The following is a 72089-nucleotide window of genomic DNA, read 5'->3' as shown; positions in this document are numbered from 1 at the left end:
TTTTTAATTTGGCGTTGTGTTTTTTGATTTGCCATTGTGTTTTGCACTTCAGGGCCACCGTACGTTCCTCTATGCAAATCTCCTTTAGAGCAGTGATGTTTTGGGGCTGTCGTTGGGCAACACGGGGGTTTGAGATCTGGAGACTGGCTAGGCCACTCCAGGACCTTGAAATGCTTCTTACGAAGCCACTCCTTTGTTGCCCTGGCTGTGTGTTTGGGATCATTGTTATGCTGAAAGACCCAGCCATGTCTAATCTTCAATGCCCTTGCTGATGGAAGGAGATTTTCACTCAAAATCTCTCAATACATGGTCCCATTCCTTCTTTCCTTTACATAAATCAGTCGTCCTGGTCCCTTTGCAGAAAAACAGCCACAAAGCATGATGTTTCCACCCCCATGCTTCACAGTGGGTATGGTGTTCTTCCGATGCAATTCAGTATTCTTTCTCCTCCAAACACGAGAACCTGTGTTTCTAACAAAAAGTTCTATTTTGGTTTGATCTGACCATAACACATTCTCCCAGTCCTCTTCTGGATCATCCAAATGCTCTCTGGCGAACCGCAGACGGGCCTGGACGTGTACTTTCTTCAGCAGGGGGACACGTCTGGCAGTGCAGGATTTGAATCCCTGGCGGCGCATTGTGTTACTGATAGTAGCCTTTGTTACTGTGGTACCAGCTCTCTGTAGGTCATTCACTGGATCCCCCCGTGTGGTTCTGGGATTTTTGCTCACCATTCTTGTTGTCATTTTGACGCCACGGGGTGAGATCTTGCATGGAGCCCCAGATCGAGGGAGATTATCAGTGGTCTTGTATGACTTCATTTTCTAATATTTGCTCCCATAGTTGATTTCTTTACACCAAGCGTTTTACCATTTGCAGATTCCGTCTTCCCAGCCTGGTGCAGGTCTACAATTTTGTCTCTGGTGTCCTTCCACAGCTCTTTGGTCTTGGCCATAGTGGAGTTTGGAGTGTGACTGACTGATTTGTGGACAGGTGTCTTTTATACCGATAATGAGTTAAAACAGGTGCCATTAATAAAGGTAACCAGTGGAGCCTCGTTAGACATCGTTAGACATCGTTGGAAAAAGTTAGACCCCTTTGACAGCCAGAAATCTTGCTTGTTTGTAGGTGACCAAATACTTATTTTCCACTCTAATTTGGAAATAAATTGTTTAAAAATCAAAAAATATGACTTTCTGTTTTTTTTCCCACATTCTGTCTCTCATGGTTGAGGTTTACCCGTGTTGACAATTACAGGCCTCTCTAATCTTTTCAGGTAGGAGAACTTGCACAATTGGTGGTTGACTAAATAATTATTTGCCCCACTGTATGTTGGTCCTTCAGACATATTATAATGTCATTTAGTGTATGTATGCAAATGTAAAACGAGTTGGTTTGCACTTAGCACGCGCAAATATAATGCAGACCAGAAATTTGTACCTGCATCCCCTTATCTAAAGAAATATTGAAACGATTCATTAATATATTCACCGGAATACAGCAAAGGTGTTTTCGACCATTTGCACTGCTATGAATGTGAAGATACTGATCCACTCAGCGGCAATCAAATTGCTTCAGGTCATTCTCTTAAAATGTGGAGCCCTCACATGTTGAATCGAGACATCTTTGAGGAAAAAGAATTCAATGATCCGAGCATGATCAGAGCATTGTTACTATGATTGGCTGGTGTGACCACAATCAAATTAAACCGATTCCGTCATTATTTGAGCTAGTGATGGCTGCCAGTGACCCAAAGTTGTCTGAGTACCTCATGCACCAACATGCATTTATGTCTCAAGTTATTATTATTATCCCCCCACAAAACTGTCGGAGATAAATATTTCAGATTCTGGGTAATTCTGCAGTGGTTTCAAGTAAACTAAGGATGAATTAGTGATGTAGTTTCTAATTGACAGAACCAATTCCATAAATTTGCGGTATTGCTTAATGAGCCTTGGGCTGGTCTTTGCAACTTGTCTGGAATGGGGAAATATTACGCGCAAGAGACTAGATAGGAATCTGACATGTGGCGAGAAAGAAAGTCAAGGCATGCCTTGAGGAATTGGATTTTAAGTGAAACATGACAGAAAAATACATTACTGTGCTTACCTCTTCTCAACAAAAAAGAAGGTGATCGGAACTGCACCGTATCAAACAGTAGATTAATGCCACATTCAATTTGGGTCGCAAATCAGAATTCAGAGTCGGGAATGACAAAACACAAGTCAGAAAAACAGATGGCTGCCTCCCGGGAAGCAAATATAGTATGTAATTTCAACACAAATATGAGGCTGTCTATTGTTTATGAAATTTTGATGAAAGTTGACTCAAAGTCTAACTCTAAGTCTAATGTTAAATTTGCAACCAGAAACTTTTTGAACAAAGACAAATATGGTACACGAAAACATTTAAATTGGCCAAATTGGTTGCTTAATTTCAAGCCACTTGTGTTTTTTTACTTACTGATGACAAAAGTAGTGGCTGGAAGACCAACAAACAGTGGCAAATATGGAAATTATTAGCCTAATATATGTTCTTTATGTAAACAATTATGTCAACTGTCCATATACCGTAATTTTCAGACTATAAGGCGTTACACCGAAAGATATTAACCGCTAGCACTTTATTTGACAGCCGCGTCATAAGACCATCATAATTATGACATGACACTGTCATGAGTAGACTTGTGCCGAATACCGATTTAAAGGTATTCCATGGCATGAAAACGTCATGGTTTCAAAACCGTAAAAATTTTCCATCATACTGTCCCTACGGCATTAGCTATTTTTTATGTCTCAAAAATGCAGGGAGAAATCCCTTGCTTGCAGCTGCGAGGCTTAACCCTCCCCCACCAGTTGTTGCTCGGTGTCAGAGAGTCAGCTGTGTTACACGATGGCTGGAGGAGGTGAAACTCCTGAAATTTTCCCCCCACTGAAGAAAACGAAATAAATGGTATGGGAATACTTCAGCTAAAGAGAAGTGATAGACGGCCGCGGCTTAGAGGAAGAGGGCCAACTGACATGTAATACATGTAAAACGTGCAGAGGGTGGCTGCTGAGGAGGCAATAGCTCCGATATGATTTTGCATTTAAACAAAATTAAAGGTTAGTAAACACTGTCATGAACGTTTCCCACCAGCTACGAAAGTTTACTCCAGCGTGTTTAATGTATCTAGCGGTGGTAAAACATGTCTTTCTTCCCCTCTGGCAACTGTCTGTGTTGAGAATGAGAGTGTGTATTAGAGATGTCTCGATCCGATATTTGGACCGGACCGGACGCCGATATGGGGAAAAAAATGCGCATCAGTATCGGATCGGCCGACACGGAAAAAGTCCGATCCAGACTTCCGATCCAGTTTTTTTTTAAAGTCTGGTCCGGGTTTTCCAGCGCACCGATTTGCATAATCCATTCCGGTAATTGCTTCGGTTTCCCTAAAATCCAGTGCTCATTTTACGGCACACCTTCAACAAACTACATTACCGTCTCCCAATTTACCGAGAGACTTTATCGGTAAAAATGTCAGCTGTGTGGGATCATTTCACCTTAAAGGACGACAAAGACGAAGAGGCAGAGGACAACATATGCCACAATAAAGTCAAGCGTAGTGGTAAAGCTGTAAGAAGTTTTAATACAACCAACCTAATCAAGCACTTAGCGAAATACCACCACAAACAATATGAGTATGTTAAGAAAACCGAAGACAAAATGAAAGGTCCTACGCATCTAACACTGGCAGAAACTTTTGCTATGCGTGACAAACTGGCACTCGACAGTCCCAAAGCCCAGGGAATAACAAGAGTCATTGCCGAAGAAGTCATTCTGGATGATGAGCCATTATCTCTCGTGAGTAAATACGCACCAGCCAACACTTGGAACCACGGTACAACATGCCCAGCCATCATTACATCCTTGAGCGATTCGGCCGTGAAAGATTCGAGAACGATTCGCAAACATCCAAATTCCGATTATTGAAATATGTCAAGTAAAGCGGAACTAATACACAGCGCGGTCTTCAGGACGCAATGAGAAACGGACCGCATTGCGTCCCGAGAGTAAACCTCATGCTTGTCATAGACCCGGGTAATGCCAATGCTCAACTCACGGCTTTTAGCTCAACTCATGCCGCTGGATAAAAAACACAAGAATACCTGACTGCTGCTGACAGCCGCTACAAAGTACGTCACCATTGTTTTACTGTAGATAATAGATATCATATGTATAAAGAACTAGATGCAAGATGACAGACTCGACGGCGTTAGCAACATTGAAGTATGTAAAACTACATGCGTTAGTAAATAGCCGCAATCTTAAAGCAGGAGACTTCCCTAGTAGGCTGTTGTGAACCTTCCAAGCGAACCTAATTAACTTTTTATCTAAAATATTCCTAAATCGGCAAAATCTTGACTTGACTCTATCTTCACAAAAGTTTTAAAACTTTAACATGTCGAAAGTAGACAGAAGGGAAATTATGGAAAAACGGGAGCAATTTTAACAACTTTAACAGTTGATTCGCAAAATTAAATGAATTGAATGTAGTTTAAAGCTGCTGATACAGAATGGGGACTTGAGTATTTTATTTACTGTTTTAAAATGTTAACTTGATACTGAAAAAGTCGTTTATTTAAACCTGAGAGGCTTTTTATACAATTATTGTAACTAATGCACAAAACATTTAACATCTAATAGCTTTGGGGGTTTGTGGGATTTTCCACTGAGGTTGTTTGTGTGTTTTGCTTTTTTAAGACAGTTTACAATATTATTTGCACGTTTTACTGACTGACTATGCCATTTCTGTTTGTTATTTATAATGTTTTGTGTTTGTCACTGAATAAACAGGTCAGTTTCTTGTTACCAACCGTTGTGTCTTATTCAAACTCACCTAATTCAGCTGGCTAGTTGTTATCAAGAGTACTAAAACCCTTTTCAACATGAGTCTGACAACTAAGTATGGAGGCTAAATAACTTTAAACTTTAACAGATGCTCAGATAGGCCGGTGTCAGTATCGGCCAGTATCGGTATCGGATCGGAAGTGCAAAAGAATATCGGTATAGGATCGGAAGTGCAAAAACCTGGATCGGGACATCCCTAGTGTGTATAATGTAAACATGATACAAGTCATACACACGTGCTTTTTATGGAAATTTATTTTTGCTCTGATGGTAATAATGTTGAGCTGTGGTGTGGGTTTACACTTACCTAAAGGACTGCATTTATTTTATTTTTATTTAGAATATTTCAGTTATGTATTTTCAAGTTATACTTATGTTCCAATTTGCTAATATGCTTAAAAAATAAAAATCCGGTTCAATGGAAAAACGTTTTTTTAACCCAAATATCTCAAAGTAACATATTTTAGAGCTGTAATTGCAATACCCTGGTACCGTGAAACCGTGATATTTTTTCTTAGGGTTATCATATCGTCAGAATCTCATACCGGCACATGCCTAGTCATGAGCATTAATGAATGCTTATGACAGATTTTAAATGGATGTAAGAGATCTGAGCTGGACATAAATTTGCTGGATGACATCTGCTATAAACATTCATTAATGCCCATGACAGTGTCATGTCATGATTATGACAGTCTTATGACAGTCTTATGATGCCGCTGTCAAATAAAATGTTACCTTTTATCCCAAATAAATCAAGAAATAAGATGCAGTGGACTATAAGCCACATGATTCAAAATGAGGGGAAAAAGTAGTGGCGTATAGCACAAAATTTACTGTACTATTGTCTGTTATGTTCATCGTTATAGTTCAGATCCACTGAGGTGGGGGTGTTTGACTAAAATGCTACCAGATCCAAGTGTAATTTATTAGCAAAAACATACATAATACAGTGTGATTATATTTAGGCCTACTTTCAAAAGAAATAAATAATAAAGAAAAAAGTTTCTTCTTTCTTCTCCTCTACAGTATGCGGATGTCCACTGCCAAGAGAACTAGAGCATTACTAATTGATATGCTGTATGCATGGTCAACTCTTTGTCATTGCTGATACCCCTTCTTGTCATTTTTTCTTCCCAGAGAGGCCTTTGACACCTAGAAGCAGCCCAACTATTACACGGGTCAAAGATGAAAAGCAAGGCCAACACATACACAAGTGTGACAGAGAGCCTCCCACTTTTAAGGCAAGCAAATATAGCACTAAATGAGATGCACACACAAGCAAACTTGGTCAACAGGAAAGTAAAGTTCCCTCAAAATGAATGCAGAAGAAAAATGTTAGAGTACAGAAGGTCAGTATTTCGAAAAAAGTTTTAGTTTTGTGGATCTTTTAGCGGGCTTTTGTTATCTTGGAGAACTGTTCAAGAATATTTTGCTTCGTAGCACTAACTAGCTAAAAGTCAAGTGCTGTCCTCCATTTTCTTCTTCAAATCTGCGGTTGGTTGGCAGGTGCAATAGTCTAAGCTGATAATTTTAGTCTTTGTCCTCTCCAGCTCTTCCAGATGAATCCTATGGCATTTTTAGGCCAGCTATACAGTGTTGTAGATAGGATTGCCAACCGTCCCTTGAAAAACGGAATCATCCCGTATTAAGCTTAGAAGGCCCGTATTATCGTGAAAATCGAAAATAGGCTTTTATTTGTAGAATGAACAAATAATGGTATGGTGCTTTTTTTTTTTTTTTTTTTACCTGTCCTGTTCAGCTGTTTGACACAGAGAATGAAAGTCTAAGTGCCAGGGTTGTCTGAACAGTTTTAATGTTTCACATTGAGAGTCTGATATACTCCCATTGTGATCATTCAAAATACCTTTTTATTATGCCAAAGCAGCGAACAGGAAGGGATTATGGGGGGACAGAAGAAAAGCAACACAAGAGAAGAAAGAAAAGAAACACATACACAAACAACAAGAAATACATAGAACATCTAGACTAATTATTAATATGCTGGTGCCATCGTCAGCGAGATGTATTCCCGGTTTACATCATGTGGGGGCCTATTGGCCAGTGAAAGAGGGGGCCGGGATGGGGGTGTCTATACGCTAAGTGATTGAAAGGGGTAGAGTGTACACAAATCAGTTCTGTGATCTAGAACCCAGTAATCTTGTGAATCTCTTATGAATATAAGCCCGTTGGCGACCAACCCTACGCCGCCCCATCGCCAGTCCCGGCACCAGGACCCCCAACCTGAGCATGCCCAACCACATCCAGCAGCACGCGAGCCCCACCGGACGCGCGACAGCCACGCAGACGGGCGGAGAAGCCGCGCGGGAGCCAACCCAGGGCCACGGCCCCCACCCAGCCAGCCCGGGGAGGGAGGGTGGTCGGGGGGGCGGGGGGTCAAGCGCAGCCCATCCCTCCTCCTGCAGCCCAGCAAAGGAGCCATCCCAACCCCCCCCCCACCCCCCGGGATCCAGGGTGGTCCCCCGGGCCACCCGCGCACCCATCAACCGGCCTTCAGAGATGGCAGGAGGGGACGCACCACCCCCACCCCCGCCCGCCCACCCGGGCCATGAGCCACAGCCCCAGCCCCCCAACCGGCACGGCACGCCATGGGAACCCCAGCGGCCCACTAAGCCCAAGGCAGGACAGGGCCCCCTGCCGGTGCAGGCATGTTACGGATGGGGAGTAATTTTTCCTATTGTTCAGGTATGTATGTTTTTCCTTTCACTTTATACTAGTTTATGTTGGTTTTCACCTGTATTTTTCCTTTGCAGTAGTTTCCACCTGTGTGATCACAGAAGGCCTCCACAGCTGGAACCACTTCCTCATTAGTTCATCATCCAATCACCTGTTCGTCCTGCCACTATATAAGTTGAATTGTTTGCTTGGTTCAGGAGAGGCGGTGGCAGCTCTCAATTTGGTTGTATTGGTTTGTTGAAGCCTGTTATGTTTTGACTTTGATTCTGTTTGTGAAGTTTGCTTTCTGCCACTTGTTTATTAATGATCTCTTTTGTCTTTTTCTGTAGGTTGGCGCAGAGCACAGAGGTAGGGACTTTAGTTAGACACCTGCAGGTCTACATCGTGTCTCCCACCTCACGTAGGTACTAACTCTCTGTATTAGTCCATTAGATAGAGCGGCAACACCACCCATGTATTTTGGGGTACACTAGGTGCCTGTCACAGTAGTGATTTAGTTTTGGGGGTTGTTTTGGGTTCTAGGTTTAGTTGGGGTTTTTTGGAACTGTTTATTTGGTGTTTGCTGCATAGTGCAGGGGGTTGGGTAAATGTTTGTGTGCTCTGTGTCCATTGTTTCTTTTCTGTTAAATAAACTTTTTATTTGCAATTCCAATTTGTCACTGCCTCCTCCTTGCACACCTGCCGTCTTATGTTACGCTCGCGGCCCCTGACCACCAGGGGTACTCGTAACAAGGCAACACCCCGCTGATACACCGGCGCCCAGCCAGCGACCCGCGACGGAGCGCAGGGCGGATGTCCAGTCAGAGAAGAGGGGAAGGCGGAGGCAGGAGAACGCCGAGGAACTGTAATGGGGCGATGCAAGATCGGAGCCCCCACCCCACTCCCGCGGCCGGCAGCCCAGGCAGAGGGGAGGCCACACCCCAGGAGCCACGCCATGAGAAAAAAGTGTGGGACCCACCTACCACCCTATTACTGTGGCTGCCAGGTTCCCGGCTGGCAGCCATCACCCAGCACCGTGATGGGATTGTGAGGGGAGGGTAGTGCAATGTATGCATTAAAATAGGAGAGCTTGGCTTGGGGCAGTGGGACCGCCGCATGGAATTTCTGCCCAGCCGCCCGTCCCACCACCGCCCTTTGCCAGAGCTCTCCTGTGGAGTATGATGTGTTTGGTGCATTTAAAAAAAGGTGCAGGGATGGCGGGGCCTGTCGTGAGGGGGCAACCGTGAGGTACTCCCCCCCAACAGGTCCCAACCATCCCACAACCTTGGTGTGTGGTGCATTAAAAACAGGGGGGAGCCGGGCCAGGACTGTAAAGTCCCGTCCCAGCTCTCCCCAGAGAAATGTATGAGCATGTAAGTGCCCGAGTGAAAGATATTTACAGTGCCAAAGTGAGAAGTGCGTGAGTTAAGAGGCAGGCTCCTGCAGGCGTGGCCCCGTCCACCAGAACCACTGGCCGCAGGGCGGGAGAAGCGTCAGGGCCCCGATCAATCCCCGCCCCAGACCACCCCCGGCACTTCCGCGACCCCCATCCCACCGAGCACTCACCCCGCACTCCGAGCAGGCACCACGCCGAGCGTCGGTGACCAGGGGACGTCCACCCCACCGGCAAGGCACAACAAGCCCCACCCAAGGCCCCGCGGGACCCAAGAGGCCCAGGCGACGGCCCTGCCGGCAGGGGGGCAGCGGCAGCCGCCGCGGCCCAGAGGTATGGTGCTTTTAAGGGGAACGCAGTCCCCCGCCTCTCTTGCTTTCTGACCAATGAGCTGACAGAACAATGACAATCCCACTCATCTAATTGGTCGAGGATGTACTGTCGCGTGCCATGAGGAAAACAGAAAACAACATAAGAGTGTGTTCAAAATCATGATCATTTGTTTTCTTCTTCTCTGTGTAATTTATTTTTACTGTTTGTATTATGTTTTGGTGTTCTGTCAATTTCATTTGCATTTCCACATTATATTTGGAGTAATCATTTACGAAACTATTATTGCTAAGGGGACTTTGAACACAGCTAAATTGTAAAAAAAAAAAAAAAAAAAAAAGATTTACCTCAGAGTTTTGTTTGAACGATTAAAAAAAGCCCCGCTCACCAAACACACACACACTACACACACACACAAAAGATTCAGGACCTTAAGTGTTAAATTATACCCTTTTAAATTTAGCATGACAGATGTTCATTTTATTCTCGTATTTTTTTGTATGAAAAATAGATTGCTGATAATTATCAGTTTTCATGGGCTTATAGCGGTCAAATATGTACCTAATAATGTAGTTTTGAGTAAAATTAGATTTTAATTACCGTAATTTCCCGAATATAATGCGCACTTTTTTTCCCCAAAATCAACTTGTAAAATCATGTTGTGCGTTATAAACGGGTAAATGGATGAAGGCATATATATATAAACCGATCTTTTTTTTTTTTTTTATTGACACGGTCATGTTGTGTTGCAGAAATGTATGCAGCAATCCGTTGCCGACCATTATGGTTGGTACATGACGTCACCATTTTGTTTCGGTAATACTTCACTCTGATCGGCCGAATGATTTCGTCTATGTTAAATTCTGCTTTTTTCACTCTTCATAAAGCGCAGAATTTAGTTTCTTGAACTAATTTGAGTCAACGTTTATTTCAGCTCCGCAACTCGGACCATAACAAACGTAACAACACAGACTTCCTGTGTCCATCAACTATTTCTGTCCCTCGGGAAACTCAAACCCAAATAACAATAGTTCCTATTGTTACTGTCGTGTCGACAGCGATGAGCTCTCTCGGATTTCCGACTTACGTTCTCACTTTTGTTTTACCGTATCAATCCACGGAGGAAACATTTATTCATCACGATGAAACGAGCAAGTTATACAGCAGCCTTTTAAAGAAATTTCACTTCTGTTTTGTTTTCTCCTGGATTCTGGTAAGTTCAAGAAGTTATCAGATCATATTATTACCGTACATACAGTGGGGAGAACAAGTATTTAATACACTGCCAATGGGTTTTCCCAGTCAGTTTACGGTAATGTTTTGAACTACCAATGTGCTATGCTTGTGCTGTGTTTCACCAGTCAGTAAAATTACATTTCTGTATCTGTACACGAGCTCTGTTTTCTTGTATTCTTCTATTTATTGGTGCTAAAATTAGGGTGCGCGTTATACACGTGTACAATAATTTCCCCTAGATTTTACAAGTAAATTTGGGGTGCGCGTTATACATGGATGCGCCTTATATTTGGGAAATTACGGTACAATTAAAAAAAAAAAAAAAAAAATTGCATCCCAAAAAATAGTTAAAGGGGGACAGTTATCCGGCCAACTGGCTCAACCAATGAGATCTCTCTTATTTATTTATTATGTTTTTTTTTTCAGGGAGTTGGCAACCCTAGCTGCAGACTATACAATGTGCTGGATCTTCAGTGGGGAACCACCATATGGTTACACTGATCAGTACTCAAACTCCATTTGGGGAATCATCTTATCTGCAACTCGCATTCTACCCTTTTTACCACTGATCTCAGTCTCAATTCTCAATCCAGTCGCTTCACTTACAGCTGTCAACTGCTCCAGTGAGCTTTGAAGATCAAGTTGATGATGGAACATTTGTGGGCTTCAATGAAAAAATAATCTCAGTTTGCATCTTGTATATGTTATGCTATGATTGCTGACAGCAAACCAAGCATGAAATAATATGGAAGTGTAACACTGAGTCACAGGCTTCATAATCAGTCCCAAAAACAAACGAGAATTAGCATGGTGAATCAAATTGTGGTGTCCTGTGGTCAAGTTTGCTGGATAAAATGAACACTATCAATTTACGAAACTGCTATATGAAATGACTCACCACCACCTCTCTTTGTTACACAGCCATCGTGAGTTTTTTTTCCACAGCTGCAAAGATGGCCCGACTTTCTTATTCGATTTTATTTCCTTTTAATACCCCATTTCAGCTCAACATCACCATGACAACAACATGAGGTGCACACACACTAATGAAATGATGACGCTGGGTTCAGAGCCTTGACATTTACCCTTTGTAGGCAAGATCAGTCATAGTACATTACAAAATGTGAAGTAATAAATCAATTTCAAATACATTGTGGTATGCTAGCATCTTAAAGACTGCACAATCGTAGACGGATCAAACGTTTTGGGTGGAATACACTTTTGCCCAGATTACGTCAGCAATGATAAAGGACCATGCCCTCAGAATTTAGAGTTTCAAGAGTGTTAGTTGTTAATTTGCAAGTTCGCCAAAATGCACTCTTATGCAGTTTCTTCCCTGCTTTACTGCTCCTGATTATTCTCAAGAGTATTATGCAGCCTATGTGTGCTTTGTATCTGCAGAATGTTGAATTTAATGGGATTGGTTGTCATTTTATTCAATGAGCGCAAAAGAAACCCATGATTTGAATCATGGTTTCATATTTAAATAGACAAGTCAAGAAATGAGTTGTTCTCTTTCTTTCTCTTCTTGAGCTTTTGTCCCTTTGTAGTACATGGTGCATCAGTAGGGGTTTGCACAAGAACCGATTTTTTTGTGGGAGCTTGCATTCATCCTCCACATTTAAAGGCCAACAAGACAATGTGAGAGAAAGTGTGCCAGACTGTGTGAAATCACTTGTAAAGAGGCAGACAGCACCACCGGGGCCTCTTTGACAGGCTCACACTGGCAGCAGTGAGGGGACAAAGTGACAGTTTCTACACTAGCTGATGTAAATCTTCAGTTACACTGCTGTCCTATTCACCATAGTGCTGTTCCATTGGGCCAAATTCATGTTTTTTGAATACACGATGGTAAAGCATGGCGATGCATTTGGTTAGGGCATCTCAAAATTCCCTTTGGGTACTTCTGTTTCTGCTGACATTCCACAAACATGCATGCTGGCTTGATGAGAGACGACACTGACTATGCTGTATGTGCAAATGGTTGTTATTTTTTATGTGCTGTTTATGTTGTCTAGTGAGCAGTCGATTGTGGCATATGTAAAAAATGAAAAACAGCTTGACTGTGTTTGTGGATTATTTTTTGTTTTTTTGCTGACCCAAAATGTAGATGAGCTATTCTCTTATTTTTTGCTTGTAACCTCAATTTACTGCTTATTTTTGTTCTTACAGTACCTTGAATTCAGTATGACAATTATTGCCATCATATATTTAAAAATTAAACAGTTACAATACCAATTGATTGGAGTGAAAATGTGTTTTTCTGTATTTTTTGCTATTTTGTCTCTTTCCTTCATTGTAGAACAGTGACTCTCAAACTTTTTACACCAAGTATGCACAAATATGTAGCACTTCAAGTGGGTGAATTGTCATTTTTATGTGCCCCATAACTGATAATCTGTCCAGACTTGAACCTAACTCTTGATTGAAGTCATTTGGGATATGCTTCAGCCATAACTAAGATAAGATATAGAAAATGGATGGATGAAGATAGTGCTTTAAAGTAATTTACTTTGTATTTGACTGCAATAGCATTGTTAAAAAAAATCATTGTACAATATATCTCCAAATCCAATTACCTTTAAGCAGATTTTACAACTAAAATGTACTGTGGGGGCCCACTGCATGTATAGACTGTATCAACCATGCCACATTTATTCAGCAAATTAGCCTTCAACTAGTCAGTAAGGTTAAAATAGACTTGGAGCACAAAAAAAATAAAACAATTCTAAAGGGCGTAGTCCAGCAGACGTGCGTGGAAGGTCAAATAGTTGGCTACAGGCAATCACATTTTTTAATCATTAAAAAAACAACAACAACAATTAAGCAAAGATCTATTGTTGTGGTGTGTAGCATAGAGTAGGGCTGTTCCTAAAAAAAAAAAAAAAAGGAATAACAGTTTAGTTTGAAATGAAATATTTTTATGGCAGTGCAGCAGTGTAGCAGTTATTTTCTGTTTTTCCTTCTTCTGTAGGGTTTACAGAGCACAATATTAAAGGATATGTGGACATTCGCTCATGGAAACCCAGCAAAGGCATCTTGGGAGCAAACACAGTAATCATAGTGTCAGGTTAATATTCCATTGGTGCGCGCACACACTCACACATTGATTCCCTTTCCCAAAGAAGCTTTTCATTTTTAATCCCCCAAGATGACTAGGCTATACTTAAATCTGCAGTTCCCATCAGGCAGACATAGAACACGTGCACTCTCCCACACACTTGTATTTGATGTCTTTTTTTTTTTTCATTTTCTGTCCCAAACTGAATCAGAAGGTATTTTTTGCTTAATGATAATGATTGAGGTCTGCCAATCGACTGAGGATGAAACCAAAACCTATATATTTTTTCTCCCCTACTTCATTGTTTCAGGTAATCCCTGAGAGAAAAAGAAACAAAGTTTTACTGGATTGTCCTTTGTCATTGCAAATTTGAAAGCATGAATCATAGTGATTTAAAAAAAATCAATAACCTTTTGCGGCCACTGGACTCAAATGTAAGATTAGTCTGCATGTGTTGCTTTTCAGCTTTTTTGAAATGGTCTTTTGGACCCCGAAGCATTCACATACATACCTTAATGTGGTTCAAAGTTTTTGTGGTTAGAATAAAAATGTATAAATAAAACTAACCTTCAATAGTAGCGTAACAGGGTAGGGGAAAAAATTGTTCCCTCAAGATAACCAACAAAAACACGACAACAAAGCAGGCTACCAAATCACTAAACAACCCTACCGAAGTACAAGTGAGAAACAATACTACAGGACATAATGCAGAATTCAGATTTTTGATGATTCCGATTTTCTGTTTTTGTGTGTGTATGTGGGTGTATCCGTTAACATTTCAAAAACAAATGTGACTCCGTGTGAATCCGTGACATGACAAACATGAAGCACCATAATACATAATCACGTGTTGCAGTGTTTATGGAAATACGATCGCTAAGGGATTTTAATCTACAAGAGCCAACATTTTTTAAACAGCAAGACAAGGTTTAGATCCACTGCTTCTCAGCTGAGGGAATCTTGTTTAACAATTCGAAAAAAAAAAAAAAACACATACCGTAACTTCCCAAATATAAGGCGCACTTTTTTTCCCCAAAATCAATTTGTAAAATCATGGTGTGCATTATAAACGGGTACAGGGATGGAGACAAAAATACAAATATATTATATGTAAAGACCGATTAAAAAAATTTTTTTTTAATTGAACGCTGTTGAAGAAACGTATGTGGCGATCCGTTACCGACCATTACGGTACGTGCCGTCACCATTTTGTTTCGGTCGTGGCGAGCTAGGGAAGGAGGCGGAGTATCAAACAACGGAGCTAATCCGCGTTTCTTTATTGACATTTAGGCTGCAACAAAATACGGTAGCAATGTCTGTCTCACATGCAACCCGCGGAATATAACTATCTTTCCGGCTGTTCCCTCAACAAAATACCTCCCCCCGGGAACTATACAACGTGCCAACATAAGCTCCGCCGGCGAATTCTGTTATAACTCGCTACAAAGAGCTTTTTCCATTGAAAAGTCTTGTGAAGAAATGCTTGAATCCCAGAATTCTTTACTGATGTGGATGTAAAACATTCTTGATTCTTGGTTAAAAAAAGCAACAATAAAAAAAACGTGCTGTTAGCAGTAATTTTACATAAATGTTGCAAAATATAATGCCAATTTTGTAGTGGCTAATTTCTCCCATTTATTTTTTTCACAATGTTTAAAAATGCATGCGTGGTACGAAAAATATAATAATTACCTTCAATCCTCGAACAAATCACTCCTGAGACAATCCTTCCTGTTTGTATGTGGTACAGCTGTTGTACATTTTCAACCTAAATCCGGCGTTGGATCCCTGCATGTGTTGACTGACTGCCACCGACTGCGAATAACTGAAGCGGACTGTAGGACAGCCCCCTACCTGAAGGCTTGTGACCCATCAATACAATTATGAAGTTTATGGTTCAACCTACTTGTCATGCGTTTGCTACCCATTATGCACGGCTATTGGAGAAATAGGTTTTGAAGTATCAATACTTTTTGCCTGTTTTTAGCGTATCAATATTTATGTGCCGTATGCACGTAGCGTGACTGATGTCGTGTGTTACAGAAAGGCTTCGTTCGCATGCAGTGTTATTTTGTTGTGTTTAAACATTATTTTCCTCTGTTGTCATGGTACTATAAAATGTGTAATTTGCTAATTTAGATTCTTTGAACAACCATCTTTAACATGAAGGTCATTCTTATCGTTTCCTTTAACCTCATAGCTTCTCGTTTGTTATTAAGAAGGAGAAGGTGTTTTCTGCGCCTTCATCCACCAATGCTCATTCACGTCAATTTTTTGTTTTGTCAAACAGCAGTGACCTATACAGATGAAAAAAGTTGTGTAGGTCGGATGCATACGAATCACATTCACACTGCAGTGCCGTTGGATAGCTACATGGTTATTTGTATCAACATACTCATAGCCCATGTTGGATTTGAAAAGGAAGAAAAAAAATCTAATTGGTTTGCATATGGGCAAATAAATCAGATTTAACCTACAGCAAGTGTCTCCAAACTTTCTGTAAAGGGGGCCAGATTTGGTGCGGTAAAAATGTGGGGGGTTGACCTTGGCTGACGTCCTTTACGTAGAACAATATATTTAAGCACATTTTAGCAAGCCATTATGTGCGTCACATTTGCTTTATTATTTTATATAATTAATAATTTCAACAATCTTGCAACTAGTCTTTGTGGCGTTCTCTTTCGACTCTCGGGCTCTTGCGAAATACTGCTGCTGTGAAATTAAACTAGCTTCAAGTTGCTTCAATTTCTCGCTGCGTATCTTCCCTGTAATCTTGTCATACATGTCAGCGTGTCTTCTTTGGTAATATCGCTTCACATTGAACTCTTTAAAAACAGCGACTGTCTCTTTGCAAATGAGGCAGTCAGTTGTTGCGTATTTTAGTGAAGAAATAGTCCAATATCCACCTATCCTTGAAGCGACGGCCGTCACAGTCAACTTTCTTTTTTTGGTTGTTTGTCGCCATTTTAGAAAATTGGAAGTAAAGGGTGACATGGGGTAATGTTGCTTAGAGTGCTGCTGCCTTTTAGTGGGTAAATGAGGAGCAGCATTTAGTGTGTAAGCTACTTCATATGCTGGTAGCAGTACTGCTGACCAATTTATTAAGTCTGTGTGCGGGCCAGACGTTATTGATTTTATGACGAAGGCTGGGGGCCAGATGAAATTTGACCACGGGCCGCATTTGGCCCCTGGGCCGGACTTTGGACATGTCTGACCTACAGTGTGAACGTAGCCTTAATACAGAGTACACTGGATAGGGAGGCTGAACTCACACAGCAAGAACAGGAACATAACAAAGACGTGAGATAAGGGAATGATAGGGACTGATCCTGCAACCTGCTGGACGGGTTTAAGAGGAGTTGATTGCAATTGCACCTAGGTGTTCACTTTTGCAATCAACTCTCTCCTATCAATACCTCGGGTTAACTAAAACCAACATCCCACAAACTGCTGTTCAGGAAATATCGTTCTCTATCTAAAGAATGATCTCTATTAATTTGAGTTGATTATAGGTCGAATCGATCTCGTCACCTCAATACTTGTCACATTTTTCAACTGATTTTATTTTTCCTTTAGGCAACAGTTATCCTAGGCATTTCATATTTAAAATACTTTAAAAAAGTAATGTAGCTTCTACATTTACAGTAACTGCTTGGCAAATATTTTTGTTTTTTGCTGGTAAAGTCATTAAATTGTCGCACACTTGCAATGTAACAGGAGCTTCAGTTAGACTGAGACACATTCACACTGTGATTTGCAAAGATTGCATAACCACACTAATGTCCATATTATTTTATAGAGAGGTCAGTCTGTTCCAATTGTAATTGTGCCATAGTGGCATTACATGTGTGAGTAATGCACTCCTTGTCTGTCAATATTTTCAACGTTCATTGTTTCATTTGAACTGCATAGAACTGCTAGACAATCTAATCAATCTGAAATTCAATCAACATTTGCTGGAAAATTCCAACTTCTATCTTGTTTCAAAGTTCCAAAATCTATAAATTACCAATTGACAAACATAAAAAACGGACGAGGGGTTTTACTGGTTCTAAAATTCTACATAAGCAGAGATGTTTTTTTTTTTTTTTTTTGTGGCATACCTACTGGTGCTATTTATGGAACCGTTACCTTGCTCCTTATGTGACTTGCATTCAAATATTCAGATTTGGAAAATGAGTGATTTATGTGCAAGGACAAAAGAGAAGACATCAATTAATCTCCAAAGGAAGATCCCTGGGGGCAATCTGTCACACCAAAATTCATGGAATATAAAAGTTAAGAAGTGGGACACATGAGGGTCCTTGAAATAACCACAAAAATAACTTTAGTATTTAAGGGGATTGCCCAATTGTATATCCACTAACATGCACAACATTACTTGCATTTTTGTAGGGGCATTTGTTTTTTTATTACTTATAGGAAAAAATTGTGACTACAAGCTTTGTAATAGTAAAATGTCAATGTTTTTCTGATTTTATATGTTTCCAATGACTTGGTTGTTAGTTTATTCTATCGTTCACGTAAAGACAGATGGGATCGGCTCCAGCTTCTGATGACACATTGAACATGTGAGGATGACAGCTTTTTAAGAGTGGATGGTTCAGAAATCCAAAGGGGTGCACTTTGGTGACTGTGGTTAGGGCAAATAGAGAAACTTCCATGAAGAAACTGGAACAGACCGAGGCTCAGTTTGGGCGGCCTTACTACAACGATCGCTTTGATTCCGAGATGAGGAGAAAGCCATAGGATAGGAGGAGGATGATCCTACACCATTGAACAAATCAGATGAGCAATGGTTCTATTGAGATTTCAAGAGGATAATGAGGTGTAAATAGTCTTACTCTAATCGATAAACGTTGCAGTGTATCTTGTACCCTGGTGGCTACTTAGCTCTTTCTAAAAACAACATTAGCATGTTAAGAGACATCCAAATCTGACACAGAGGAACTTGCTGAGATCAGTTGGCCAATAAAAATAAAAGAAATTAGATTCTAACTACAGACCAACACAGTGGCAGTCCTCCACAAAGACTAGAATATGTACAGGTGACATATTATTTTGAAACAGTAAAAACACCAATTGAAGACAGCATCATTAACAGCTGAGTCCCATGATGGCTAAACTTTATTGTGGTAGTAATTAGACACGAATAACAACATTACACAAAGGAGACATTGTGGCTAATGTTTACTGGAACTGGGAAGGGCATTCCTCGAAAATAAAAGCCTCAGGGCTACAGACGTCTTGGAAATCGGGTAACTTCTTATGCTTGGCCGCTCACACTACGCAATCAATGGCGTACCGCAAGCACCACGTCACTTCCGCTCATTAATATTCATGACTTTAGCTACTGTTGCTAAGGGAGGACACGCACTCTTTGTCCCCAATAGGAAATGAATGGAAATCGTGTACGATGGAGATGTTTAGAAAGCTAAACCTACCAATTCTTTCCGAAAATGTTGTCACTGGTGCCAAATTCACTTGCGAAGATGTGGAAGTACATAAAAATGTTCAGTTAAAGTGATGGCTTGAGTGTCGAGGGATGAAAAAGACGAAAAAAACGAGTCGACCTTAGCATAGCCTTAGCTTTTTTATCGACACCTTTTTCTTCCGCGACTGACAATGACATTCTCCTATTTCAACAAGCTATCCTTTACCACCAGCCCCGTCTTTCCTATATATTATATCCTCTGGTTGTCCTACGTCTCTGACGGGTTCTTGGGGGGAATTTATATTTTGTGTAGCGATCACAAATGCTACTCAGCGACAGCCAACGAACAGTTTAATTTTTTCGTTATTAACAGACAGAAGCAGTACGAAGCAGTACGGCACGTCATGCTAAAAAATGTTAAAAATATAAAAATGGCTTACCTCTTTGTCCTCTGAAAGACCATGCCAACCCAACAAAAATGTTTACTGCATATGAAATGTGAAAGGATTCTCCGAGCTGGTGTTAAAGTCTGCACAAGTTGATTGAGTCTTCACAATTTTTCCTCCCAAGTTTTTTGGTTTCGGGAAACGTATGAAGAAAACATCCTTCATATGTCGTAATGTCTAGAGTCGTTTCAACAAGTTCCAAAAAAGCAATGTGTGATCGGCATGTTCGTTTTTGAAAGATTACCGGAAAAAAGTAGCGCAAATAAATGTTTCTATGCGAGGGCGGGTCTATAATGTCCCACTTCGGCTTTACTTCCGCTTTACGATGGAATGTCAAGGTCTAAAATAGCATGTGTGCATTCCATTCATAATTGTTACCTGCTGTAGAGAAAAAAAAGTCGTGGCAAAGACAGCTGGAGCCAACTTCCTCTTTTTACAGTTTTTTTTTTTTTTTAATTCTCTCAAATGGACAAGAGAATATGACACACAATCCCGCAGAAGGAAGGAAAGCAATACCCACCTATGCTAAACACATTTATTAATCAAAGAACAATTAACATGCAGGTCGTCCTGGACCCTGGTTCTCCAGTGCATGATGATGCCTTCGAGAAGATTTGGTCCAAGACCGCCGACAATCTACACTTTTTATTATGCATATGCAAATAGATAGGTTGGTGCCACAAGTTAACAAGGGCACCGTGGGACTCACCCCAGTGGAAATTCACTGTGCATCTATGAACCACGACAATAACAATTTAATCAGCTACAATGACCTTGCTACAGGAGAGAAGCTGAGAAGCTCCCATTCATTTCTTATCAAACTACAGTAACTTTAGCAGGTCACAGTAACCCAGCGAATAAGTCAAGCAAAATTAAAATGAATAAACCAAGTGAAATGATGAAATACTGTATGTGTGATTATATGTGAATGCAGGTAGTCCCCGGGTTACGAATGAGTTCCATTCCTACGCTGGCGATGTCACCCAAATTTCCATGTAAGTCGGAATTAACCCTTTAAGTATCTCTAAATACCCCCTAAATCTCAAAATAACGGTCAAAAAACATGTATTATACGTCATTGTGCTGTCCTCACCAAGATGCTGGCTAAGTCCTAGTTAGACAGCGAGCTAAGCTCTGAAATGATGATTCATACGTCCGTGCTGACTTTATTTAGCTACTGAATTTAAATCAGTTTCATCTTCAATAACAGCAATTCAAAATTGCGTTTATAATTAGTTGCAGATACAGCACTAATAATCCACACAAACGATTAGCATCTATCAGTTAGCGTCCGCACATCATCTAAAACAATCACATAAACTACAATTTTTGGTGTTATATACAGGTGTTCCCTCTGTGGTTGCTTCGCAAGCAACAAATGTACAGGCAGGCTTGCTCTTACTCTCGTGCCATTAGTATAATGTGCATGCATCACAAAAAAAAAAAAAAAAGTCAACATTATTATATAAATAAAAAAATAAAAATAAAAAAAAGACGAGACTCCAGCATCGTAAAGTGGGGTACGTCGTAACCCCAGCACTACCTGTACATCTACACTACACGTCATTGAATTGATTTAAATTCTTAAGGCCTGATACTCTAAGATCACAAAATGGTGTTTGCACGAGCTGTTAGTGGTCGTGTTGGGCGTGGTTTATGCTAAGATTACAATATTCTCTGAAGATCTCTGATAGTGTTATTGTGTGTTCTTATTTCTTTCCTTAAAAAATGTAAGGAATTGTGTATGATGTTGATAACAGGTGTTAAAGTGGTTGAGATGTCCGTAGAAATGTTTTGTCATGCAACAATTGGTATAACACCACAAGCGCAGTGATGTTTCTTGTATGAAATTGTGTTAGTGAGCGAGGCAAACATTTACTGAGATACAGAAAGGACAGAAGCCGCTCCGATAAATTTGTGAAAGCAAGCAACTGCACAAAAGCCAGGTATTGTTTGATTTAATTTGTCCTCAGTGCCTGGAAATATGTTAGATTTGGGTGCACACAAATTCAAATGTCTTGTTTTAGTCTCTCTTTTTAAGTTACGCTTTTTAGATCACATGTCATTAACGTTGTGTGCCAAATTCCAGTTAGAGCACATGCAGCTTAATGCAGGAACTGCTGCTAATCTCGTTGGACAAACATAAATATTGTATTTAAGTTGCTGAAACGGTGTACTGTCGGATTATGAAAGCTTTTTTTTTTGTCCGAATGTCTGATTTACTGATATTGATTTAATGTCATACATGTAAAAGCCACCATTAACATGCCACTGGACCTTTATACTTCATAGTGCTGCAAGAACAGATTTAGGCCATGGTTCCCTGCCTTGAAGACAGACAATGATAAATAAAACAGTATTGAGATTGGGCACTCTGCACTTGGCCATATGGTCTGTGAGGGGAGCCGATTTACAGCACCCTGGACGATTAATACAACCTGACAAGAACCACATCAAACATTTACAGCCTTGTAAGTGATCCACTGTGCAGCAGTGAACGTTTTGATGGGACAGTTTGAAATTGCATGGTTTATAGTGAAACCCCCTCACCAAGAGAACTGCATAAAAGAACATACTTCTTGAGACAATATACAGTCCATCACATATCTAATGTGTATCTACATGGTAACTCTGGTGGTGCTACAATATGGTAACCATTGTACACGAAATTATGTTTATTCTAATATAACGTATGAATTAATTACTGTCTTGGCTTTGCGTGGTTTGTTAGTTGGAGAAACATTGATGTTTTTCTTTGTGTTTATGCACAGTTGCTCACACATACCTTTATGACACTATTGTTCACTTGGAGCTGGAAACAAAAACATTGTAATTTGAAAACCAGGCCGTTAATTGGCAATTTCAAAGAAACCTAACATTTTTTTTACGGCCTGCTTAATCTCATATAAATGTGTATAGTGGAAACTGTGTGTTTGTTGTTGTGTTTAATGGGTCACTTTAGAATTTGGAGTCTTGACTATTGTCATCGTCATTTAAGAGTCAGCACTTTCAATAATAAATCAAAAATAAAAATAAAAACAGCGGTTGTTCTGAAATGTTGTCCTGAACAAGCAAGTACTGTACATTGACAAGGGTAAACCTTTTAGCTGGATAATGTCCTCACTCTTCCTTCTGGATTCCACAAAGATTTGTCAATGTATTAATAACTAATCTCAGGAATATTCATGTAAGAGGGGTTGAAATTGCACCTTCATAGTAACTTCCCCTCAGGAAGCTTCCCATGTTGAATCTGCATCAATTGTTAAGTAATGATTAAGGGATTTTTTACTCCACCTCCATTCTGAGAGGAAGATGAGAGTCTGGGGCTAAGTAACCTGTACATCTTATCCCTTTTATGCGTTCGGGAAGTAATATCAAGATGTGCGATAAAAGATAGAAAGTAGTTTGACAAAGAAGCTTGGGGTAAGAATGGAGTGGGATTGGTAAAGGAGGGAGAAAAAGTTAGCTGTCTTATTATGTATTTAATTTAATTACAACAGCAAGTTGAAAAAAAAATCTTGTTGTAGTGTATGCATTGATTGTTATTAATTACAGTACCGTATTTAGCAGCAATAGAATATACTAGTATGTAAATCAAAGCTACGCGTAAAAAGTATACTCAATGTGCAAGAATCAATGAAACGAGTCATACATTCCAATTAGATAAAAGTTCCAAATTATTTTTGTCAAAATTTGGGAGAGTGGAGCAAAGTTCAAGAAAGTAGAGTCATAGTTGTGTGCCAGTCTTTCTCAGTCACAAAGAAAACTGGAGTGATTTCAAATATTTTCTTCCAACTCTTCCACTCCAAATGGATTGGTCATCTATTGAAGTCTATGGGTGAAACAGTAATTTGTATTTCTGGCGAGCAAGAAAAAATATTGCTGTAATAATTAAAATGCAATGTCTATTTGAATACATTTGCTGCTCAAATCTATACAAGACAAGACAGTCAACATGGAAAGTGATCGAAGTAGCTGACAGGAAGCTGCATGATCCCGTCTCTGTTTCACAACAGTACAAATAAAAGGATTAGTTGTTCGCATGGGAAGATGAAGCAGATTAGGGGGAAGCCCGCCAACAGGGCCCGCCTGTTGATCTGGGTTTTCTGTTGGCCCTGGATTACACAAGGCTGTGGATGCTTTCTGTGAATTTGAGTAGCCTTTCGAAGTCGACCTTCAGCTGCCATTTGTTGCTTTTCAGACAAGGCCAACTGACATTCACAGCTTGGGGTTTGCAGCCACACTGCTGTTTTGACAGAAGCTCCGATCCGCCTTGCTGGGCAGGGGGCACTTGCTGAGGGTCATGCCCCTGCAGTTGGTGTCTGTTACAGCCTCAGGCAATCGTCACAGTGCCAGCAGTGGCAAGCAAACCTGCCAGACTTGAAACGACAAGGAAAATGTTAAAATAAGATAACAAAAGTACAACAATTTTGCCTATTTTCGTCTATTTAAGAGTGCTGTACTTTTGACTTAGGCAGTGTTGCCACATTGTTGTAAGCTATTTATTCAGAGAGTAACATTTATGCTTAAGCCTTATATGAAATGATCAACACATCACTTCACTAGTAGTACTTCTCTGCTAGTGAGAAGCAGATGTACAACATCTTGCTACTGTGTTATAAGGAGGGCTATTTCGTAGACTTTGTTCAACTATGTGAGACGGGGTGCCGAGAACGAATGGTAAGACACACCAAGTGCTCTTTGCTTAATGACGTTGTTAACACTAATTGCAATTTTCATCACAGCAGCTCTTCACTGATGCACTGGCCTAGCAAAACATGATGTAAGAAAAAGAGTTTTGTAGACTTGTTTTAACAAAAATTAATTGGCATTTTGGCTTCCATATGTGTATTAAAAACTCAATCAGGCATTACATGAACATATATTTTTTTACCTCCTTAAAGTGCTTGTGACACGAAAAAGCATGTTTATTTCATAATACACGCGGTATTTTATGCTCCTGAATGATATGGACCGCTTGGATGTGTGTGGAAGCGATCGCTATATTTATTTAGTTTTTTGAATCCCGCGCCAGGAAAATGAGTGACTTCCGGCTTCGGTCTCGCATTGAGGAGGAGGGCGCTGTGACGTGTACGGTAGAAGACGTCCTCTTCACGCTACAGTGTACTGTTGTGTATGAGGACGAAGGATTCAGCTCATTTTGCGGATTAATACTTTTATTTTTTGCATCACGCCAGCCAAACGGCTGCAGAAAAATCATTCTGTATGCGGGAGAGGCGTATGCGCCTTTTTGGAGTTTCAAAAGGTTCCCATTCACCGTGGATATTTACTGTGGGACCATTGGACTTACAAGGAAGTGAGTAAACATCTTGTTTTGTATTATGTCAAATACGAATACAGTGATTACAAAGTAAACACTATAAAATTCCTTTAAATAAAGGACTACTTACGTTTGATCATTGATAGGCATGTAAAAAGCTATCCTCACGCTCATTAGCAGTTAGCTGTTAGCACGTTAGCTACACAACAATTCCAGCCACCCTCCTCCAGGGAACGAATTGTAAATTGCTCTCCACCGGGCGGTTTGCCGATCCGCAAAGAAACTCGACAACCGGGTCGTCATGTCAAATAATCCAGGCTAGTTATGTGTGATTTTCCACTTCGAAGACTTTGAAACATCCCTCAGTTCGGGTTAGCATGTCGGCTAGCTGTCACTCCTTCTGGTCTGTTTACATTCTCCGAAGCCGGGGAAGGGAAATGACATATGTCCGATTTTGGTGTCATAAAATAACGTTCGGCAGGTGTGACAGTAAAGGTAAAGTCGACTGTTTTGACCATTATGGTGTAATTTTGCCATGTCGTCTTGAATAAATGGATTTTTATTATTTTATATTCCATTTAGCACAAGTTATTTGTCATGACCATGCCATTTATTTAGCAATTGGGGAAAGTACTTGGGTAAAAAGAATATCCTGTAAAAATATTGAAGTAAAGAGACAGAAACAATGACATTTTGCCGCTCTCTTCGTCGCGTTTTCCTCATTGTGAATAGTTCCCCCTCGACGGGCTGACTGGTCCTTCTCAAGCCATTTATATAGCTATTGGGGAAAAATACTTGGATAAAAAGAATATCCTGTAAAAATATAGAAGTAAAGAGACAGAAACAATGACATTTTGCCGCTCTCATCGTCGCGTTTTCCTCATTGTGAATAGTTCCCCCTCGACGGGCTGACTGGTCCTTCTCAAGCCATTTATATAGCTATTGGGGAAAATACTTGGATAAAAAGAATATCCTGTAAAAATATTGGGAGTAGAGAGACTGAAACAATGACATTTTGCAGCTCTCTTCGTCTCGTTTTCCTCGTTCTGAACAATTCCCCCTCAATGGGCTGAATAGTAAAACCGATGAGCCTAGTCTACCGCTGACGTCATCCACCTGTTGGGGACGCTAAAGCCCTATAATTGTAGGCGTGGCTAACCGGCAGATTAAAAGACTAATTTCTCGTCATCTGCGCTTTGCTAAATTGTTGTATATGGTCGAATCGTCTCAAAATATGATTCTAATTCACATAATAATGCCATTTAAGACTTTTTTTCTGGTGTCGTATGCTCTTTAAGTCTATCACCTCATTCCATCCATCTTCACCTCCTCTGTTATTATATAGCTAGAAATTGATATTTTGCCCACTTCTAGCATTCATTTATGGTGATATTTACTATCATTTGCACAAATTACTTGTCCTCACAAAAAACAAGCTCTGATGAGATATAGAGGTCACTCTACAGCTTCCTATCCACAAGCACTTACAGTCAAGCTTGGAGGGGGAATTGGACTGACTATTCCCATCTTATTTGACCCCATCACTGTAGCAACTGCCTACAAGCCAAAAACAATCGGCCATGATGACATTGAGCATTGGTTTCAAGAATATTTTCCACTTTCGAATGCACAAGATGGTCTCTTAAGGGAAAAATGCATCAGTTTAAGATGCAGCAACACACAATGTTGCCCCACACTGTGTTATGGACTCAGCCCTGCTGCTATATTTTCTGATTTCTGTGTGCGTGACATTCTTAAAAGCTGTAAGTGTATGACTCCACCTTTCATTTTCATCCGTCATCATGCACTATCTTCTTCTTGATGTGCCACTTCGTTGACAGAGAGAGTAAGGCGGGTTAACTGAGGAGGGACAAACATTCAACCCCATAGGCAAAGCACTCAAACAACAAAGAATTTCCCTGTCAAGTTTAGTCAACTCAGAATTATAACTTGCATTGGCTTCAGCTGAAAAAGTGAAATGAATTAATTGTTAGAAATTTTCATAGTTCAGAAAGCAGACAAAAATATACTTAAATCTGCCAAAAGGTTACTTATGGACCTGTCAAACAATCATACAATCAAGCAATCATACACACAGAAACATCAGCATTCCAACATTATGCTCAATCAGTAGTTTGATCGTGAATAAAAGATTGTACAATGTGATGGCAATATCATAACCTGCATATATTCACAACAAACCATCCATACAAACAGCCTTTAACTCGGTAAGAGCAAATGCTTATGTGTCATCATCTTTGCAAAAGCTTTTTGAGAAACATGAGCATGCAATACATACAGCAAGGTTGCTAAACAAGGTGGGTGCATATTGAAGTTCATACTCAAAGCAAGGAAATGAGAAGAGATAGTCCTACTTCAGAAAGACTGAGTGGTAAAAAGTATCAACAGATACAGTGGGGCAAGTATTTAGTCAACCACCAATTGTTCAAGTTTTCCTACTTGAAAAGATTAGAGAGGCCTGTAATTGTAAACATGGGTAAACCTCAACCACGAGAGACAGAATGTGGGGAAAAAAAAAACAAAACAGAAAATCACGTTGTTTGATGTTTAAAGAATTTATTTCCAAATTAGAGTGGAAAATAAGTATTTGGTCACCTACAAACAAGCAAGATTTCTGGCTGTCAAAGAGGTCTAACTTCTTCTAACGAGGTCTAACGAGGTTTAAAGAGGCTCCACTCATTACCTGTATTAATGGCACCTGTTTTAACTCATTATCGGTATAAAAGACACCTGTCCACAACCTCAGTCAGTCACACTCCAAACTCCACTATGGCCAAGACCAAAGAGCTGTCGAAGGACACCAGAGACAAAATTGTAGACCTGCACCAGGCTGGGAACACTGAATCTGCAATAGGTAAAACACTTGGTGTAATGAAATCAACAATGGGAGCAATTATTTGAAAATGGAAGACATACAAGACCACTGAGAGAACTGGGCGAATGTGTTATGGTCAGATGAAACCAAAATAGAACTTTTTGGTAGAAACACAGGTTCTCGTGTTTGGAGGAGAAAGAATACTGAATTGCATCCGAAGAACACCATACCCACTGCGAAGCATGGGGGTGGAAACATCATGCTTTGGGGCTGTTTTTCTGCAAAGGGACCAGGACGACTGATCTGTGTAAAGGAAAGAATGAATGGGGCCATGTATCGAGAGATTTTGAGTGAAAATCTCCTTCCATCAGCAAGGGCATTGAAGATGAGATGTGGCTGGGTCTCTCAGCATGACAATGATCCCAAACACACAGCCAGGGCAACAAAGGAGTGGCTTCGTAAGAAGCATTTCAAGGTCCTGGAGTGGCCTAGCCGATCTCCAAATCTCAACCCCATAGAAAATCTGTGGAGGGAGTTGAAAGTCCGTGTTGCCCAATGACAGCCCCAAAACACCATTGCTCTAGAGGAGATCTGCATGGAGGAATGGGCCAAAATACCAGCAACAGTGTGTGAAAAGCTTGTGAAGAGTTACAGAAAATGTTTGGCCTCCGTTATTGCCAACAAAGGGTACATAAGAAAGTATTGAGATTAACTTTTGGTATTGACCAAATACTTATTTTCCACCCTGATTTGCAAATTAATTTTTTAAAAATCAAACAATGTGATTTTGTGGGGTTTTTTTTCCACATTCTGTCTCTCATTGTTGAGGTTTACCCATGTTGACAATTAAAGGCCTCTCTAATATTTTCAAGTGGGAGAACTTGCACAATTAGTGGTTGACTTAATACTTATTTGCCCCACTGTATGTTACTTAGCTTTTCAAATTGATCAAAAGTGCCTAAAAATAACAGAATAGATCAAGTTCAATAGATTTCTCGGAAGAAAAGCTTATTCATTCTGGCACTTGCACCTCCCAATTAATATGTGAACGTTCCAAAATGAGAAAAAAAAGCCTAAAATCAATATTGAATCATTTTTTTCCAGGATATTTCCTGCAGAGTATCTTTTTAAAGTCGCACTAGAGAGGCCCTTAAATCTCTTCAGCATTAGAAAGCATGTTGTGTTAAGCAGTGATTACTGTTCAAAGATCACAGCTCTGACAATCAAACGCTGTCCAAAAGCAGCTGGCTGTGAACATGAGATGAACTTCAAATCAAACCATAATGAAAGTGGATCAAGCAGGATAGTTGCGTCATGTGATCATTTATGAATTCTCGGGAATAATTGAAATTATGTGAGATGTTTGTTATATGTGAATTGTTGCAATTGTATTTTATAGAACATGTCAAAGTGATGGGTGGAGGAAAAACAAACTACAGTATTATATATGTAAACAAACTTTGCAAGTTGTTTTTTAAATATAATTTTTTATGTCCAATTTGAGAATTCAGTTGATAGGTAGACTGAAATATGTGGTTTTTAATTTTTTTTTTTTTCTTTTTTTTTTCTATTAAAAAAACAAAAAACAAAAAAAAAAAAAAAAACACACAGACAAGGCTGAAAAAGCAGTTTCTGCTATTGCAGCCATCTTTAAAATAAACTGCTGTATTTTAAGCCAAAAGAACTGTTGTGGTTCATAGAACAATATCTCTATATGCTGCCATGGCGAACTAAGCCCCGAACTATTTTTAATTTGTCGGTATTACCCTGGAAACTCCCGTTTAAAGACACCAGTTTTGTTACAACCAAGCCATAAAAAGAAGTAATTATATGTATTATTCGAAATATCCATCATTTTTAGTTTAGAATCATTAATTGAGGTCTGATATTTACCTACCTCATAACTATCGCTTAATTGTATTTTTTTTTTGTTACTGTCGCATTTTTCCTGACATTTTAGATGATAATTAATCGATCCAAACAAAGAAAAATTGAAACAAACAAACAAAAAAAAAACATTTAAAAGGGTAAATATATCCATCCATCCATCCATTATCTTCCGCTTAGTCCGGGGTCGGGTCGCGGGGGCAGCAGCTTTAGCAGGGAAGCCCAGACTTCCCTCTCCCCAGCCACTTCAGCCAGCTCCTCCGGCGGGATTCCAAGGCGTTCCCAGGCCAGCCGAGCGACATAGTCTCTCCAGCGTGTCCTGGGTCGACCCCGGGGCCTCCTGCCGGTGGGACATGCCCGGAACACTTCTCCAGGGAGGCGTCCAGGAGGCATCCGAACCAGATGCCCAAGCCACCTCAACTGGCTCCTCTCAACGCGGAGGAGTAGCGGCTCGACACCAAGCCCCTCCCGGATGACCGAGCTTCTCACCCTATCTCTAAAGGAGAGCCCGGACACCCTGCGGAGGAAACTCATTTCAGCCGTTTGTATCCAGGATCTTGTTCTTTCGGTCACGACCCACAGCTCGTGACCATAGGTGAGGGTAGGAACGTAGATCGACCGGTAAATCGAGAGCTTCGCCTTTTGGCTCAGCTCCTTCTTCACCACAACGGACCGGCGCAGAGTCCGCATCACTGCAGACGCTGCACCGATCCACCTGTCAATCTCCCGCTCCCTCCTACCCTCACTCGTGAACAAGACCCCAAGATACTTGAACTCCTCCACTTGGGGCAGGATCTCATCCCCGACCCGGAGAGGGCACTCCACCCTTTTCCGGCTGAGGACCATGGTCTCGGATTTGGAGGTGCTGATCTTCATCCCAACCGCTTCTCTCGCACTCGGCCGCGAACCGCCCCAGTGAGAGTTGGAGGTCACGGCTTGATGAAGCCAACAGCACCACATCATCTGCAAAAAGCAGAGATGCAATGCTGAGGCCACCAAACCGGACAGCCTCAACGCTTCGGCTGCGCCTAGAAATTCTGTCCATAAAAAATTATGAACAGAATCGGTGACAAAGGGCAGCCTTGGCGGAGTCCAATCCTCACTGGGAACGAATTCGACTTACTGCCGGCAATGCGGACCAGACTCTGACACCGGTCGTACAGGGACCGAACAGCCCTTACCAAGGGGCTCGGTACCCCGTACTCCCGGAGCACCCTCCACAGGACTTCCCTAGGCACACGGTCGAACGCCTTCTCCAAATCCACAAAACACATGTGGACTGGTTGGGCGAACTCCCATGCACCCTCGAGGACCCTGCCGAGGATGTAGAGCTGGTCCACTGTTCCACGGCCGGGACGAAAACCACACTGCTCCTCCTGAATCCGAGATTCGACTTCCCGACGGACCCTCCTCTCCAGCACCCCTGAATAGACTTTACCGGGGAGGCTGAGGAGTGTGATCCCTCTATAATTGGAACACACCCTCCGGTCCCCGAGTTTTATATTTTGGGTAAATATATGAAAAAGAAAATCTCGACCACTCCTTGATGTCTACGATTTCTGCATGGCGACCGTTGTTATATTACCATGTTTCACCCATAAAATCCCCACAAAATCGGGCTGTTGCCATTCACAGCTGTGTCTTGACACTCAGTGATACATGCTACACGGAGTTTTCGGATCGAAAAGAGGTAAGTACAAGTCTTCAATTATGCACTCTCATGCTCTCACCACCAATTGGGGTTTCGCTGTTTAAACATTTATTTTTTAAATGCCCTCCTGTTAAAAATTTTCCTTCCCCAGAAAATTGAGATTTTAAGCTTTCTAATGATGTAGCACACATGCATAAAGGACAGTTTTGAAATTTGGCTGAATTGGGGGTCTCAGAGCGGAACCGGAGTGTTTTACACTATACGCTTGAATCACAGTTTCTTGTGTTTTATCTCACTTTCTTCCAGAAGAGGAATATTTCAATGTGACAACACAATGAATTAATTATGCAATTCAACATAAAGACATAACCCATATGTGAATTGTATAACCACAGTCATACACTCACACATACGGTATACAGTATATGAGATGGCCATAACTGCTATGTGACAAATTACCACACTGTGTATATGTGCTGACATTGTATGTATAGAAATGACTGTGATTGATTTCTATTGCAATAAACAGTACTTGTATTACAGGTTTTGTGATCATTCTTTACAATGCCATATAATGGTGGTTTATTACTTGACCCAAATTGATGTAAGTTGAGAATGATTGCAATTGTTATTTCAGCTTATTTGTTGCCTGCTCGAAGACAAAAATAAACAGAAATATTGGTGCATGGTAGAGCAGCGTGCAGCACACTGACTCACTCATCCCCGCTGTCACTCTTGCTGTCTGTCACAAGAATAGTGACATGGTGAAGCTTTTCTGCCCTTTGTGCCCAAACAATTCCTCTGCCTAAAGGCTGATGGGATAGAATGCCTGTCCAGTCTTGCCACGCACACAAATATCCAAGGCACACTTAGCAATGTTCGGCTATGTTTACACGATTTTCCCAGCGGCCACAGTGGCTCCGTGTACCCACAACATTGTGCGTCATGGGATTTCAGCCATTTTTAGCAAGATTTTTTCAAGTCCTTGTGAGGTCTCCCACAGACTATCACGGTATCCATGAAGGACAATAGGATGTGCCAAGTCCCGGAGGCTAAAAGCTGTAATATGGTTTGGTTTACAAAACCATCAATACGTTCCCTTATGACATGTCTGAATTGCCAATAATTGTCAGAACCCCAATCAATGTTTTGCCTTGAAAAGGTAGGTGCTACCACATGTAATCAAATGTCACCTTGTGATCCTGAAATTTTTTTGATTAGATCTGTAACGGAGTAGTACGATAGCTGGTAAATGTCAAGCCTTTTTCATTTCACTTCACAAAAGTGAAAAAGACAAATTAAAAAAGCCACAACACAAATGCAGAAGGACCCCTACTGAAATGTTGACTTACAATGGAAGTAGACTTAAAATGGAAGTACACTCACACTGGTAGATATCGCTTTGTGCCATTGACTTTACAAAAGTAGTTATCCAGTAGAGATCGCCAGTCAGACTTACATGAAGTAGGCACACAGTTACACAGTCTGACTGGCTAACGTTAGCAGCTAACAACATACAGTGATCTCCACTGGTTGAAAAAAAAATTGAAATTTTCAAAGTATCTGACACTTATAAGCCACCATACAGAAGCCCTTCAAATCAGCATAAATAAATTTCCTAGTTTGCTTTCTAACAAACTGCTATGTTAAATAGTTCACAACCAATTAAAAGAAAATCAATTTTGTTAGTCTCAACACCTATAGAACACAGGCCATCCACTCTTTTGTAGAAGCTTAACTTTTATGGAGGTTATGAAGTAATTTTGGTAAAGAAATAAATCAGAACACCATTAACTATTTGGTATATTTCATGAATGTGGCTGACTGTTGTGATATTGTTTTTCTTCTCTTGTTCGTGTATTTCTTTTTTAATTACTGTTGGAAATAAAACTCGCTCAATCAATATTAAACCCCCCCCCCCCTTTTTTTTTTTACACAGGTTGCAGGCTTGTCAATGCGCCACTCAAGTAGATGTTGTTCATCTTGTTGAAACTTTGAAGTCCTACTCCCCCATCATTCGTGAACTGATCGTCTTGAAAATTAGTGGCTATGTAATATGGGATATTTCCTTATATCAGGGCTGATTAATAAGTTGTGGACTTATTGTTGCCTGTGTTGCCTGTTTGTTACATGTTAGGCATTAAAGGGCATGTGCACAATTGTAGTGTGCTGGAGCACACTTGTGCTTGTTTTTCCTACGTTTGTTATGCACTGTCACACATCAGACTTCTGGTTTTGAGTGGAAACACTTGATTGTTGATTGAGTGATGTTTAAATGCTTTGTATGGACGGTACCACACACACTAAAACAAGGGTCACCAACTCTGGTCCTCGAGGGCACCTATCCAGTCTGTTTACCATATCTCCCTCCTCCAACACAACTGAATCAAATAGTCAGGATCATTATCAGACTTCTGGAGAGTTTGCTAATGAGTTGATCATATGATTCAGGTGTTTTCAAAGAAGGAGACATGAAAAACAGACTGGATAGATGCCCTTGAGGACCAGAGTTGGTGACCCCTGCAATATAAGAATAACAATACAGCACATTATTTATTTTATTGGCATGTGTGGGGTCTCTCACATTGATAAACTGCTAAGATGTTAAAAATCTTTCATGTGTACATGTTTAAGGACAAAACCCTGAAGACAGTCCAGATACTGAAAACAGTTAGTCGGAAAAAAATCAAAATGAAAATAATTGCCGATGTTGTGGTATTGTTGTTGACTGCATCGCTGCAGAAGTAATCTAAGGGATACAGAGAAGCAGTTTAATAACATATTCAGTTGGCAGTTATGAGAATCAGTGCACAATTGTTGTATTGATAGTAATAGCTGATATTATGAGCACTCAAAATATATCAACAGACTTATTGTTGACAACTGAGTCCATCTTCTGAATAGATGTTTTCACAGGAGGGAGGCCAGATGAATGAAATTTCTGCTGTTTTGCTCTTCGGCACTCTCGCAGCCAACAATGAAGGTTGTCACTGGGATTGTGGTGCTCTCGCATAGTAGGGCACTACAAGCCCACTCATGTATCACTAACCCTTATGTGTTTCATATTGAGGAGAGTGATTGGATGGAAGAAATGTACGAAAATATGATGAAATTGTGATTTAGGATGTACATTTTGTTGTAAGGTTCCTCTTTTTCTTTTCAGTTTTGAAGATAATATGAATCAACATTTGGATCTGGAAAAACAAAGCTTTCCAACAGCTTAAACAACATAACCTCTATGTTCACACCACAGACTGAAGTGACCCAATTCCGATTTTTCCACGTTCATCCAACTCGAGTGAGACACTTTCTTGACAGTCTGAAAGGGCCGAGTCGCATGGAAGCGAAACATTTCAGATCAAATCTAGGACACTTTCACATGTGGTTTTATATCTGCTTTAAGCCACATTTCTCAAAATGTGGTGGTGGTCTGAACTCACAAGTCTCCTGAATCGGAATTTGTGCAGCAATTACGTCATCAAAAAGTGAGAGAGGGAGAGAGGACTTCAGAGACAGAGCTGTGCACTACCGTTAGCGCCTGGCTTGAACTTGGGCCTCCTCCCACGTGAAGTCTTGAAGGTGGGCTTGACCAGAGTTATGAAAAAGATAAATAAAAGAACATTGGATGAGCCCAAGAATGCCCGGTTTTCTTTCTTTGCACCAAATGAGTGTAGCATAATATGTCAGCATTGCTTACATACCTTTGACCATACGTATGTGTGTGTGGGCATGCATGTGTTTAATCCATACATATAAATTATGTATATACCCTATATGAATATAGGAGTAAACAGGACTTATTGATGTCTGTTATTTATGTCCTTTTCTTTGGTAATTAAAATATGGTCACCCTAGAAAAACGTAGAACCATAATGTGTAGTCATTTACGTATTTTGATGCTTCTGGGAATTCCAGTCAGTTTGCTCAATGCATGATGGACTGCGAGCTTGTATGCATGCATAATACTAGAACGGGCTTAATGGAAGAAGGCAGTCTGAACGGTCTCGCCAAAAGACTAGATATAACGAAAAATCGTAATTGTGCATTAAGACCTGCGGTCTGAACCTAGCCTATGTCTCTTTGCTGTCTTACAGCATTACTAGAGATTCATTTATTACTGACTCTAGCTTGAAACTTAACCATCTCAGAAGTTGATGCACACTTGCATAATACATGTTTTGGCATGGGCAAAAGGTTAGCTGACTAAACACAGTGGCCTCGCAGTTCCAAAACCATAGGGTTACCCCGAATTGACACCGCCTGCGGCTACCACACGGTTGCATGACGGCTACGAATACATCTCAGGTCAATTTCTACTGGTTGTGTTTGTGCTATGAATGTTTGCGGCAATCAGACTGAAGAAATCATGAGGGCTCTCATGAGAATGCAACATTTGTTTTTGTTGTTGTTTTATCACGACACAAATGATAAAATATGAATTATCGACTGAGTTTGTCTTTTTTCTGCATGAGGACATTACAAGCTCATGAGAAAAATAAATATTTTATGTTCACGATAATGAAAAGTATGGAAAACAAAATAGCTTTACAGAACATTTCAGCTCTATGTGAATATAATAACAGTGATCTTCGTTGACAGAAGTGCTTTATTTTGAAAGGAAACCGGTAGTTTTATTTTGTATCGGTACTAAATGCCCTTTCCAGCACGGTGGTATTGTTGTAACTTCATGCGGTCCGGCTACGGCATCGGAAAAAAATAGACTTCTATGTCAAGCCTACGACTATCTGCGGCACGTCGTAGACGATTCCTCAGGCGGGAGCAATTGTAATTTGGTGCTTGCGAATGCCTACGACGTCGTGGACGCAGCCAGTCTCGTCGCAGCCTCAAGTGGTGTGAATTTGGGGTTAGTCTGGAGTTTGCATGTCGGACTGTGACAAAACATTACTGAACCTTACTTACTATCCATAGTTTGAACTTTCTAACATTTTCGAAGACATGACTTGCAGATAGAACACACTCGACTTTTAACCAGTGAAAATGGTGATGACGCTAAAAACAACTATAAATTATGACATCTTTCTAAAATCATTATCTTTTATAGTATTTGGGCCTAATTCCACAGTTGCAACTATTATATTTTACTTCTACCTCTTGAAACAAAGACTTCAAAGGCATTTATATAATTAGCATCTTTAAACACACACACTGATATGATTTCTCACATGAGTTGAAGTAGTTTTACAACTCTCCACCCACATTTACAAATGTGATTTTTTCAACTGTGAGTGATAATAAATTCCTCCTACAGCTACAAAAAAAAAAAAAAAAAAAAAGTTTCTAGGGAGAGAGCTCCAGTCTTCCGCACCAAAATATGGAAATTGGTGCTGGCGTTTTAGAGGTGCCACTTTGCATCCTCAGCAATGGCGAGGGGCTCGACAAATAGTCTCTGAATTACCCATTGCTTATCTTTGAAATCTTTCAGACATCATTGCATTAGTGCCTGTCCACAGCATCTTGTTTCTGCCGTTTTACCCTTTGTCTGAACCAAGTGCTTCTCGAGGGAATGTGTTTTCTTGTTCTTTCAGCCTAATCAGCATTTAGCATAGACTATGTCTCTGCCGTCAGATGTTTATCCTGTATCACTCCTCTAGTTCACACTCTCCCTGGCAACTGAATAGTGATGTAACACATTATAGAGTCAAGAGAGGGAAGGAGCTAACAAGCATCAGCAGTCACTGGCTGCCGACCAGTCAAGGCTTAGAGCACAAGACAGACTAGAAGGAGGAAGATGCAGATTAAAGTTGTATTCAAGCAACCCTCTCAGGCCTTGTACAGAATGGGAGAACAGTAGAAGGAAGTAGTGCATATCATTCAGACAGGGACACATGGATGCCATTTGATAGAAAAACATGTTTCACATTTTATTTTGGAGCAGAGTTGTTTTGTATTTTGTTGTCTTCGCTTCACCTCATTGACACAATAACAATGCTTTTTTTTTTAAACATAAAATCAAACATATTTTTAGTTTTGCATTCATATTCCAAATAAGAGCTCAAACCCTTAAAGCCCTGAGCCTATTTTGGCCATATATTAAAAAAAAAAAAAAAAAAAAAAAAAAAAAATTTTTGCCTCTCTATACCACGCAAAAAAAAAAAAAAAATGTTTACCGAAAATGTTGCCCTTACTAGGTATCTTTTTTTTTTTTTCCTCTCAGATGACGCCGGTGTGACTGTCAGCCTCTAAAGGTGAATATGCACCCAATACAGTGATCCTCGCTAGTTCGCGCTTCAAACTTTGCGGCCTCAGTCTATCACTGATTTTTTTTTTTTTTTTTTTCAATTAAAAAAATAATACAAATGAGCTGTCCCAATCCAATCATGTAGTCTAACTCTGCCTCCTGCTGCTTTTCTTTACTTCAAGAAAAAAGAGTGAAAAAAACATGTCTTAAATGTATCTCTTTCTAATGTTAAATCTGAATATACTGAACACACCCTCACACACAATAAATACATTCTCATTTGCTCCCAAAAACATATAAATACGTTCTATTTTTAATTGCTTCAGTGTCCCAAAAACATATTTATATGTCTTTTGCGTTTTTTTATTTTATTTTTTTTTTAAATTTTTTTTTTTTACAAGAGGTATCTATAGGTTCCTATGTATCTAAGATACAATGCACAAAGCTCAAAACCCATTTAAAAAAACATTAGGGCTGTCAAAATTATCGCGTTAACGGGCGGTAATTAATTTTTTAATTAATCACGTTAAAATATTTGACGCAATTAACGCACATGCCCCGCTAAAACAGATTAAAATGACAGTACAGTGTAATGCCCGTTTGTGTCTTGTTTTTTGGTGTTTGGCGCCCTCTGCTGGCGCTTGGGTCCAACTGATTTTATGGGTTAGTACCATGAGTGAGCATGGGGCAATTATTGAAATCAACAATGGCTAGCTACTAGGTTATTTTTTGATTGAAAATTTTACACATTTTAATAAAACGAAAACATTAAGATGGGTTTTAATATAAAATGTCTATAACTTGTACTAACATTTATCTTTTAAGAACTACAAGTCTTTCTATCCATGGATCACTTTAAGAGAATGTTAATAATGTTAATGCCATCTTGTTGATTTATTGTTATAAAAAACAAATACAGTACTTATGTACCATATGTCGAATGTATATATCCATCTTGTGTCTTATCTTTCCATTCCAACAATAATTTACAGAAAAATATGGCATATTTTATAGATGGTTTGAATGGCGATTAATTACGATTAATTAATGTTTAAGCTGTAATTAACTCGATTAAAAATTTTAATCGTTTGACAGCCTTAAAAAAATAAAACTGGCCACTGGAGGCCAGTAGCGCATTTGGTAAGAACTCATGTCAGGCCAAGAAAGGAAGTGAAGAAAAAAAATCGGGAAACGGAAGTTGGAGGGATCTTGTGAAGACACGTGAGAATTTGAGAAAAATGTGGAGAACGATCGAAAAAAAAAAAAAAAGGCAAACGACAATGGAGGAGTGTTTTGAAAAAACAAAACCATCGTCAAAGAAGGATTCAAAAAAATCTATCTTGATGAGACAGACAGTGACGGCCACAACGTGTTCTGCGGAGGTCACGTTGCGTTACTCAGCCCGAGGTTGAAACCAACAATGAAGATGATGAAGATCAGTGTTTCCCCTAGGATTTTTTTAAGCTGCGATGGTGGGCTGCATCGGAGTCGGACTGCCTCATCTTGTCATGCCATGGCAAGATTGCATTATATCATAACATTTTTTTTTTCACATTTTGTTTCCCAAAAAGAACCATAACAAAGATCTATTTGAAATATTTCATGAACCAGGCTAATGCCGTAGCTCTCAGCTACGGTTCATGTACGTAAAATGCGTAGCTGATTGCAGTTATATTACCCTATGTAATAATACGACTGTTTTATTCTCGTAGCAATAGGATGACTTACATTTCGTAGTCCTTCTTTTTCCTTTTATTTGGCCCTAATATATACTACATTAACACAACAATAATAGTACTTCTGTTAATGGACCAATGGCATAGGTTTGCATAGGAACGTTAGGGACATAACACTAGGAACTTTTCAGGATGCTCAAATTGTCCCCACCAAATTTAAGCAACCTTTTTGCATTATATAATGAGTTCAGTTATAAGGTCATTTAGATTGACTTCACATATTTTGTAAGGATAGAATTGACGCTACCATTATTAAGTGAATTAATTTCATTATGTCCAGACTTAGACTGACACCATTTTTTCCCCCTCAAACGCACGTTTGATTGGCAGATGACTAAATTCCCTTGTTTTCAATCTACGAGAAATAAGTAAAATTATCTGCCAGTGCTTTAAGTAAATTTTACTCAGGTTTATTGAAATAGGATTACTTTCAGATAGCTATTTTTAACACACTTATTTTAAGCAAAAAAAAAAAAAAAAAAAAAATGCTTTTTTGTGATATATTAGGTGATATTGATCAAAACATTATTTGAAAGCATTTTCCCCCTTGATTTTGGTGAATAATGACCAGCCTTTAGATGTATGGGGTGAATAAGAACAAATGGTAATATTTACCTAAAGTAAATTGAATAATGTGAACCATTAATCTGTTAACTAGTCTTTAACACTCAAAACAAGATGGAGAAAATCATTCAAATAGATTTCAGAAAAATCATCGTATTAAAACGTTCTAAATTTGCAGTGTGAAAGTTGGTAAGTCAATACAGATGTATTTTTGCATTGATCATTTAACCTATCAAACAATTAGGTTCAAATTGGTGAGAAATTTAGCCCTGACCCCCGTTTACCTATCAGTTTGGTTTTATTAATGTCCTGGCCCCAGCAAAAAGTGTCCATGGAGGTTATGCTGTTATATCGTCCTTACCAATATTGAGACCAAACCTACGCCCCAGGGCCGGCCCAGCCTATACGCAGACTATGCAGCTGCTTAGGGCCCCTGACCACTAGGGGGCGCAGATAGGGGGCAATCTGGCAATTGTTTAATTTATATTCCATTTTGTTTACTACAGTTTTCTTTATTTGACTTTTGTGAGTTTGGATACTTGATTACAAGCTTAAAAAATAAAAGTTCATCCTTCTTTCTCTCCTCTTTTAGAAAAAAGGTTTGGCGTTATCTACTATAAGTACTGACAATCATTTGGGGTGAGAAGTTTGAAGAATGCAGTGCAACAAAATCTGATTAATATACAAAATATGGACATATAGGTTGGATTGCATGTATGGGTTTCACAGTACACTGTGACGAAATGGTGGGCCAACGATATGGGCCCCTTGGCATTATTTTGCTTAGGGCCCCTAAATGGCCTGGGCCGGCCCTGCTACGCCCTTGTAATGGATCCATTTCAAGGAGTAGGGGAAAATTGTAATTGTCGCGTAAAGAAATTTACTAGTTTCGGTGAGAAGGTGAATATTTTTTGTTGTTGTTCATGAACTACATTTCCACACAAACGCACATTGAGGTACCAATTAGCTCAGCAAGGAGAGTATGAGAGTCATTTTTCGAGTGTCCCAGGGCTTGCAAAACTTGGATAAAAAGAGCGCATTTATCAAGGTTTCGTCAGCCGTGATTGCGTATATCCATCCGCCGAAACAGCCTGGTAGCAGATATAATAAGTACGCCTGCCCCTCTGCTATCGAACGCGTTGTTGATATTAGTGCTGCGGTGCTCTCCCCACCTCTCAGCGCAATTTCATTCAAACTTGCCGTTCCGTCCAAGACGGCCGTCCACTGCTTACTTTCGCTGAAAAGTCCGATCCAAAATACTGTAATGCCCCGGATGGGGGGGAAGAAGGAGAGGAGTCTGTATTGCCTTTAGTGCTGAAACGATTAATCGATTAACTGGAGTATTCAATTTAGGGCTGTCCCAAACGACTAATTTTCTCCCGATTAGTCAGCCGACTATTTTTACGATTAGTCGACTAATCTAATAATTAATTAAAAAAAAAAAAAAAAAATGTTTTTGTTTACTAATTTAGCAATTAAATTTTTGTTGACGCTTATCAATTCACAAAAAACATATCGGAACACTTAAATTATTTATTAAAGTACAAATAAACACATAAATAATAATAAATCACAAATAAACAATGAGTTCAAATGCTGAAAGAATTAACTAGTGTAGCATCCCGATTGAAAAGGTGGTCTCTTAAACTGATGGTTTACAACTTTTATTCCATCCTTGATGTAATCACACCGTAAGAGCTATGGTGCACACAAATAAAACAACACAATTAGAAATTAACAAAAACTTTTCACCTTTTTCCTTTTAAACCTTATTTATATATCAATGAATTGCCTTTACCTTAATTTATTACCTTATCATTGACAATCTGTCCCTTGAGTGCAATCACTGTATATACTGTATATATTTATGACCTTTTAACCTTATATAATTTTCTTTACCATAAAATAAACCATAACATGAAATAAACCTTTCAGTTAGCATTAAGGACAATACTAATAGCACTTATAGGCCCATTGTCAATGAAACATTATTATTCAGTAAGGCGACAGCACCCTCTGGTGTACAAAACATGAAAAAAAAAAAAATTACAAACGGTGACGGCGCTTGAGGTGTTTATTCACGGCCGACGTGCAGCCAAGCTTGGCAATAGAAGAGTGTACCCTCCGTTGTTTCTTTGAAATAAGTCAATGTTTTGGACACTCTGGTGCGCTTTTTTTTGGCTTTGTGCTGCTTTCCCCGCTTGCATACAGAGCATCCGACATTCTGAACTTTCCACGCATATATATTTTTTTTAACCCTTCATTAACCGTCGACGGGATGTTGTGCTCGTCGACGGATTTACGTCATCGATGACGTCGACTATGTCGACTAGTCGGGACAGCTCTCATTCAATTACAAAAAAAGATTCGAATTAAATTTTGCTGCTTCGAGTATTCGTTTTATTTAAACAGCGTTGTAATGGTTTATTTTGAAAGTGTTTGCATTTAGTTTTATTGATTTGGGTGGATACACTGCCTTCTAGTCTGCCTCATTTCATATGGCTGAATCCAAGTGCTCCCTGTTAAGATCAACATAAGCTAAGTTTTTGTTTGAGCTAATTTTTTTTTTTTTTTTTTTAAATACATTCGTAATTTAGTTTCAGGGGTTGCGTTAACCGAATATTTTCCGTCGTTGACCGGTTTTTTAAAACGGTGACGGAAAAAACTGAAGTCCGTCCGTCATTTTGACAGGTTGCAATTCACACCCCAGACCACAGGGTGGCGAGTGAGCATTGAGCATATTAATTAGCTATTGTCTCTCTTAATGCATGACGTCGTTGGCTATTCTGTCAGAATATTGTAGCGTCACCGGGGTCTGGCGGCGGCACCGTGATTGACACAACTACGCAAGGTTCTTATTGGTGCACCTGGTGTGCCAGCGCGTCATCCAATTGGTGGACTAGATTGCCGCCTGTGTATAGACCCCAATCACATGACGTCAAAATTCCGCCCCCCTGACTGGAGCCGCCATATTATCCCTCAGCTAGTCGTGTTTACACATTACCGCTACGTACATGCCTCCTATTACGGCGTGTTTTTCTGCTCGTTAACATTAATAATCAAAATGGTGAAGGCGTGTGTGGTGGTTGGTTGCAGTAACAGAGAAGATAGACGGAGAGACTTGAAGTTCTACCGTATTCTGAGAGACCCGAAGTGGAGAGCGAGATGGACTGCTGTAAATCGACAAGAAATCTGGGCACCAAACGATCACCACAGACTATGTAGTAGTCATTTTATATCTGGTAAGATGCATTTAATATATATTTAGAAGATTTTGGGCTGACAACCACAATTAAGATCATTGTGTGACGTTGGTGATTGGGGTCTGTATACTTGCCTCTTTTTCTTTGGGGGTGGAGTTGTTGTTTTGTTGGTGTTGTTGGCGGTAAGCAGAGTAAAAAGAGGGAGAAAAATACCACGACTTCCATGTCTAATTTTTCGCCGCCAAGCAAGCGTTACAATATTAATTAAAAATGAATGAAAACTAAATACTATTGAATATGTCATCATTATCATTTTAAAAATTTAAGTGACGGGTAAAAATAGATTATGACCGGATTTTTATGACCCTGTCAGTCAAAATGACAGACAACGAAAATGTCTAGCGCAACCTCTGTTTAGTTTATAGGTATATTTAGCCTGTTTTTGTGGAAATATGTGTCTGAACCATTTTTTAAGAGCACTATAAAAAAGGTTAGTTTATAGCATTTAAACTAGTGGACTTTTGCTATGTAAGTTAGCCAATTGTTCTTTTGTTGCACATAGATCCTCATTTATTATACCGTTTTAGGCTCAGCTCAGGTAATTTAATTTTTCATGTTCCTTATCCGATTACTCGATTATTCGAACTAATGGTTCATTGATTAATCGACTACTAAAATAATCCATAGCTGCAGCCCTAATTGGCTTACCCACTTTATTGTGGCAACAATAATAAAGAAAAACACTAACAAAATCACAGCGGGCTTCCGTGACATGCGACCGCTATCTTGCTTCCCTCTACGTCAAAGCTCCTCCTCCGATCGTGTCTTAAGGGGGCCTCGCAGAATTACGGAAATTACAATACAGAATGAATATGTTGCCGCTGAACCCTTCACACCAGGCTGCCGCTAGTTTGAAACAGCCTTAAATTTAAAACTTTTTTTTTTTTTTTAAACATCTCTTCTGCACGGCGTGGCGGCTTTTATTTTGGTGTGGCGGTGCCCCCCAATAATTAATATGTACGGGAAACCCGGAAGATGATGAAAAAAGTGAGACAGATCTTGATCCGGACTCATCAGATTGGCCACGGGAGCAGCCGATAGCCTTCCCCGTTGTTATGTGCGCAAATAGTTCAACAGTTTAATAGTTATGTGTAAATAAATTCTTACTTTGCGATCAAAAGCTCTATTTGTCTTGTTGTTTTTTATTTTGTAGAACGAAAACATTATTCAGATGTTTGGGATGTCACATAACCCAAAAATACCTGTGTTAAAGTCAAAGTTATGTTTGAAATGTATGCTTTCACAAAAAGCTCAATTTCTTTGTTTCTTTCATCAGAAATTGGAAAATTGCTCAAACTAAGCTATTTTCTAATGCTGATTTCTAAAGAATGGAAAAAGATATGAACAAATTTTTTTCTGCTGAAAGAAGAGAGTCTAATCTTTCATTTGGTGGGTTCCATGTTTATATAGCAATAGAACAGAATTTTCTGTGGGCCTTGCAAAATCAGTCAAAATCCAGTAAAATGGCCAGGAGCGAAGGGCCGTGCTCCGGTGAAAATGGCCAGGAGTGAATGAGTTAATGTATATATATATATATTTTTTTTTTAATTTATTTTTTTTTTGCGGAGGGGAGGGGGGTGCGTAATTCACTGTTTTTCACTAATCGTGGCTTGTTCTAGTCTCCATTAACCATAAAAAATGAGGGATCACTGTATTGTCAAATTCTACTGTAAACCTCAGCTGCAACAATGAAGAATTTGAGTAGGCTTAACCATTTCTAATCATAGATAAATTTACATGAATCAGTGGTTAATTTACACAATTAACTTAATTTTCAGACCACCCCTACAGGATTCTTTCATATTTAGACCCATATTAGTATGGGAAACAAACACAAACAAATCGAGTCAACACTGTATGAAAAGAGTTTAGATGTGCTTGTGCTTCACAAAATCCCCAAAACAAACTGTAGGGCAAAGACTTAAGTTATTATTCTCTCCCCTTGTTCAAGATTCAACCCAAAGGGGATACAACTTTGCTATACTTAGGAGCAGACTTTAAACTGCCTTTTTATGAAACTATATGCACAATGGCAGTCACAACTCTTTTAGTCAGCTGTTTAATTTAAGATTTGCAATGATCAAAATATAATTAGATGCCCAAAAACACACTAAAATGCTCAAAAAGTCCTATTTACCTTGAACAATGTCCACAAATCTGTCTAAATCTGTTTTAGTGCACATTTCTCTCTTATTCTGTGACAGTCTATTCACCTCACAGCTGTGGCACATTAAGAACCTGATTAGACAGCCTGATTGTAGCACAGGTGCGAGATTCTAAAATGTTCAGTTTTTCTTTATTGTTGCAATGATGAATGGGTTCTACAATCTCGTCATGATGCCATTGTGCATTCAAAATTCCATCAACAAAGTGCGGCAGTGTATTTTTTCCACTTAACATAAGCTGCACACCTACTATGGGCCACACACTTAGCAACGATGATACCAGCAAACCCCCACACAATGACAAACAATCTGTCTGCCATCTGCCCTGTACAGAAGAAAGGGATTCATCCATTTGGCGAGACCTTCTATTTGGATTTGCCAACAGCATTTCATCCGGATAGCGAACTGAAATTAGGTAAAGACCCCTATGGTCTGAACGTAGCCTCTGTTGCCGCCTGTTGCCCGCAAGTATCGTATTTTTGCAACAATAACGGCCACACCCAAAAAACGTACTTCCATACCGTATTTTTCGGAATATAAATCGCAGTTTTTTTTAAGTTTGGCTGGGGGTGCAACTTATACTCTGGAGCGACTTATGTGTGAAATTATTAACACATTATATCATTTCACATGTTATTCTGGTGTTTTGGAGTGACACCGATGGTTTGGTAAACTTGTTAGCATGTTCTTTGTGCTATAGTTATCTGAATAACTTAATAGCTATGGCCACGTTCGCGTTCTGCCTTTGGCAATGTGTGTTCAATTGTATTATTGACTTTTTATTATTGAAATGCATGCTCTTAGTTTGTGGAGCTTTCACGCCCACGTGGGGGCGCACTTGCACTTGTTTACGTGAAGAAGAGCGCTCACACGCCAGAAGCTCTGAGTGGGCGAGTTAGCGAGAGAGAAACATGGCTGTTAATAGCTATGTTACGTTAACATACCGGCCACGTTCGCATTTCGTCGTTCATGCATCATGTAACATTATCATACTGTACTTATTCAGGATGTTGTTTTCGATTGTATTTTTTTTTTTAGATTGCCTTTCAAGGTGACATATCTGTTCTATGTGTTGGATTTTATCAAGTAATTTTCCCCCCAAAATGCGACTTATACTTCAGAACGACTTATATATGCATTTTTCCTCTTCGTTAGGCATTTTATGGCTGGTGCGACTTATACTCAGGTGGACTTATAGCCGGAAAAATACGGTACATACATGCAAACATTTTCTCCTGCTTATTCGAGATCCTCTCCCCCACCAAAAAAGTAAAGAAATACGATTTGGCATCATGCTCTGTGGTGTAAACGTAGCCTATGTTGTAATTTTTTAACAAGATGTAAAGTTCTCTGTATATATAAGACATGCTTGAGTAACCCTATGTGCTTCCTCCCCCCATAAAATGTTTACTTAATTTAATTTGAACAAACTTTCTTGCATAAAATGTTTTGAGAGAGACATGACTGGAACAGGGTGACAAGATGTATTTTCCTTCCACATGGTGTCATACTGGAAACATGTTTAAATTAACGTGCCGACAACCTTTTGAAAACTTGTCAAAAACACCCCCTGAGCTATGGTAAAAGGCGTAATTATAAAAAAATAAAATGTAATTAATAAATAAAGCGGTGAAGAGAAATTACAGCAAAACACGCAAAGGACTGAACTAATGCCACCAATATTTTTTTTTTTTTTAAATCCTATAGGTTTTAATTGGCCCCCCAAGCGGTTTGCGATCACTGCTTTAATTATTGTTCAGATGTCACAGGTATTTTTTTTCTTAATATCTGTAGCCAAAAGTAAGACGTGTTAGACAGTGAAATAAAATTTTGTAATGCAAAGATAGAGAAAATGAAAAAGCCTTAACAATGTCACTATCGTAATTTGCGGACGATAAGGCTTCTTCTGTGGCACACCATGAATGAGCAAATGTTTTTTTCATACATAAGATGCACCTAAATATAAGGCATAGACTTCATCATGATATTGACGGGTCAAAGTCGACCTTCAGTGCGCCACACCTTCAAGTATTCGCAGTCAGTCGCAGCAATACATGCAGCGATCCAACGCCGGATTTAGTTTGAAAAAGTACACAAGCTGTACCGCATGCAAACAGGAAAGATTGTTTCAGGAGTGATTTGTTCGAGGATTCAAGGTAATTATTATATTTTTTGTACCAAGCATGCATTTTGAAACCTTGTGAAAAAAATCATTGGGAGAAATTAGCCGCTACAGCATTAGCATTGTACTTCACAATATTTACGTAAAATAAATGCTACCTGCACGTTTTTTTGCTTTTGACCAAGAATGGAGACTCTTTTACGTCCATATCTATAAAGAATTCAGGGATTTAAGCATTTATGCACAAGAATTTTCACTGGAAAAGCTCTGTTAACATATGGCGGCCACCACATGGACTGACAGACTAGCATTGTCCTTTGACATATTTATTAAATATTAATGCTATTTGCACGGTATTTTTGCTTTTAACCAAGAATGGAGACTCTTTTACGTCCATAACTATAAGGAATTCAGGGAATTAAGCATTTATTCACATTATTTCCTGCCGGAAAAGATCTGTTTACTTTTATCAGTTTTTTCCATTTGTGATTTTCAATTACAAAATATACTTTCACTTTTTTTATTCATTCGTTCATTTATTCTTTCATTTTAGCACTCCTTTGATTCCATACACCACAGGCCCGTCCATGTTCATGAAAATTCCTCAGTGTTTGCAGCAAAAATCTCATCCACCCTCATCCAAGCACATCCTTTTTTGTAAAATCATATGTTGACATACCTGACAACCCGAGGCCGTTGGCAATCTTACAAATAGTGACGTATGCCCTTACAAATGACGTACCGCAAGCAACACGTCACTTCCGCTCATTAATATTCATGACGTTAGCTACTGTTGCTAAGGGAGGACACACCACGATTTGTCCCCAATAGGAAATGAATGTAAATCGTGTACGAAGAATATGTTTACAGAGCTAAACCTACCAATTCTCTCTGAAAATGATGTCTCTGCTGCCAAATTCACATACAAAGATGTGGAAGAACATAAAAATGTTCAGTGAAAGAGATGGCCTGGGTGTCGAGGGCTGAAAAAGAAGAAAAAAACGAGCCGACCTTAGCATAGCCTTAGCTTTTTTATCGACACCTTTTTATTACGCGACTGAAATTGACATTCTCCAGTTTCAACAACCTATCCTTTACCACCAGCCCTGTCTTTCTTATATATTATATCCTCTGGTTGTCCTACATCTCTGACTGTTCTTGGGGGTAATTTATATTGTTAGTTTTGTGTACCGATTGCAAATGCTACTCAGTGACAGCAAATAAACACTTTTAATCTTTTCATTGATAGCAAATTAAAATTCTACAATTTATTTACACTAACCCCTTACTAAAGTTTTTTTTTTTTTTTTTTTTTTTTACAACAGATAAGGTAACAGTGGCAGTCAGATGCCATTTTAATTCTTTTCAGGTCATTCATTGTCAGACAGAAGCAGCACAGCACAACGTCATTCTAAAAAATAAGTCAAAAATATCAAAATGGCTTACCTCTTTGTCCTCTGAAAGACCACGCCAACCCAACAAAATGTTTACTGCATATGAAATGTGAATGGATTCACCAAGCTGTCGTTAAAAGTCCGCGCAAGTTGATCCAATTTTCACATTTTTTCCTCCGAGTTTTTGGTTTCGGTACACGTATGAAGAAAACATCCTTCATATGTCGTAATGTCTAGAGTCGTTTCTACAAGTTCCAAAAAAGCAATGTGTGATCAGCATGTCTGTTTTTGAAAGATTACCGGAGAAATGCAGCAGAATTAACATTGTTTTTATGCGAGGGCGGGTCTATAACGTCCCACTGCTGCTTTACTTCCGCTTTACGATGCGACGTCACAGTCTAAAAATAGCATGCGTGCGGTACGCCATTGGTGATCTTACAACTTTGTATGTGGCGGGCAATATGAAACAAAAATAAAACTCAATTTTTAAAATACTATGAATTTATTGGTAATATTGTAACATATAACCTGGCGCAATCAAAAAACAATATCTTCAGCTACATCATGATTACTAAATTTTAACAGTGACTTTTGTTATAATTGTATGTAGCACTTTTTGGCAATTTCTATCATGTCTTTTACCAATGAATCTTTGAGTCAAGGAACATTTTTTTCCTAATTCTGGGAAGTGATCAGCAATAGTTGCGGGCAAATTGTGTTCGGCAAAAAATTGGCAGAATAAAATCTACGCTTTCGTCACTTTTCATTCTGCAGACTTCATCTTTATGACCAGTGTTGTTAATCTTTCTTTTAAAAAGTAATTAATTATAGTTACAAATTACTTCTCCCAAAAAGTAATTGAGTTAGTAACTCAGTTACCTGAATGTAAGAGTAATTACTTACTTGGCAAAGTAACTGGTGTTACCTTTCATGTTTGTTTTTTCTTTCCCAAAAAAAAAAAAAAACATTGTAACCTTTGCTTTTTGAAAGTCATTTAATGTGAGTCACCTGTTAAAGTTGTTCAAATTGCTCCCGTTTTTGCATTAGTTCCCTTCTGTCTACTTTCGACATGTGAAAGGTTTACAACTGTTTCATCATTTAAAGATAGCTTCAAGTCAATATTTTGCCGATTTAGGATTATTTTAGATTAAAAGTTACTTAGGTTCGCTAGGAAGGTTCACTACAACAGAGCCTTTCTGAGAAGTCTACTGCTTTGAAATGTTGGCTGTTTACTAACGCCGCCGAGTCTGTCATTTCGCATGTAGTTCTATATGCATGTGATATCTAGGTGTAATTGTAGGCTGTCAGCTACAGTCAGGAAATATTGGAACTAGTGTTGCACCGATACCATTTTTGGCCCCGATACCGATACCTGGCTGTGCAGTATTGGCCGATACCGATTCCATACCGATACCACCCCGTATATATATATATATATAATTTTTTTTTTTCTCCCCCAAAGAGCTAAATCATTGGATGTGAAATCATTGCTATCAAGGCTTTGTCAGGCTGTTGCTTATCTTTGCAAAATAGGAAAAGGATTTGTACAAAGTATAATACTAGCCCAACAGTAAGAAAGTAAAAATAAGTTCATAATAATAAACTCTGAATGAACTGAGTAAACTTTTTTAAACCTCTCAAAGGCCAAACAGTGCAACTTTCATGAAATTATTGTCACATTCTGCTGCTGGTTAGATTGTGTTTTGTTGCTGGGCTGTTAGTGGGGGAGTTCCTGACGTCGCACCTGAATCCAATGCAGGCTCATCAACGCAGCATTTAAGCACGGGTGAGCTCAGAGAAGGCTGCCGAGATATTTGCTTTGCTGATTGCCATTTGACATCTCACACTATAGTCTCGCTACGTTTGCTTGTTACGCCCCTGCATTGGTTTTTTTCTGTTAGTGTGCTGCACTCGTTTGTAACCTCTACCCTGTGCAGGTATTTGAGTGTTTTTATTTTGACTTTTTGGCTCGCTGCCTATCGTCTTAGTTAATCTTCGAGTTTGTAGTATTGAGCTCCGTCGACCTGCTGTCACTGACTCCTTTTGTTATTTCTACTATCCCGCGATCACGTGTTATTTTTTTGTTTGCAATCATTAAACCCTTGTACGTATCCCCCGCTTGTTGTCCGCTTCGAGGTCCAACCTTGTTTCCGCATTTGCGGACGCTAACAATTATAAGTAATAATAATTGACCACAGCATCCCGTCTCTCTATTAGCCTCCTTTTTTCGGGAGGGGGGGGTCCCTTATTTCTATTTCTGAAAGGTGGCAACCCGACTTTGGAAACAGTTCCCAAATTACTGCAGCATTTCTTTAAGTAAAAGACAAAGTAAAGTTGACATAGTGAACTGACCAGAGATTGTTGCACCAGTCCAGCGCCCTTCCATAGCAGTCCTGCTCTTGCAGGCTCAAACTCGTTGTGTTCGTTCACGCTTCGTCTTCAAATGTTTTATCACGTTCGAGGTATTGAAACTGGCCGATTTAACTCCACATCTTGAAACTTTCAGGCCGCAAATCTTGCATGCAGCCATTGATTTTAATTGACGGGATTTCTATTTTGAAATATTTCCCGACCGCCGCTATGTCGGCGCCGCCATGTCGGCGCTGCCAAGCGGCCTTGTCATTGGTCAGGAGTGGCTATTGGCCCGTTCTCATTGGTCTGGAGCAGGCCAATAGCGATAGCTGCTTGGTGTTCACGTGTCATCACACAACACGGAGACAGAGTGTAGTGAGCGCCAGGAGGAAAGAAAAAAGGCTGCGGTCAAATGTTAAATAATCGACCGGTAAATGGTATTGGCGCCGTCTTTGTTGGTACTCGCCGATACCGATACCACCTTTTCGGGCCGGATCGGCGCCCCCTGCCGATACTAGTATCGGTATCAGTGCATCTTTAATTGGAACCACCTAGCCTAGAATCGTGTTTGCTACAGCATCACAACACTCTTCTCTCTCCGTGTCTCTGACTTTTCTCGTGTCATTCAACTAACGTATTAAAGCAAAGTAACGCAAAGTAACTCACATTGTCTCGTTGCCGAAATGGTGACAAAATCCGAACGGAGAAAAAAAAAGGTAATGCACGAAAAACGTACAGATTTTGAACGTACGGCGTACACATTTAAAAATCAGTGCTCACTTGTACGAATTACGCCGAAACCGTACAACAGGTATGCGTTGATATTTCTAAATCCACAGACAATGCAATAGCAAGGCATTTTGTGGTGGAAGGCTCCACAGTGATGCCTATAGTAAATGGTAGACTTTCTACATTTGTTGCCCCTAGTTGACGTCATCGTCGAAAATTGCCGAGACTGCCCGATCGCACCCTTAGAATTTTCATTTGTCGCTGAGGATCTTTGAGATTGGTAAAAACAAAAAATGACGATGAAAAATTATGACGCTGTAATATTTCAAAACAGTTTTGGATTATAAAGGATTTTATTGTGTATTTTTCCATATCTGGGCATTAGTTTTGCAGTGAAATTTCACCTTTACGTGTGGCTTGTTGTTGGAAAAAAAATGGTGGTTTGAGTTTCAATTAAGATGGCAGTGTGAATTCATTCACCAAACACAACATTCTCAAAACAAATGTTTGCAATTACGGTTTTAATTATACACTAGCAACAACATTTAAAAACCTGGGACACAGAGGAATATGAAACTGTAAATGTGAAATTATTCCCACCCACATCATTAAGGGAAAAACAAAACACTAAAATGGGTGGGGAGAGGTTGCTTCATGGGAGTCTTTCAAAAAGGTCTGCTAGCGTCGTCCTTGTTGTTTTTGCCTGAAGATATAGAATATAACACATTGCACAGAGTTCGTTAGAACTAGGGAAGATTCTTCAAAGTAGTGTGAGTATACAAGTACATCAAAAGTTCATGTCTTCCCTTTGAACTGTCATATACAGTATATGTAAGTGGTGAGAGAAATTATTAGGCTCCACTTGTTAATTTAGACTATTTTTTTCGCATGACCTTATTGTATGTAAATTCCAGAGCATGAACTTAATAATAAATTATTCAGTAGAACCTACTGAGTGCACTCATTTTTGCTTCAAAACAAATTAATGACAACAATTCCTGTTTACCAAAGTCTCTCCTTTTAAAACTATTGTCTTTTGTTCGCCATTACCCACACCCCCCGTCACCATAAAAGTGTGCACTACAACAGGTGCACAACAGTAAAGTTTTTAATGAAGACGCAGTTCCCAACTGTTGTTTCTCACTGAGGAACTGTTTATTTGTGTACAAAATAGTTTTCCTTCTATTTTGTTAACGTAAAATACATTGGGTTTACTCAGGGCTTTTCCCCTCAAATTAGAATGCACTCAAATGAAAATGCTTAACATAAACCTATCAATCAGAATACACATGCTTAATTCTAATGGAAGTAACTTCAGTTTCACAAGGGTGGAATAGTCCTTTTCCTATCTGAAGTTGTGTCTAGGGTTTAATCCAGTTGTAAATGAAGTACTCACTTTTTTTTTTTTTTTTTTTTTTTACTTAAGTAAGTAAAAGTACAGATACAGGGGCAAACAATTACTTAAGTAAAAGTAGAAGTATCAAAAAATACTTAAGTACAAAAGTACTTGCTTTAGAATTTACTCCACAAGTAAAAAGTAAAAGCACTTTCTGCCGATGCAAAAATGTGATAGATGTGAGCCAATATGCAAAGAAATAACCAGAAACTTCATTGCCTGCTCAATTTTATTTAAAACTGTGCAGAATGAGAAAAAAGCAAGCAATAAAATAGACTGCACTGTAAACAGACGCCTAATAAGGTCAAAATGTAGCTTAATGGCGGATTGCAAGCAACTGTCACGTGCTTACTAGTGCATGAATCCTGTTTCTTCCTGCTCCCAGAGAAAAAGTCCCATTCCATCCTTATCCCAGGGTTGTCAAAAAGTAAATCCCATCCCGTTCCACTCCTGTAGAATGAGTTCCTATCTCGTCCCGCACCCAGTCGAAATTACTCCCACTCCCCCCCCCCGCCCCCCCCTTTTTTAAAAAAACACATTAGGAAAAGCGGCATGGAAAATGAATGAATGAAAGAATGATCAACAATAATGGTCAAAATGATGGTCAAAAGAAGAGTCAATGGATTGTTTTTTTTTAGATTACTGTGTTTAATGCAGTTTAAAATCAAATTGAGACCACTCATCCCCGAGTCACTAATACTAGACCCAGGCATTTTTACACGCTACTAATTTTGTTGTGGAACCGTCGTGTTTTACTCTCAAGTTTTCTAAAAACTTGGTCTTTCCTCCTTCAGTTTAACCGATGGGTTATTATTTCCGAATTTAATGTGTAGTTCTCTTCTTCGGGTTTTCACATCCACTGTTCGCCATGATGAGTCGGCACAAATATAGTAGCTGGAAGTTGAAGTGTTGGAAACTTTGGATATTGGAATGTGTAGTTATTTTGATGTTTCAAGGCATGTTGAGACAGTGTTGGCCCACGATAATAAAACTACAAATATGGACGGTATGGTCATCTAGGTTTTTTAACACAGGTGAAAATCATCATTTATTTAGGGGTTCCAGCTTCCGCCCACTCCCATTGATTATTATTCCCTTCCCGTAACCCGTGGGATTTCCCAATATAATCCATGCTCTAATCTAGTGCATACCCCTACCTACTGTACAAGCAGCACCCACCCATCTGAAGCCGTGCTGCTCACTATTGGTCAATATTTTGTTCACCTGCCTAATCTTTCTTGTACTCGTGTTGCTGCATATAGTTCTCAACTACGGTATAGTTGTGTGGGGCCTATCAATTGTGCCGGAGGCATGAAAACAAAATTATCAATTCACAATGAGAAAAAAAACTAAAGTAACGTGTAACGTAGGCGACAATTTGAAAAGTAGTGGAGTAAAAGTACAGAGATGTGCTGTAAAAAGTGCCATTTCATATTTGTACTCAAGTAAAGTACAGATACACAAAAATCTACTTAAGATTTACTTTCATTCCACCACTGGTTCAAACAGAACAGCCGTAATTGATGGTGATATTTTAGGTTAGGTTAATTCCAGACTTTACAAGGGCTGTTCTGCGACAAAAATGTTTGTTTGTATTCATCTTTTGCTTTTATAAAACTGAAGAAACAATTTCAAACACATGTCCATAAAATTCAAATTACCTCCATCATGATGAATCACTTTTGCATCAGGTACTCATAAGAGGCTGGCTTCAAAGCCTCGGCACAACTTATAACATCAAAACTATTTGTCATGAAGTACATGATTAAATAAAAAAAGACGTCCTACTCGCAATCAATCAAACAGCGTTTGGGCTGGTAGCAAGAGTGCTACATTTGCGCACAGCATTTTCTGGCACCTACAAAGACAGAACCACTTCAGCAGATAACAGTCTTGCCACAGATGTTGGAGACTGCCCCAATGCATAGGGAACAAGTGGCAGTGAAGGCATTTGAGTTGGTGCTGCTTTGACTACGGATATTATTGATTCTGCAATGCATCATTCGCGATCATTCGCTGCCAGCCTCTCCCAGTCGAAATGGATTGGAAAATGTAGCGCAGCCAATGGCAGCCAATGAGTTTAATTGTGTCTTGTGTCTGGTTTCTCTAGTCCTGTGTATTACACAATTACTATGCTAAAATAAAATAAACTTTCCCTGTCATTTTAGATTCACCTGAGATTTCTGAAAAATGTAACAGGAGTTTCCTTCACATGCCAAAATGAAGCAGTTAAACTGGCTGATTTAGCTTGAGATAAGCCGTAATTTGTCTTGCTTCTCATAGTCAAGTGACACGCTCATCTAACACAATTCTGCGTTTTAAGAGGTTGTTGCCGGTATCTGTGAAAATGATGTATATTAATGAGCTTGAATCATTGATCCACAAAGTGCATTTCTCATCAGGACTCTAAATTTGAACAGGGAATAGACAAAAGGTTGAGAATGACCAAAATTAATCTTTTCTGCCTAACATTTACTGGCAAAGCGTGTGCTCAACACCAGCAGTTGCTTGCCAGGCTCCTAGAGTCCTGTGATTATGGAAATTAAAAACAGTTGATTGATAGTGTAAAGTGATTACTTTTCTTGCAAGAAAAAAAACACTGCTGTGTTTATCAAAGCAATTATGCAGATGCTGTCAGTTCCATCGCTTTGTCGAGTTCTCAAGACAGCAGTACCTAAATAACACTGACATTGTGTCATCCACAGAGGGATACTTGTTTTATAACATTGTATGATGCTTTGCATGTCAACACTGCTTAGTCATCCCCTACTCTCAATCCAAAAACTAACTGCATGACCTTAGTAACCGAACTCTAGAAGAGTAGTATTTTGTGTATTCCTGCACTGACTTTGTTGTGGTCTAATGAAACCAAGTTTGAAGTAATTCCAAAAGGCATGTTTGGAACAAACACAGCACGATTCATCACCAAAAGAACACCAGCTGAGCATGGTGGTGGCAGCATCGTGCTTTGGGGCTGTTTTTCTTCAGATAAATCCGGGGCTATGACAAGAGTTAAGAAATTATTCACAATTTGAAATAGTATTAATACAAACCCTTTAGGCTTTTGCTCATTAATGTGCCATCTCCAATTTAACATGAGTTTTTTGTAATGGCTTAATTGAGAATACTCTATCACCACATCCCAGTTAAGAGCAGGTGTGCAGATTATTACTCTTTCCTGCATGCTTTTTTAATGCAGTTCGAGGTGGATAATGTATAGAGACCTTCAATTTGAAATAATACCTATAGTAGCTACCTAACATTTCTTGATAAATATCTATACTTTGCAGATATTTATCGAGAAGCATCTTTGAAAGGAGAAACAAACATGTGCTGTTTAAAATCCATTAAACACAATCAAATGTTTATGAAGAACATACTGTGAATCTTCATTGCAAGGGATAATTGCTTCAGGTGTCGCATTTCCATCCACCACCAGATGTGAGTGTCGTAACAGGCTCTTAGTGATATTGCATCATGGTGATATTATACCGTCCTTCCGGATGACCAGCCAGTTTAAGAACAAAAAAAATACCACCAAATTGTGAGCCATTTAACCCTTTATAGGGCAGTCATTGTTTGCCATAAACGGCCCTAGACGTCGAATCCATTTTTCCTTGGAGCAATGTTTCCTCTAAGCTGCGCACACTGCTTAAACATACTCTGCACACAAGAAAATCTATGCAGCGCACAAAATAAAATTCAACACAAACATATTGTAGTGTCACTACTACTGTCAGCGCCGCAGTAGTGTGTCAGCGGGACACTCCTATTGGTGCGTTTGATACAGCAACTCGACTCGGACAACTGTCGGTGCCACTGTAATGTGCCAGCACGACACTACTATTGGTGCGTTTGATACGGCAAAGCGACGCTCCCATTGGTGGTGAAAAGAGAGCTAGACTCCTGTGCTAATTTACTGAAGCAACATTCCGCTGCCAATCTTTCTAAGTGCTACAGTATTAATTAATATCTAATTTTAGAACTGATATAATCTAGTATATTAGGCCAGTGTTTTTCAACCGGTGTGCCGCAGCACACCAGTGTGCCGTGAGAGAACGTCAGGTGTGCCGCGAAACTTTATCTAAATCGCATTTATATATATATATATATATATATATATATATATATATATATATATATATATATATATATATATATATATATATATATATATTTTTTTTAGTCGCAACTGAGTATAAGTCGCACCAGCCATTAAATGCCCAACGAAGAGAAAAAAAACATATATAAGTCGGTCCGGATAAAATCCAACACATAGAAAAGATATGTCATCTTGAAAGGCAATTTAATATAAAAAAAAAAAAACAGTAGAGAACAACATGTTGAATAAATGTACAGTGTACAGTGCATGAACAACGAAATGCGAATAAACTGTCCTCACCAGGACGCTACGGCTCGGTCCTGGCTATACAGCGAACTCCCAAATGACGATGCTGGACGTTCGTATAATTTGCAGAATCAATTTGGTCCTCGATACTAAACAGGTTCGCATCAACGTAAATAAATGATAATTAGGTGCTTTTACAGCAACGGTTAGCCTGTGTTCGCTAGCATTAGCACATCGTTCAAACACCCACACAAATGGCTCTAAGTGTCCGATCGCGGGTGGAAAACACACAACAAAAACAGAAAAGATGATACACACAGGCGTTGCCTCTGTAGAGATATTTTAAAAGCATAAACAATGAACTTAGATTCGCAGCCGTGTTTCTCTCTCGCTAACTCACCCACTCACTCAGAGCTACGCAGCTGTCCGTCTTCTTCTGGCGTGTGAGCACTCTTCACGTAAACAAGTGCGAGTGCACCACCATGTGGGCGTAAAAGCGCCACAAACTAAAAGCATGTATTTCAATATAAAAAATTTCAAAAATACAATTGAACACACATTGCCAAAGGCAGAACGCGAACGTGGCCATAGCTATTAAGAGTTATTCCGATAACTATAGCATAAAGAACATGCTAACAAGTTTACCAAACCATCAGTGTCACTCCAAAACACCAAAATAACATGTGAAATGATATCATAATGTGTTAATAATTTCACACATAAGTCACACCCCCAGCCAAAATATATAAAAAAAAAAAAAAACGACTTATAGTTAAAAAAATACGGTACATATATTGTAATGTCCGCAACTGTGCAGGCCCTTGAAGGGGCCATCAGACTGCAGAATGGTGATGTAGCAGGAAGCAAGCAAGGAGGGAGGGAGAACGGCATGAGAGCAAGTTAGCGGTCGCATGTTGTGGATGCCGCTGTTATTTGTTGTTTAATTTTCCATTGTTGCCACAATAAATTGGGAACAGTCATCACCAACTCCTCTCCTTTCTATTTCCCCATTCGGGGTTATTACAATATTTTTTATATATATATCATCAGGCGGAGTTGCAGTAGGAAGGAAGGAAGGAGTAGGTAGAAAGTTCTCGGTCGTGAGCGAAGTTTGCTCGTGTCGTGTTCAAAAACTGCTCAGATTTCTAGCCATCAACGACCTTACTGTCCGCGACAATGTGGACCCCAACACGTCTACTGCACATTATTTGGTTAGACTCGTCGTGTGTCGATATACTCGAAAGTGTCCTTTGTATTTTATCCATATGTGACGACCGTCAATCCTCCCCCTGTGTTATATTACAACGCATTGTTGAGAACAGCAAGGTGGCTAATGAGTAAAATCCAAGCAGTTCTTGAATGCGACACGAGCAGCACAGAGCCGTGGTGCCAAGCAAGTTTAAACTTCATATCCAAACGAAACACCCGTCGCTTTAAAACAAGTCGATGGACTATTTTGTTCGCTTTCGTGAAAACACCGAGAAACAGGCAACTTTTTTTATGTAATATAAAAACTACGAAGGAAAATGAGAAAGCCTTCAAAGCCTCAAACCTTGTTGCTAAATCCAAAAAGTCCGTTTGTGGTGTGCCGCAAGATTGTTTCCAATGTAAAAAAGTGCCGTGAGTCAAAGAAGGTTGAAAAACACTGAATTAGACCAACAAAATTGTTTTCTGTACCATTTTGCAATTTAACTCAATAAGCAACAGGTGTCTAGCCCATAATAAGATACAGTTCACTTCACTTACGCTACGTGGCCAATCATAGCATTTACTGTTATGCGCATATGTGCCCTGTGCATACGCACCGTGCAGGTTAGCTAGCTAACAACAGTGGAGCTGGGACACAAATGCACACCCTTTAACATGGCGAAAGGAACGGGCAGCGGTACTACATTCATCAAGCCAATGTAAAAAAGAAATGCGGTTCTTCTAAGATGGAATGGTTGTCTGAGTTTGTGCCATCAGAAGACCAAGCGGTGAAACTGAGGGAGATTTTTTTCTGTTTTTTATTTATTATTATTATTATTATTATTTTTAAACTTGTCCTGTATTCCACTCAATTGTAGTAAATCTTACTATTTGTTCTTATAAAGCCCATACATTTAAAAGTTAGTAATTTTTCAGAGGAGGACCTGGAGATGTGACTTGGTCCTCATTGAGCTTGAGAGCCGACCCGCCTGATGCGATAAAATTATGACAAGCTTTACTTAGAGCCAATTAACTTTAATTAATTATATTAACAATTAATGCTTGATTAACATCAACTGGCACAACAAAATTGCCATTACTTTGAAGGGAAATGTGAAGAAATAAACATAAAAGCTCCAATTCAAAATAAAGGGCATTATGCGGCTCCCACATTAACTCCAAGCCTTTGTAAAAGTGGGATGTCCTCCTCATAAGACCTCATTGAAAATACATGTTTAGTTTTGTAAAATGCGAGCAAAAACACGTTTGTCAATGCATGGCGCTGTTCTTCACCTTTATTCCGCCACTTGTCCATAGCGCGAGTGGGGTCCTGTCTGACATCGATAGTTTGCTTAAATGCCACATGCTCTCTGTTTTTTTTCATGCTTTTCAAAGTTTGGATGGCTGAAATTTTTTAACCCTACATAAAATGCGCTGCTCTTATCAGCGACATTGGGATTCTCACGGCACATTTTGTACCACATTTCCGTGCGAGCATCATTTGCTTCTAGCCATGGTACCTCCTTCAGCCACTTTTCAGCAAAAGTCCTTTTTTTCGGCAGCTCCGGTGACGTCTCTGTCGTCTGTCTGTCTTTTGACGGGGGTGGGGGAACACGGAAATAATTACTCAGTGGGGCCTGCCTCTATGACATTTTGAGAAGTTATTTTCTCGTGTCCGCCGCAAATACAGTGCTCAGCCATCGGTACGCAAAAGCGTATGGAAGCCATTGAGGGCCAGCGCGTTTGTCTACGTCCAGTACGTATGCGCGCATATAACACTAATGATTAATAATAATATAGAATATTATTACAATTGAGACCTAATGGCCATATATGTGAATGTCACATTTTGTGGTGATGTAGGCAAAACACCAAATGTTAATATCGTGGCCTTCTGTGATGTCCACAAATAAGGAAACCGGGTCTTTGTGGCTGTTTTGTGTGTTTTTTAATTTTTTTTTTGATAAACAAAAAAAGACGAGATTCTAATATTCACAGAATATTTTGTTTAATGTTTTTTGAGGACATTTCTTTCTTTCCTTTTTATACTAACATACTGCCATTTTACCAAAAGCACTGCGCACAGACCCACAAAAAGAACTTCTCTTGTATTTACTAGTGTTGCACCGATACCATTTTTTGGGCCCGATACCGATACAGATACCTGGCTGTGCAGTATTGGCCGATACCGATACCATTCCGATACCACTCTGTTAGCAAAAAAAAAAAAAAAATTATATATATATATTATATATATATATGTACGTATAAGGGATACAACGATACAGTTAAGTCATGGTTTGGTACGATTTTCGATACAATTCAATACATTTAATGCTCTGAAACAGAAAATACAACTGTTATTATTATTATTATTTGCTAACAAGCAAAAATAACATCATACAAACAAGCATTTTAGTGCATGATATTTATGTGCTTACTTCTTACTGATCTGAAGAAATTTTGTATATAAGTGCTGAGAACAATCTTTACTGTTTGTAAAGTGGGGCACACTGTTGATTGCTGCAGCTCTCTTAACAGCTATATTTACCATATAAGCAAAACAACCTATTTGTGGTCCGATTTCATCTGTAACATGTACTGAATCAACTGTATTTGCAGCATTATCTATAGTCACTGGTATGGATTGATTTGGCCTGCTTAACTTCCATTCAGTCATGGCGGTTTCTAATTCATCAATGTTGTATATGGACTACGCGTCGCTCTGGGCTCACGCAGCTAATGGCATGGGATCTAATGTAGCACATCTAGGTTGCTATTTGATGAGATCTAGCGTGTGCGCGCGAGAGTTGGCATGGGATGTAACATAAGACATCTAGGTTGCTATTTGATGATATCTAGTGTGCGCTTTGCGCCGCTTGAGTGTTGTCTGGTCACAAAAGTCACTTCTGCTCATTACTTCACAACACATATGACAATCGACTTTCATAAACAGGACGAGTTTGAAGTATGGCGCTCTTAATTTGCCACTCAATGGTTCATCATGAAACCATGAGTTTGCTTAGTCTCCCACGGTTTTAACCTTTCTGATCCGTTCGGCGCTATAATAGCAGGCGTTAGCTTACGCATGCTAATCATTAGTGAATGTCATGTTAGATGAGCAGCGTAACATCATGGATATGCGTTGTAGTTTACATCCTTAAAATTGAAGACGAAGGAGTTAATTTCCTTTGGTAATTTCAAGACAAAGACATACAGATGTCATGCAACGGGATTTGGAAAGTTAGCTCACGTGGGGAGGACAGTACATTTGCGTTCAAGTGATGCCAGTAGTTGGTATCGGCGCCCTAAATGTTGGTACTCGTCGATACCGATACCACCAATTCTGCCCGGATCGGCGCCCCCTGCCGATACTGGTATCGGTATCGGTGCAACTTTAGTATTTACACTGGTGCATTGTCGCCACCTACTGACAGGTGTGCATCTGTAAAATGGTTTGTAAACCTGAATATCACAGTAAAGCTGTTTTAGACCCCCATCCACCCCTCTCAATTGAAAAACATTAGGAGTATACTCATTAAAGATAATTAAGTCATATTTTAGTTGACAAATGTACTCTTCAGTGGCAGTAAAAGTGTTAAAATAATACACCCTATAACTTCATTTACTTGCAAAATTCTACAGCATATTGTCATGCACGGGAGTTGATGCTCACACAAAGAATCCGACAAACAATGACCCAGGGCAGATTCGGAATGAAAAAGACATAGGCAGAACAGACACGAGCTACTGCTGCCCTAATTTATTATTGAAGGACCTTCTGCTTTAGCTCTGACACAGGATTTTGTATAAAAGACTTGGGGGGGAGCAAGCATTTGTGATCCCACACAGGAGGCATCCAGGCACAGAAGTGAGTACTGGATAGCATACTGAATTTGCTTGTATCATCCCAAGTTGTTGCCTCAGGTTTTTATACATATACATCCGTGCCATGAAAAGAATGAATTATACGACTCCTCAGATCCTAAAACATGAGCATGACCGTGTCGACGATTAAGTTGTTTACTTAACTTGGAAGAAACTGAAAGGAAATTAATGCAGCTGCTGTTGATTTCATTGCAGGAAAGACATGCCACATGTTTTGCCTCTCTTTCAGCAACAAGCTGATTTGAAATACATACATCGTTCTTTGACATTGTTAAATGGCACTGCTTATCACCTTGGGATATTAAACAGAGGGCGGAATCCAAAGCCCTCAAAGCTGTCACTACTGCACAACAGGATGCTCTCTAGTTTCAAAGTGACTTAACAGGGATTAGCTATTTATAGCATGCTACAGTATATGCAATTTGTGTGGTTTACTGTTAATGGTAAGGTCAATACATCTTTCTAGTGAACAAGTGTCTCATACATGTATCAACTACAAACAGAACTGACATCCTCCCATGAAAGAAATCTATCTCCTTGATAGCACCAGGATACAGAAAACCAATTTGTTAAGCATCAAAACTAATTAAAGGCTTGTGATGCAGCCAGTCTTCTACCTTCTTAGCACTTTCTTACAAGCCTTTTCCTTGTGAGATTTGTTGTGCTGTGTGCTGTCGGTTCTCTGGTTTTGCACCCTTTGTTCAACATTGGCTTTGTGAGTCTTCTCCATGTGCATGTTCTCTTATCTGTTACAGGCTTGTTATGCTCTCGTGGGTAGTGCTACCAAATGATTATTCCAATACAGGAATCTTTATTGTTTTCTGTCAGTGTGTTTTTACCATTCCAGTAGAATAGGGGGTTAAATTGTAAAATAGATCTTACAAAGCTCTGTAGCTCTTTGACTTCTACAGTATATTAACAATTTGAACCAATTTTGAATAGTTTTGTCTGGTTTTGTTTTTCTTTCAACTGACTCTGCAGCTGCAAATTCCTTCAATTTGTTTTAAATGGCCTTTCCTTTGGGTTGCTGCTAAATGCAATGACAAATCTTCAACAACTGAGGTGGTATGTACTGTATGAAACTGTGTAGATTATATTTTCCGGTATATGCATCAGTGTCTGGAAAAAAAAATGCAGTTTAGCACCACATATTTAAAAACACTTGTTACTTGTTTGAGCTAACCCATTGTAGTATGTGACTGACGGGTTTGTTGTGTTGCCTAGGTGTGACTTATTTAGTCATTCGGTAATTTCCGGACTATAAACTGCTACTTCCCCCATGCTTTAAACCCTGTGGTTTATAGTTCAGTGCAGCATATATAAAAACAAATATTTTTGGGGGGTGAAATTACGTAGGTGGGTGCGGTTTATAGCCAGGTGCGTTTTATAGTTGGAAAATGAAGGTAGTCTTGAACAACAACAAAAAAAAAACATTCAGTGTAATTGATGAGTGTCTTCTAGATTAGATAGATAGACTAGATAGAACTTTTTTTTTTTCTTTTCAGTGATGCTTGTTTGATGTTAAGATTGTGCATGCATTATTTTTCAGGTTTATTGACTTGCACTTTAGCAAGTGATTTTGTTGTGAGAATCCTCCAAGGATTTTCAACCAGAAGTTGGGTAGTTTAATAGTTTGATATTTTTTCTGTAGCTCTGAAAGGCTTTACTTAAATTCTTCAAGATGTGTTTGTTCATGATGCATTCATGTGTTGTCTACAATGAAGTGTTGAACATCTTCAGCACACTTTAAAGTTGTGCACAAACATTTTGAATAATCCTAATCCCAATCCTATGAAAGCCTCTTTCTGATAATTTTATCAGAAATTTTAACAATCTGCTGCCATGTTATTTTAATTGAGAAGCTGCCTCTCATTTTATGTCAACTGTTAAAATGTTATTGCTGGTATTAATTTGCTTGACAGACAGACTGCAGCAGTTTTCCCTGAATCGACGCCAGTCCTCAGTCATATCATTAAACACAGGTTCTCCCCAGAGCTATGTCCTTTCCCCTTGATTTTTATTCTTTCTGCAGGCAGCTGCTGATGGTCTCAATAAAACAGCAATCTTGTCAGTATTAAACCTTCTTCAGATTCTCGTTTTAGACTTGAAACTCTCCTTTTCAAGTGAGATGACTTGGAAACACTTGAATGCATTTTCTAATTCTAAAAATGCTTAGGAAAGGCACTTGTATGCATCATTCAAACAACCTTTAGCAAAGGTTGCTTTGGAACAACCTTTACCTTTTAAAGATCTATAACAAAAACATTCACTCACCCAAGGAATATTTAAATCAGCAGAGCACTAAGTTTGGAAAGTCTCTAGAGGTGAAATAAAAGTACATCACACTATATGTACACAAACTGACATAAAAAAAAAAGTCTTACAGAACATAGTGAACATAAACATTCACCTTAAAAAACATGTATACAGATACTGAAAAAAATACAGTTGTAAACACAAATTTACTTAACATAGAAATACATTATGCGCAAGGGATACATGTTAATCTTGAGAATTACATTAAGACTAAGCATCGTGAAATGATGTCAGAGAATAAGTCAAACTCATTAGAATTTTTATTTTATTATTGTTTTTTTTTTTAAAGCGAACCCCCTATTCATCTCTCCTTGACTATGGCATTTTCCACCAAATGTTAAGGAAAGGTAGTATAAAGGTTAGAAAATTGAAGAATCTGAAGAAGGTCTGACTCTTGGCTCTCTAGGTCCACCAATCAAATCAAAGCTGTTCCATTTTGGAATTTGTTAATGTTAAAGCTGTAATGTGAAGTAAGGTTGGCCAACCATGTTTTTGAATGATATCAATGGCTAAACAGTTATAAGCATATTTTCATTATTTTTTTTAACGCAACCCTTCCAGATTGTTTGTTTAACCCATAGCAACGCCCTTGACAACGAAAATGCTTTTCTTCGGCAATCTTCGGAAATCTTCGGCAATTACGTCACACCGGGAAGTGCGAGTGAAGTCCGCCATAGAACAGTATTGTTTGTTGCATTGCTTCTCGGTAAGATGCCACGGCGGTATGTGGCGATGTTTTTTCTCACTCAAACGAAAAGTTGTATGAGTGGCCAAAGGATAGCAGGGCACGTAAATGGACATCTTTCGTTCGAACGAAGCGAATGAATTTTATGCCATCATCGAGTAGTGTTCTCTGCTGCAAACACTTCGAAGATGCCTGCTTCCTTAACCGGTCTGCTTATGATCAAGGATTTGCCAAAAAGTAAGTGTGATTTTTGGATAGATGACTGATGACTTTGTCAAAGCAGAGCTGCCAACTGTTCTGGAATGAACAATATATGCTAGCGATGTTAGCCGAAAGTTAACTCGTGGCAATCCCCGATCATAGTTGTTGTTGCGTTCGCTAGGTTAAGGTTAACTTGTGCGTCATCTACGATCTTCTCCGAAAGGGTTAATCCACTGTCAATCGGGAAAGGGGTGTGGATGTGCACATAAGCGGGTCGGCGTCGCGGTAATTCACGGTCACGTTGCAGTAAGAGACACACACCGCCGGGGAGTTTGTGCACATTTATTTGTATTTGTATTATGTATTTCCACCTTCATGCTTCTAGCATTGCATTGCATTTGTACGGTTCGGCGTTTCTTTCACGGTGATCGCTTGATAGCCTTCTAGTTTGTGTTTTACGTGCAAGAGCCACTGACAGGTGACAACAACAAGCATGTTGGTTTTAACGTCTGGCAGCGAATCGGCAAGCGCGGAAGGTCACGCAGTGAATCATGGGAAATGTAGTTTCGGGACAACACTGAAGTGGGGCTTTGTAATCTGTTGGCTTGTGTGAAAAAACTACATTTCCTCACGCCATTAGACACCACTTTGTTTTCTTATTGTTGCCACAATAAAGTGGAGAAAGCCATCGACGACTGTGATATAGTGGATATTATTTAGTTGTAATACGGAAGTTCACCAGTAGAGTGTACGCATGTCATTTAGATGTGTTATTGTTTGTGCCTTACTCCTTGACTAAAAGAGAGAACAGTTGTTGTTCAGAGTCACTTGGCAAGACGTTGAGTAAAGTTGTAAAAGCCAATAAAGGTGTCGTGTGGGTCACTCGGTCAAGATATAACAACGACTCATCTCCTTCTTTCCCCCCAACGTTTTTATATTATTATTTTACATGCATGAGAGCTGCAGGATCTGCCAAAATGAACATGAAGTCTGATTATTATTTTTTTTAACAATGTCATCAGATAGACAAAAACATAAAATTATGTGCAAATGCCTGCATCTTCAAATCATGAAAATAATAACAGCCTATATCTTACCAATCTTGTAATCTCGATGGGTCTTGTGTCCATTCCATGTCAGGTAGTCTAGGCACATTGTTTGCATCCTGATTAGCGTCTGGCTAATACATGTACGGTCCAACATAAAATTCCAAGTTCCTCTTCTTCCTCCAACTCTTCAAAATCTTGGATCTCCTCCCTTGCGCTCGATCTATCGCTTATATCGCTGTTTGAATCATTGTTTGAAGGGCTTTGTATGGCGGCCGTATGCATGGAGGTGCCATCGCGTTCCCGGTGTGACGTATCACTTCCGGGTTCGTCCCCTTTCAGGCTCGAACTTCGGAAATGTGATTATTTTGTCAAATATACAACATATAAATTATTTTTTTCATGCTTTATTTGTTGGACAATGTTTAATTACTTTACTTGTGACCCTATTTGGCATGTGAAGAAATTACTTCACATTACTGCTTTAAAATTGTTTAATGTAATAGTAGCTTTTCCTCTTAATATTCTATACTTATTATTTACTAGAGACACGCTTCCCATTGTACATTACATACAAGTTAAGAACACAATCCCTTTGAATGTCTTCATCTGCAGCTACAGTTTTGACAAGTTCATATGTCGAATGCAAATCAAGGATAGCGGTTGAACTTTCTTATTAAATGTGTAGTAAAATTCAATCAGACTGAGGAGACCATGTGTAAAATTCAATCTTGTGAATATGCCATATTCATAGTCTCCCTCCACAGTGCTCAGTCTGTATTGTGAGGCGGCTGTGGAGCAGCTAACAGGGTAGGGCATTTAGTGACTGAGGCGTAAATGGTTCGAATCCTAGTTCTGTCTACTGTTCAAGCCTCCTTGGGCAAATTGATCCTAAATTGTTCCCTGTTTGCTTATTTGTGTGTGTGAATATACAGGTCCTTCTCAAAAAAATTGCATATTGTGATAAAGTTCATTATTTTCTATAATGTACAGTACTGATAAACATTACACCATGGGTGTCCAAACCTGTCCTCAAGGGGCGCTGTGGGTCCTGGTTTTTGTTCCTACCAATCGAGCGCAGACAGTTTAACCAATGAAGTTTGTGCTAAAACCAGTGGCGCCCCCAGGGGGTGGCCACGGCCACCCCTATAAATTTGTTGGCCACCCCACTGGCCACCCCGCTTGCCAGTATATTGTTAGATTGTTGTAGCATCAGTTATGCATTTCATCCCAAATGCAAATCGGCCAGCACCTGCTTTTCCCTAGTAATTATTTTGTTTTGGTAAATGTACACCTTATTATGCCTAATATATACATAACACAATAAAACAGAATTGTTGTGGAACTCAAAATGTTGACTGGACAGTCATGGACTATGCACACTAATCATTAGTAACATCAAATATTACACAATACACCAAAGTATATCTGTAGCCGTGTCTTTAAGTCTTTCTGATAGTTTTACCCTGACCTTTTTACTGCAATAATATAATGAAAACCTGAAATTATGGCTTTTAGTTTTGCTGTGCCACCCCAAGATTTTAAGTGGCCCCATCTGGCCACCCCAATGAAAAATTTCTGGAGGCGCCACTGGCTAAAACAAACAGCACCTGACTGCAATCAACTGATTACACTTGTGAGACACCAGATTGGTGAAAAGATGTCGTCTTGTTTTGTAGGAATGAAATCCAGCACCTATTGCGGCCCCATGTGGAATAGTTTGGACACCACTGCATTACACTTTCATATATTTTAGATTCATTACACATAACAGACGTAGTTCAAGCCTTTTATTGTTTTAATATTGATGATTTTGGCAAAATAAGGTCAAGAAAAACTAAAAATCCCTATCTCAAAAAAATTGACTATTTCATCTGACCAATACAAAAAAAGTGTTTTTTAATACAAAAAAAGCCAACCTTCAGTTAATTAGATCAGCTATGCACTCAATACTTGGTCGGGAATCCTTTTGCAGAAATGACTGATTCCATGTGGCATAGAGGCAATCAGCCTGTGGCACTGCTGAGGTGTTATGGAGGCTCAGGATGCTTCGATAGCGGCTTTAACCTCATCCACAGTGTTGGATGTGGGGTCTTTCAACTTTCTCTTTACAATATCCCACAGATTCTCTATGGGGTTTAGGTCAGGAGAGTTGGCAGGCCAATTGAGCACAGTAATGCCACGGTCAGTAAACCATTTACCAGTGGTTTTGGCACTGTGAGCAGGTGCCAGGTTGTGCTGAAAAATGAAATCTTCATCTCCATAAAGCTTTTCAGCAGATAGAAGCATAAAGTGCTCCAAAACTCCTGGTAGCTAGCTGCATTGACCCTGCCCTTGATAAAACACAGTAGACCAACACCAGCAGCTGACATGGCACCCCAGACCATCACTGACTGTGGTTGCTTGACACTGGGCTTCAGGCATTTTGGCATTTCCTTCTCCCCAGTCTTCCTCCAAACTCTGGCACCTTGATTTCTGAATGACATGCAAAATTGGCTTTTATCTGAAAAAAGTACTTTGGACCACTGAGCAACAGTCCAGTACTGATTCTCTGTAGCCCAGGTCATGCGCTTCTGCCGCTGTTTCAGGTTCAAAAGTGGCTTGACCTGGGGAATGTGGCACCTGTAGCCCATTTCCAGCACACGCCTGTGTACGGTGGCTCTGGATGTTTCTACTCCAGACTCAGTCCACTGTTTCTTCAGGTCCCCCAAGGTCTGGAATCAGCCCTTCGCCACAATCTTTCTCAGGGTGCGGACACCTCTTCTGGTTGTGCAGCGTTTACTGCTACACTTTTTCCTTCCCACAGACTTCCCACTGAGGTGCCTTGATACAGCACTCTGGGAACAGTCTATTCGCTCAGAAATTTCTTTCTGTGTCTTACCCTCTTGCTTGAGGGTGTCAATGATAGCCTTCTGGACAGCAGTCAGGTCGGCAGTCTTGCCCAAGATTGTGGTTTTGCGTAATGAACCAGGCTGGGAGTTTTTAAAAGCCTCAGGAATCTTTCGCAGGTGTTTTGAGTTAGTTCGTTGATTCAGATGATTAGGTTAGTAGCTTCTTTAGAGTACCTTTTCATGATATGCAATTTTTTTGAGATAGGGGATTTTTGGTTTTTCTTGACTTTTTTGCTAAAATCATCCATATTAAAACAATAAAAGGCTTGAACTACTTCAGTTGTGTGTAATGAATCTAAAATATATGAAAGTCTAATGTTTATCAGTACATTACAGAAAATAATGAATTTTATCACAATATGCTAATTTTTTGAGAAGGACCTGTACTGTATATTTCCTGTGAAAAAAGATCGCTTGTACATAAATTTGGCCGATTCAAAAATATAATGTAGTGTGTAGGATATAGGAAATATTTTTCATAAATTTCACAGACCACAAATCTAGTGTCTGCCTCTCCTCTTACAAAATGTCAGTTGAAATAAGCGCTTGCCAACTGCAATCCTCATGTGGACAAGTGGTGTGAAAAATGAACGGCTGGATGAACTTCATACTGTATGTCATTCATATAAACCCATTTAAAAAGAGGGAAAAGAGACCATGGTGGTGATGATGATTCTAAACATGTTATCAATATAACAGATAGATAATGATGTGCAGGAATAGGCTGCAGCCTAGTATCTGTGGGATTGTAGTTGGAATTTTTTTTTTGTACAGCGGTTCATGACTGCCCCATGTATGAAGATTTTGTTGTTGTTATTTTAGCTCTGGCTTGTGAGCAGCAAACTCCGAGGATCAAACAAGATAGTTTTGCAACATACATCTGTAGGCCAAGGAACAACTGATGAATATAATAGAACAGTTATTGTCATTAATATTAAAGTGCCGAACCAGTCCGTGAAAAAATCATTTGATGCCTACCAGCTGTGTCCCTACTCTATACCACTACACTGGCCTTTGATCGAGGTGTGTTTCACATCAAACTTACACCTGATGAGACTGTGGACTTCACTGGGAATTTTAATGATGTGTTATATCACAAAAATTCAGAGGGCCTAATGATATGATAGGATGGAAAACAACTCACAAAATCTCTGCAGGGAAATAACAAAGTACATTTGCCACAACAACCAGATGGTTTCTAACCATGGGAATGGTTATCTCTTTTTCTACACATGAACATGTGTTCCATCCTCGTCCTCTCTTGATACCATTGCGGCCATCAGTCACATTGTTCTTTTAGCTTTTCATTGCTGCCTCCTTTATCTTTTGCACACCATTAGTTCCACCCTTTCTCCAAACAACAGCTGATGAGACACGTTATTTATTCACTTGCTTTAGAGGGAAAGAAACTGGTCTGGGACAAGTATTTTCAAAGGCACCCCTTCACAAGCCTCCGTGGGGCATATAATGGGAAAAGACAAGAAAGAAAAGTGAGTTGATGGACAGCAGGGAAGAACTGGCATCCAAAAAGATGAAATAGAATGACAGAAAAAAGCTGAACGATCAGAGTGATGCGGATTATGTCTAACAGCGGGATGCATTCCTTAGAGACATGAAGCTCACTCCGATATTTTGAGTTTTAGGAGAGCACAAAATTTACAGTAAGTAATTTAGATGTGGAGTTGGAATTAATTCCATTGGGATTCGGAAGAAGTATGATATATGCATGATGTATGGTAAAAATCAGAAGTTCAGCTTAAATAAAAAGGAAAAACACTAGACTAACTCTCAATTTGTATAGTATAGTTAAAGGCTGTTGTTTGTTTGCATTGTTCTAGGTTAATCATGGTCTGCTGATTCTTGTGTACTTCCCGTTTTTTTTTTTTTTTTTTTTTTTCTGGTTTTCAGCAGATGGTGTGGTTAGCTGGGTGAATTGAGTGAGAAGGAGAAGACATAGGAGCAGTTTTAAGTGCTGCATGCACCCCAGGAAGAAACCAAATTGTTAATGTCGTTCTGTTTGCAGTCTGCATTATATTGCATGCTCGTCACTATGTTTTTGTTCTTGTTTCTGTTGGCCAGGACATCTTCCTGGTGAGCTGTCGTTGTTTTCCTAGTCGTACCCATGTTCCATTTGCATTTGCCTGGTACCAATTTGGTAACTGCTATTATTCACCTGTTTTTCACTCTTTTATTTCACTGTTGCATTTCTTCAATAAAGACAGTTGAATTTGACCTGACTCTGGTTCTGCATTGGTTTTCCGCTCGTCACAGGACACTTGAAGACTGGGAATTGTAACACACTTTCTGCTAGGAAATGCTGCAGTTTGGGGATTTCTTTAAATTTAAAGATGTCAACTCGGGATCAAATAACTGCACGCATGCAGGTGCACACACAATGTGGTATGTTTACATGATCTTTAAAATGGGGATTCATTCATTATGTAGCATCCTCAATTTGGATTTATAACTCCAGTAAGAACTAGCA

General features: G+C 39.5%; 1 long non-coding RNA gene across 1 annotated transcript; it reads right to left on the bottom strand.

The window, feature by feature from the left end:
* Window positions 1-22965: 22965 nt before the first annotated feature.
* Window positions 22966-45104, bottom strand: LOC130924229 (uncharacterized). The gene is made up of 4 exons (XR_009064848.1): window positions 45021-45104; window positions 34651-34705; window positions 26529-26607; window positions 22966-23845 (listed from the first exon to the last, which is right to left on the bottom strand). It is a non-coding gene; the product is annotated as an uncharacterized LOC130924229 (long non-coding RNA).
* Window positions 45105-72089: the final 26985 nt, after the last annotated feature.

The sequence above is a fragment of the Corythoichthys intestinalis genome, chromosome 11, assembly GCF_030265065.1.
Source record: "Corythoichthys intestinalis isolate RoL2023-P3 chromosome 11, ASM3026506v1, whole genome shotgun sequence".
Taxonomy (NCBI): Eukaryota; Metazoa; Chordata; class Actinopteri; order Syngnathiformes; family Syngnathidae; genus Corythoichthys; species Corythoichthys intestinalis.
The sequence above is the reverse complement of the archived record's forward strand: the minus strand, read 5'-3'. Positions and strand labels throughout refer to the sequence as shown.